This window comes from Passer montanus, unplaced genomic scaffold, assembly GCF_014805655.1.
Source record: "Passer montanus isolate IOZ18808 unplaced genomic scaffold, ASM1480565v1 scaffold48, whole genome shotgun sequence".
Taxonomy (NCBI): Eukaryota; Metazoa; Chordata; class Aves; order Passeriformes; family Passeridae; genus Passer; species Passer montanus.
In genome coordinates this window covers 5955785-6027873 of record NW_024369707.1, presented here as the reverse complement: position 1 = coordinate 6027873, position 72089 = coordinate 5955785, and the positions used below count along the sequence as shown (strand labels likewise).

Genomic DNA, 72089 nt, shown 5'->3' with positions numbered 1-72089 from the left:
CTTACTCTCTCCCCTGCATTAGACATTAACAGATTGTGCCCACTCCTCACCTTGTACCACAGACAAATACCAACCACTGAACCACCAAAAGAGTGAACAGAGGAGTAAAGTTAAACCAGAGCAAGCTCAAGGCTCCTCTGTGCCCTGCACTGAGATTTGTCACAGCAAGCAGGTGCTAGGTACAAAGACAGGTGTTGCAGCATGGGCAGAGCATGTTTGAAACACAGAGGAACAGAATAAAGGTCAGGCAGAATTAAGTGGACAAAAGAGGCACAAAGAGACAAGTGGACAGCTATTTCTGTCACCAAAAAGGGCTAGAAGGGATCAGTTCTAGGAGCTACAGTTACACCATTACAGTTGTTTTTTCCATTTGAATTCAGCTGAAGTGGTTTTCCAGAGCCAGCCCAGTACGTTGCACAAGGTGAGCACTGCAATTCCAGGACACGGAGGGCAGGGGCTGATCCAGTTTGTGCAAGTTCTCTTTAGACACAGGGACTCATTGCCCAACAGGACCAACCAGACACACAGGAAGCAGGTTGTAGGTGCTACACACACCATCATCACCTCTTGCAGAGGCATTTGCTATCTCTGAATAACACAGTTCATGTGCAACTACTGGGCCATGTCACCTCCTGTGCCCCTCCTGCCACACTAGTGAGAAGGTCACCTAACAACAAGCAGGACTTGGAGCAGGAAATCTGAAAGCTTCATAAAAATGATTGTCCTGTGAGCTGAGTTCCTCATGCCTCAGTGTGTCACAAGGGCACAGGAAGAGCCTGGAACGACTCCTGTGCATTTCTTCTGAATCCTCATCACATCAATGGCTTTATTACACACCAGGATGAGCCACCTCCGAGACTGCCTCTCTGTTTGTGGCTGTGATTTGTCACTGCTTTCATTCTTAATAACAGGTTCACAGATTCAATCAGGGAATACAGAAAAATATCTCACACCATCTGTTTAGAAGGTATATTTCACACCCTAGGGCTGATTCAAGAGCTAGTAAAGAGGTGACAGCTTTAGTCTAGCTCTTAAGATCTTCCTGTATGGCTTTAATAGTAACTAAAAGCAGCCTTTAGCTCCAAAATTTTACCACAGTCTGAAATGCAGAGGTGATAATCACATATTAGGTCTCAAATTCTTCCCCACCAATCACACAAGATATCAGTTCATTCCTTACATAGCCTGTTATTTAAAGGAGATTCCTTATCAGCTGGTGCATTGTCATGGGGAGGATGGGAATCCTACACACTCTAAATCAGATCCATTTGTACGTACTGAAAAGGAAATGCATCTGACAACATTACTAATTATTATTATTATCATAATCATCACTATCGCCCTGCTTGCTGAGAAACATAAAATAACATATCCCATTACTTAGAAATACCAAACCATTAAACCCAAAGAAATAAGTAAGAACAAGGTACTCATTAAAAAAAAAAAAAAAACCACACAACAAAATCCAACCAACCAAAAAAAATAACTTCTGTAAGATAATTGATCATTAACATCACTATTTTCTGTCTGGAAAAATTGCTTTTCCTCTCTAAGAATTGATTAACATTTTGCAAATTTTGTATAGAGCTGTATTTGGTCTCTGGACACATTTCCATGACCCGAAAGTGTGTTTTCACATAATGAACTGTGGTTATTTTCATGAACAGTCTGCTAAACTGGGAGCACTTGCCAGAATAACAAGAAAATATTTGATTTAGGACAGTGATTGTTCACCTTGGAAACAGAGTTGTATGCTAAAGACATCCAGTCATGGCAAAGTCATCTGTCCCAACGAGACAGCTTGCTTTGCATATTGCTCCTACTCCAAATGTGCCAAAGGCACTTCTGAACAAACCAACCAGAGTCCAAGAAACTCTGTTCTACTGAGAGCCATGGCAGTGCTCAGCTTCAAATGAGGGCAGATTTGATTTATTGATGCTCTCTCTGCCAGACAGGAGCTGTACAAGAGATAACCAACATGCAAAGCTTTGTAAAATGTTCTTCTTAAAAGCAGGCTTCCAGGAGGGAGTAAACAATTTTTTTAAAACCCTATAATGATTGTTGTTCAATTAAAAATTCATCCAGGTAACACCTTGCAATCTACTGAACAGCTATTCCACAGTGACTCAAAAAACTGCCATTGCAATTTGCCCACTCCTAAAAACCCTCTTCTACACTGGCAAACTGAAGGGAAAGTGCAATTGCTTCAGAGTACGTTCTAGTTTGGTTTGGAATTTGACAATTAAACATCATCACAGCAAACCCGTTGAACAGAGTGCTGCTCTCATTGCCTCCTCTTTTCCTGAAACCCGAACCAGGACAACCCAAAATAAAGCAGCACCGATTTGACCGCAGCAGTATCGCCCTGCTGTTCGTTTACACAACTTTGCATGGGCTTGCTTGGAAGGCTGTGTTCGTATATCAAGCCTGGAGACTTGGCTTAAGAAGACACATAAATAAATGGCATGTGGCCCCCCAACTTTTGGCTGCAGGGAAACCATCAAGTGCTTTGAAGTTTCTTTTAAAATGTAGAAAGCGGTACCTGATTCAAAGTGCAAATATGCAGATTAGAATTCCTCAGGTATTAAGCTCTTCTGGCTCACAAATTGTTTGTGTTTGAATGCAGTCTAAAGGAAAGGAAAATAAAAAGAGCTGTACCATAACACATTTTATGACACAATTTTGGAAACCATTCAAAATTCCTGGGTTTTTCACCTCACAAGGAGTTCTTTTAGCATATGTTGGAAGCTGTTGTTTGATATCAGTAGATTTTATGCTAATTTTCTGCAAAGAACAAGCCATGTAGCCATAATTTTTACAAGAATTTTAATTACCTGTCAAATTATTTTGTGTTTCACCTAGGGCAGGTGTGAGGGTATTTTTTACCTTGCTTTTAGTGCTGTTCTCAAATTTTGGTTGCCACCATTTAAGAAATGTTAATGATGCTACTGAACACTCAGACACCAAGCTTGTGTAAATTATTATAGCTCAGCTGATTTCTGCACTTCTACTGATTTACAGTTCCTGAGGACCTTAAGATCCTGGCATTGCAATTTATTAATCATACATTCAGCTATTTAGAAATACTTGCAGGGTCAAGTGAAAATGCAGGTTGATGCAGTGAATGTCAGTCAATATGAAAAAAAACTTCTCACATTCATTTCCACTTGCATTCATGGCTACATAATTTTGACCACAGTTTTTTGGAGGGCTTTGGAGTTATTTTCTATTTTTAATATGAACACACAAAAAGGTAAACCTCAGTTTGAACCCTTCAAGTCTGCAACCAAAGAATGAACAGGGCTTCAGCTGCAAGCTCCAAAGTCACTGGTTTTGACTTGCACACTTGGAGTGTCAGACCAATCTGTAATTTTAGTATAAAATCATCATACAACAAGCTCACAACTGGGGCAATATATTAAAAAATAGAGTAGATAAACTCTTTGGAGGAATGCAAATGCCATTACATTTCAACAAAAGTCCCAAACATTCAATTTAATCCTCATTCCTAGTTTCATCCCCATTCCTAGTTTCATCCTGGTTCCTGGTTTCATCCTGTGTGACTCATCCAGAGGTGTGGGGTTACCCTCATGCAGGACATCTGAGTGTGTGCCTCATGTGTTGGGTCATGATTCCAGTCCCCAGGTCAAAGCCCACTGCACTGACCAGAGTGAGCACAGCCTCTGTTCCCTGTGTCTGCTGAGGTCACATGAAATGAGAGCTCTCCAGGGCAGGGCCACCAAGCCCTTCCAAATGAGTCTGAGTTTTAATGGCAGGTCTGGGCCACCTCTATGACACAATTACCTATGAGAAAATTCCTCTTTATTTGCTCTTCAGCAGGAAGTAGAAGAGCAACACAGAGCTCTGCTAAGCAAAACAGTGAGTCATCTGAAATAACACATAGACACATAGAGACTGTTGGGTAATAATTCTGCATGAGACCCAGACTTTCTTGAAATGGTCATCTAAAAAGATCATAAGATAAATCAGTATAGCCTAAAGAATATTAGCTCTCTGGGATTAAAAACAAATCAGATATTTTACCATCAGGGTAAAACAATTCCTCTGAAATATTCATGAGAATGGGACAAAATATAAAATGGCAATGATGACTTTCCTTTTACACCAGGATAGACTCAGAATGATTGCAAATTTTCTCTCTTGCTCTCATCAAATAATGAAAGAGTTCAACCAGAAAAGAAAATAATCTATTGAATGTGAGGCGCTGTAAAGACACTGATTTGAGTCTGGCAGAAGAAGGTTTTGAACATAGGAACCTGACAAGTAAGGCAAATATTTTACTTGAGAGGTTAAGGAGGAATAGTATATGAGCATGCTCACAAATTTATTTCTGGAGAAAAGAAAGCAGAGTTTTGATGAAAATATTTGAACAAAAGTTCTGGTCAAGAAATAAACATTTTCTAATCAAAAGAGACACCCATCCAACCCTTAAGCCCCACAAACTTCTGCTGTTTTCATTATTTTTGAGAAATGTCCAAGTGACCCTAGTTGTGAAACACCAGAGCACACAAGTGCACCTCCACAGCCCTTTCCAGTGAATTACTTTCTGCCAACCTCAAGGTCAGGTATCCATGCTCCTGAGTGAAAACACCTATTGCTGAAGGGCTAAGACTAGGCAAAGAAATTGGGTCTTTGAGTCTTTTATTTTGAAACCTTTTACTTGTGTGTCTGCCACAAGATCTTTCCTACCCTATAAACGTGGAGAAAATCATCAAAGACTGTAGGATGCTTCAGGTAGGGAGGAACCAGTCACTGCTGCACTAGATATGGACAATGAGTCTGTAAGACTTCTGCCTCCCTTACTGCCTTAGCAGAATGCCATTGCATTATTGGCTTGTGTCAGAAAAGGCAGTTAAGGTAGAATTCACTTTTATCACAATTAGCTTTTCTAAAGCATATTCAAAGTTATATTTAATGTTTTAAGTCCCCAGATGAAAGCTGGATGAATCAATTATTTGTCTTGCCCTTTTTGTTGATTTCAATTTCTTTATGCCCAGCTTAGGAATAATAGCCTGCAGCAGGCTGTGGTAATATAAAATGTATTGGTTCCCCCAGTGCAAGGATATTTTTTTAAAAAGAGCAAAACACCAAGCAGAATGTGCTCAGCAAAGAAACAATGGCTCTGGGTGAATGTGTTGGTGTTTTTAAGCAGGGCCTGACAACCTGGTGCTGAAGATACACACAGTATGTGGTGAGTGGGATTTCATAACACAACTTCAAGATCAATGAAGGCAATTACCCCTTTTTCTGAAGGCAACAAAAATCCTGGAGAAGAAAATATTTTCAATGTAACCAAACGGGTTATGGAAAGGGTAGGACAAAGATCAGATGAATTCCTAAAATACTTTTTTCAAGAGAATTATCAGTATTAGTTCAGAATTATACTAAAACAGGCTTAAAAGCTGAAGCGTAATAAACTTCACTTTTTAGAATTAGATAATTTCAAGGGGACCCTGGTTAGAGAAGTGTAAAGGGCTTGAAAAACTTCTTTCACAACTTCTAGAATCTGGGAACTTTTGTGAGGGATGCCCCGTATCTCCCTCTGTGACAAGCCCTGCTGGCTGTGTATTCTGGCACCAACTCTGCATTTTGTAAAAAAAACGATTGTACCTAACAGATATTTGGACATTTTTTGTTATCCCTAATCAGGATACATATGAATTTAGAACATGCATTTTAAACCAGCTTCTTTCTCCCCTCCTCCAGGGAAGGCACAAAGCTGCATTTTGCACTCTCTGCCCTGGGAAGCTGCAGGAATCCTTGAGATGTGGACAATCTGTGAATTCTTCTATTACTGTTGTCAGAACCATGAACAGTTTTTGACTCTTCAGTTTTCTCACCCTACAGGTGAGATAAAAGGCAGGCCTTTTCCCTGTCTCTCCCAAAGCCATGCAACACAAGAGCTGTGATGGCAGTTTATTTTACCTTTAGTCCTTAATCTGCATAAATGCGACCAAACAGTGGAAATGCACATTGTCCTCTGGAACTCATGGCAATCTGCTCTTCTTTTATTTCTATCAGTTTTAGATGAATAACACATTAGTCAGACTCCCATGCCTCCCACTGTCATTCACACCTTGCCCCTCCAGAGCTCCTGCTGTGAGGCAGCATGGCACAAGGAAATTTACGTATACTCACATATCATGTCATCACAGTACAATAGTACAAAATTAAAGCAAAAAAATTGTCATTTCAAACTAAACTAATTTAGACAAAAATAGCTGGCAGCATGATGTAAAGGTAAAAACAGACTAGAGCATAAGACAGTTTGAGCTGTATGTGACTGTGGATGCTCAGTGAAAGGTAGCAAGGAGAGAGCAGACACCAATTAATCCTTCCCCAATACACCTCTAACCTACTGCAGTTGTTGGGCATATTCTACCAGTAATAGTCTCTTTAAATGAAATGCTGTTCTACACTTAGAGACCAGAAAAATATAGCAATAGTAGTTTGACCCTAATTATTCCAAGGAAGCCCTAAGAGTAGACCTCTGCCATGTGACACAATGTCAAACATGCACAGGATGAATCCAGGGAAGGAAGATAGAGGTTAACTCATTTGGGCATAGCTGACTCAACTGGCTAACTTTTGGACCAAGGCCATCAGTCAACTCTGAACAAGGGCACACTGAAGTTATGTGTGTCTATCCCCAGCATTGTATATCTGTCTGAAAAATTTCACTCAATCCTTCTATTTCCTTTGGAAACCACTCCATTCTCTCACACTAAGGAAGAAACACCTGCTGTGCAGCCTCTCCCTGTCTCCCTTCCCATCCATCCTCAGAGCCAGGAGGAGTCTCAGCTAACCCTACAACATGGTCATGCATGAAGCAACCTCTAGTCAAAGGTGGAATTCTATGCTGGCAATAGCAGGATGTTTTACTCTTCCTTCTAGTCAGGACATTGTACCATAATTATTATACATTACCTTTCCAATACAAATCACTACTTACCCATGCTGCCCAGGGGAAAATCTTGGATAGAGAATCTCCAATATATCTGCCTGTACTTATTGCCATTACAAAGTTCACAGTGAGAGGAGGAGGCCAGAGCACCTCTGAGGGTTCTCAGGGCTGGTTGCACAAACGCTAATGAAATCCCATTAATCACAGCCCCAGCAATCGCAGACTTGTCAGCACAGGAGGTTGCAGACTACCCACAGCAGGTAGAGAGGTTAGGAAAACATGTCACAAGAAGGTACATGTATGACCTTTCCTGAGTCTGCAGCGTTGGTCAAAATATTTTTGTGCTGTGGCTGAACCGGAGATGGGAGGAAAACGCCACGGGGAGAACATCTGCAAAACTTAAAATGACACAGTCCAGGGAATTTCTATGGTTCCACTCTCCACCTTCCTATGACTTGAATGGGAAGTATTCATCCATCCACTTTGCCAGGCAGGTAATTATTTGTACTCCTCAGTACCCATATTAACTGCACCTGCAAAGGAATGTTGTTTTTTTAGTATTTTGCATGCAAAGCATGGCAGAGACAGAACAACTTCTCACCACCAGCATTAAAGCCCAGGTAAAAGTCTTATAACCAGGAACTACAATACCATGATGAGCAATAGCTTTACTTATTTGCCATGGTCTTCTCTGCAGTGCCTGCCACAGCTGTGGCAGACACTCAGCAATCCTGCCCAGGAGATCTGGCAGCTGATAAGGTTTCACTGCTCACTCTGGGCTCAGGTTCACTCAGGTACACTGCTGTGTATCTGCCCGCAGTCAGCAGATACTCCAGCACAGTCTAAACCAAAGCACACTCCTGGCCTCTTGTTACTATTCTGGACACCTCATTATCATGGAGGAATTCAGTATCTCTGGAGCAGATCTGGTAAAGAAGGGAAGCTTTTACTGTTCTCCTGTGCCAGATAAAGTGTCCTGGAACCTGCTCACAGATGCAGACTCCATCAGATAGAAGCTGCACCCCGTCCCAGGTTTTCCCTAACAAACACAAACAGATGTAGGTGACTGTTTGAAAGTGTAATTTAATATGAGGTCTTTTTCCTAATGTTCCCATAACAATATCTGAGGGCCAGTTTAGAAGTCATGGAGCATACAGTTGTGAAGTCACACAAAGGTTATTTTGTGAGCCTGAAAGAGGCTTGATTTGTCTGTATAACAAGTCAAAAGCAGCCATTTTATAGCAAATATTAATTTCTGGGTTTGTATCTCAATATATGACAAAGTTGGCTTCTTTTCTTTTTCTATCAGAATGGCCTGTGGTTTTTTTCTGTCCCCAGGCAGCCATATTCTGAAAACCTATAGAAAGAGTTATGCACATTTCCTCCTATGTATATTTACAGTGGGAAAAGAGTATAGTGAGTGAAATCTAAGATCATGAGGAAAATATATGTTTCTGTAAACCATGTTTCTAAGTTGTTTGGGGGATTTTGCTAACTAGAGAAAGTGCTCGGTAATGTCTTTTATTTGTTTAAATTTATTGCAATACAACTTCTTTTGGTTAAAAAGGCCAAATACACAGATTTTTTTTTTGTACAAACTTTCAAGTGATCCTTCAATAACATTTTGGAAAAGAAAAAGAAAGGCTGCATTCAAAGAACATACACAAGTGAATTCAGTTTTTCATATGGGATGCAAAGAGAAAGAGTAATTTGTAAACTGTGAGATAAAAAAAGATATCAAAGGAAGAGGGATTGCCTTATATAACAGGCTTTGATTGTAAATAAAATGTCTGGGCAGGATGTTTAACTGTAATAAATTGGCTGTTTGGGTCTTTGCTGACATATCTTTTTAGCTTTATTGACATTAGCTATTTTTGTAGGGAACTTTATTGTATGGGAAAGAGCTTCTCGTTTGGAATTTGAAAAACTAAGAATACAGCATCTTGAAAGCACAGAAGATACTGTTGAAGAGAGACTGAGAAGGCAAGAAGACAAGAGCTGAATCTCTTGTGTGAAAGAAAATCACAAAGAAGACAGGCGATGGAATGTGGATATATTTAATTGCATTTTGAGCAGGATCAGCATTTTGTTAGATTTCTTTTACTGGCCATTTGTAACACAGTAAGAAAAGGGAGGAGGGAGAATGAACCCTCTCCGTATTGAGTTATTGTAATCTGAGTCACCAGTGAAACCAAAGGATTAGGCTTTGACTTTAGCTAGGAATGACATTCCTTCCATCCAGCCCCAGCTCTTACCGCTAAATGAACAACAGCTCTGCCCTCAGATTCCAGGAGTATGGAAGCAGTTCATCAACCAGGCTCTGGAACAAGCCTCAATTATAAATTACACATAAAAGACTCAAATAACTTTCCAGTTTCTTCCATTTAGCTTTTCAAACAAATTTAGTATTTTCATATTCTTTTCCTTCTTGGCTATTCCTAATTGAAATTAGGAAACCTCCTCAGGTTGAATTCTCCTATTTTCACCTAACAAGGTTCAAGAACCTACCCAATGCTCAGACTTTCAGGAGATATGGCCCTTCCAGAGAACCTCCCAAGCCCTGGGGAAGTGTGTGTGCCCAGAGGGGAGGGCAGGACAGGGAGGCTGCACAGTGTTGTCCTCTCCTCCCCAGTTCAGCAGACAGAGCTCACTACACTGGCCAAGGCACTTCTCCCATCCCATCCTACTCTCCTCTGCTTGAGGAGCTTTCCCACAGCAAGGGTGAGGGAAGAACCAGTCCTTTTCACTCTGAATTTCACACCACAGGGTTTTTACTTGAAAATCTGCCATTGGAGAATGGAAAGATCTGCCATTTTAGGGAAGAGGTTTATGTTTGGCATATGGCCGGTGACACCTTTCTCCAACCAGGCTGACACAATGTAATCATATATCCCCACCCTCCAAGAGGTGTGGTCTCACTGGGACCATGGCAGAGTTCCTCCCTGTCTAGAATTTTAGGTATCATCTCAATTTAGAGATGACAACTCTCATGGCAAGGTGAAAGAAACAATGGGAAAATCTCAACACTCCAAAGCACAAAAGAGACTACACATCAAACACATCTGGACAGAGACCAGTACTACTTCAGTGCATCCTGTGTCACAGTAGTTTCAGTTTCTAAAATGAAACATTAGGGGCCTGAACAGATTAGAAAGACTTATAGGGGGAAAAGGATTAAATTACTAGAATTTCTACCTTTTTTTCTTTCAAAACCCACTTTTTCCTTGCAAACAGGATGGCTAGAAATTTATCCCCAAATGTAGTAAGCACATGAAGTGCACAGCCTTTAATGTGCAAATTCTATACTGCACAAGGGAATAACTAATGAGCCACTATTTTAATGAATCAAGTTAAAATGGCAAGGTGACATATCTCATTTAGGGGAATGAATTCTTAATGTCACTGTAAGATGAGCCCCTCCTTCCCCTCTGAAGGGAAGACAGTATCAGTTTGGGTTAAAGTCCTGCCTTTTTTGTGTTTGCTGCAGATTTTCCACAGTTCTTGGGAGCTCTCCATGGATCATACACTTCTGAAAAGCAATGTCAGCTTTTGATCAGGGAAGCTACTGAACTTTAGGCACACCCAAGAACTACACAGCAAACAAAGATGAGCAGAACAAGCCCCACCAGGAGTGCCCAATGCCCTGAGGGATCGGGGTGGGCACAGGCAGCTGCTTGGCACAGCGTGGGGACAGCAACCAGCAAAGCAGCATCAGGCTGCTGCCCTCCAGAGAACAAACCTCCTTCCTGATCTCTCTGCACCTCCCCTTTCTGCTACCAAACATTTCCTACTACCAAACACCTTCACATGTCCCCCTGCTCCTCCAGGCTGCTCCTAACACACAGGTATTCCCAGAAGTAGGTCTCCACTCCCCAGAACGGTGCTCTGTGCCTGATTTTAGCAGTTCAAAGAAAATCTTTAAATCCATGGTAAAAGGAAATCATCACCCTAATCCTTACCATCTCTTTCCACATTTTTAAGTCGCATTGGGAGTGGGTGGTGGGGAGCTGGCAGCAGGGCTGTGGGACTGCCTGGCCCTCAGGGAATTTGGTGCTGCCCATGAGAAAAGGCAATGAGGACAGGGTGGAACTCTGCCTGGCAGCCAAGGAAAACGTGGGAGAAATTTACTTCTATCTGACCCTGAGTATTACTCAAGACAATGATCTGCCCAGTTAATTAACCCAGAAATCTGAAAGGATCTGCACTAAATTCCTGCACACTGCTGCTCAGGCTCCCGTAAATTCTTGATTCACATTGGCAGCTCTGATCCAAATCCCAGTAAAGTCAATATGAATCCTTCAATCAACTTCCCTGCATTTTCTGAGTCATTTCAAAGCTCCACTGACCACACAACTTTTCTCAAAGCAGTATTTAAAGAAAAAGTGTATTTGTACCATTATGCTTTCAGTCTCCCACTCCCAGTAACTACATAAGATTATCACAAAGACCTATATCATGCAGTTTACTAGCTGCTATCACACAATCATTTGCTTGCACACAATATTGCAAGAAACAAGAACTGATACAGTAAATTTTAATATTTCTCTTTTAGTCCTGGCTCGTTAGCACAACTCTGAGCAGCCAGTAATGAACAGGATTTCCAGTGCCCAGCAGGCACATGTGACTGTCACTGTCTGAAGGAAAACAATCCCTCAGGACTGGGTAAACAGTGCTCAAACATGGCAAGGTGCTATGGACAAGTATTTAAGTAATCTCTTCAGCTGGGAAGTGAAAGAGGCTGGAATCATCTGTCTGTGAAAAGGGAGCAGGGAAGAGCAAGGCTGTGATTTACTGAGTGGGATGGACTCTGAAGCAGATAGCAGATAACCTCTTTATGCAAAGCTCACAAGCTACAAAGATTGAAGAAGGGATGAAGGGCTGTCCTGGAAATAGGAAAATAATTTATTCATAACCAATTGTCCATTACTGTTCACAAAGAAATTGTCAGAGTCCTAGAGTCCTAAATGTATTCATTATTTCAAATTGTTCCATTTATTTCTTCAGCAAATAAGCTATGTATTCTGAAGGTTCCAAAGTTGTGAAATGCACAATTGACTATTCCATTCACAATCTGCATTGTCTTGGATAGCTGAATTATTTGCATAGTTTAATTACATAACACAGGGCATGAAAATTGAGCCTTTAATCACCATGAGTAATGCTTACTCAAGGAAGAAGTCCTATTGAAGTCCAAAGACTAAAGACTTTTCAACATCAGAAAATGAGTCAGAATCTGGCCCTATTCATAGTTTACTCCTTGCTTTTCAAATATGTACCTACCATACACGGTATTTCCAGGGAGCAGTAACAGATACCTTTTGACTTGCTTAGTCAGCCAGCATAGGACCAACCAATCTAAAACTGAAATGCTGAGAAGAAGGATATGAAGTTCAACAAATCAGGTTGAGGAAAGAAATACCTGTTTCTCCAGAGCCTCTATGGTCATGAAATACAAACACTGTTTAAAAAAAAGAAAAATAAATAAAACACAAGAAACCGCAAAACCAACAATATTCAAGCCTGTTTTGAAATTTAGATAAATATTTGGTAGTTTAAGATAAAGCCTAAAATATCATACAGCAAATGAAAAATAAGAGAACTGCACATGATTAGCTTTTAGAACCACGAAAAAAAATTATGAGCTGTTCTGTCATCATTTTTGGAGGTCTTTAGGAGGGATCCAAATTGCTATTGTGGGAAAAGCAATAATAGAAAAAACTACAAACATATGCTAACTTGCAGTGGTTTGTTTGCCAATTAACAACACACCAACGCTCCCCAACAAATTAGACAAAGTCAACAAGCAATATTCTTTATTGAGACAAGTGCTGTAAAAGAGACAGCAGCACAAAGAGCTGAAAAAACCCCTCTGTACCTACCCTAACAGCAGTGACAGCACAGATCTGAAGCCATGGTGTAAGTGCTGATCAGCAGAGACGGCACAAAGGGCACTGCTCAGGTCCAGGGCAGCTGGTGTCAGTGGGCACCTGAACCTACAGGGCACCTGTAAAGGACAGGGTTATGGGAGGGCTAAAAGAGAGGAATCTCCAAAATATTGATGGATTTAATGGAGGATGTTATGCAATAGGAGAGAATAGACAAAAACGTTGTCAACTGTTCAGATGCAGACACCACTCACTCCAAAGCATTGAGGGAATGTGGCTTTCTGGTGGCAGCAACGATTTGGGTTTTGTTTTTGTTTTAACATATTCCATCTCTTAGATTAAACATTCAGACTGCAGGTCTCTGAATCCTTCAGTTAGGCTTGTGCAAACATACCCAGACCTTTTATGCTCTTCCCCTTCCCTCCTTCTCTTTCATTTTCTCTTCCTGCTTCCCCATCCTCGCAGTGAAGCCTCTCAGACTTGGCAGGAGCTACTGGGCTCCAGCCAGCTGCTACTTCAGACTCAGGTCATGCTTTCAAGGCACAGTCCTGCAGCAGGGTGGGGTTGGATTGCAGGCTGCAAACCAAAGCCAAACCGAGCAATGCCCCAGAGAGCATAACACACAGGTGCTGCTGCAGGAGGAGCCTCTCCACAGCCACCACCCACACAGGTGAGTGAGGACACCAAGCCAGGTCAGACACCTGCATGGCAGTGTTAACACCACCCTGTGCCAAAGGGAACACATCCCATTTGTCTCAAACACACTGGACCAATGCCTTTTTCACCAAAATCGAGCTAGGCCTCCTTTTGTTTCATTTACAGGTCTCAGACAATGGTTGTATAGCTCAGTTCCTCAGTACTCTACCCCATTTAGCTTGTTAACTTTTCATCAAGGTCTAAAACAATAAACCAAGCTACAACCAACAGAAGAAGCCATTCCCTTTCCCTAGGTCTTCATCTGGCAGTGTTAAACCTAAAGGCTCCAGAGTCACAAGTCCTCTGCTCTCAGGGGCTTATATTGCTTATATGAAAAAGGAATGATCAGATTTGATGGGGACAAATAGCAGGTCTGCAATAAGTTCAGTCAAGCAAATCAAACCTATTTCCTAGCAACTCAATTACATTATATCAGCTACCCTCTTCTTTAAAACAACCAGAATTAGCAGAAAACCTGGTGGACTGAGGTGTCCCCACAGAAATGGTAACACCCAAGCCTGATGGAAATCTTCCACAGCAACTGGTTTCTGCCATGCCTCCTGCCAGCTGGCATGCTAAAGAAACAGCCATGTTGCTAAGATTTCAGTAAAGGAAATAAAGCACCTGCTCTACAAGGGGATACATAAGATCAACTTTACCCTTTCAATGGTGCAGAATGAAAGAGTTAAAAGAAGCTCCTGCACATATTCTACACAAACTTATATGCCCAAAGGCACTGCATTTGGCTTCCTGTAACTTATGTTTTCCCTTTTACTTATCCCTAGTGGTTCATTATTGCAGGCCTTTTGACTTGTGAGAACAAGACTCATGATTCCCTCTGGGAGTTTTGCCGCTGCCCTCTTGCTCCCCATTCCTCCCTTTTTTGTTTATCATCTTCCAACTACCTCTCCCATTCAGGTTGGGAAAGGAGGCAAAGGGCAAAATTTATATAATGATTTCTCCCTCCTCCACAGTCTCATTTCAAAATAATTTTGCACTTAACAAGAGAAACACCACCATAACTTGAAGACACTGGTGTCTCAAGCCAGACAGGTTTATTCAGAAAGTAGAGAGAAAGAAACCACAGCCCAAGTTAGCAACAGAGATCCAGAGCACCCTCTAAACGTTGGCTGTAACCCGCCTGAATCTCCCCCTCCTTGTGAATAAGTCTGTAATTTAAGCAAATCAGGCCTCAAATACTTCTTCTTTCAAGTCTCCTACACTTGCTTGGAAGATTCAAATCCTTAAAAGAGGCAGAGGCTGCTTTTGCAGTGTTTGTAGGTGTTGGCAAAAGTGTTGTTGCACCAAAAAGAAACCCTCTTTTCTACTACTAACAAAGACTACTGTGAGTATGTCTATGTGCTGATTTAGTTGTTTAGCACAGTTTTTCACCCTGCCAGTCTTTCTGCCTGTCTTCCTGGTTGAAGAACCAATTTGTGGATATAGCAACTACCTCTGTGATAGCTGAAAAATATTTTAACATTTCAGACCTTATTTTTTCCTCTGTAGGGTAACGGGAGCATCTTCCAGTTTAAACAGGAAACTGTAACACAAGGTGGATGTGTATCCTTCTCTCTTTTGTCCAACCACCTTTAACTTCCACTTGGGACAGAACATCTGAAAGAGCACGGGAAGCTGAGCTCAGGAAAGATGGAAGTGGTTGAAGCAAAAAGGTAAAAAATATAACTATAATTTACTGCAGGATTTTTCTAAATATATCCATTTTTCTTGTGCATGCAATAGTGTGTGCTGCACATGTTTTCTTTTCTTTTTTAAGAATAAATAATTTGCAGGTGCGTGGAGCTCTGCTGCAACAAATATTTCAAACTGAAACTACGTTTTCTTCATATGATTAATATGTTACATTACAGCTTGCTTATAAATTAAAGGAGCAGAAGATGATGTACTGCAAAGGAGTTGTATATTTCCCCTGCTAAGCTACAGTGACTGTAAATCATTTTCATCACAGTTCATTTTTAATTTAAATTCATAAAAGGTTGTACATTTATTTGTGGTTTTAAATAAAAAAAAGATTAAAGGCTGTAAACTTAAGTGTTTATTAAAGGAAAAAATATGCTGATCTGAAGCTTCAGGAATTAAAATACATGTAAAATATAAGAAAGGAGAACAAGTTAGATTTCTAGTTAAGCTCTGGGAATTCAATGTGAAATTTAAGGTCTTTCACTAAAAATGCATCTGTATTTGGTCAAGTGAGGGTGGTAGGGGAAGGCAAGGATGAGAAAATGGAAGGACAGGAATGTCCCCAGCTCTACCCAGATCAGGGATTTGTGAAGTCAGTTCCCATGGTAGCTAATCATTGGAGTCCACAGAAACAAAAAAAAAGGTAAAAGTAAAAACCACTTCCCACAAGATGTCAAACCTCATTCCTGCCCTTCTGTGAGCAAAGGCCACCAGATGAGCTGGCCAAGTTGGACTTTGAGATGATACCATAACCTCATGAGGGCAGATCCCAAGTGAACCTTCAGATCTCATTTTTGCCACAAGGTTATGGCTACAGAGTTATGGCTGCTCTGAGGCAGCCTCAGTGATGATCTCTGGTGAAGCACCAGGGTTACTGTACTGATCATGCTTCTCTTGAGTGGGGGCTCTCCATTGGCATTCTGCTTATTGCTCCTCTCATCCAGTTGAAAGAGAGAGCACCATAATTAATGCGATGGCCAGCAGGGGAAAGTCATTTTAGTCACATTAGCAGCAAAGAAATCAACATGACATCAGAGTAAAATTTTTCAAGTACAGTAAACTAGATTACAACTGTTTTTAATGCCTCTTTCAAGAAAGTGTTTTGCCTATCAGTAGCAATCTCACAGGTCTATTATTAATGGAAACAATAGCCCTGATTCTACACATACAAATTCATAATTCCACAAAAATTATCAGCCTTCCTGCCTTACCTCTCCATTGATTGAGTTCAGTGGGAACATGTGTTCAAAAGAAATCATATAATATTTTTTATTGTGTAAGAATGCAGGTAAATATTTCAAGATCCTTTCTGTATCCCACATGGATATCCCTATGGAGACTGGTAAAACAAACTTTTCAGAACAAACTGGAAGGCCACATTTGAAATGGCACACTACATATTTCAAATGGAAACACTCCCATTTCACACAGTAGCTGCTGGCAGTTCTCACAGAGTCCAAGAGCAGTGGACAAGCCTCAGGACTGCCTTGCCTTTCAGTGCAAGCTAAGAGTAACACCCATGTAAAATAAACATAAAGTCTGAGATTTGTGCTCTGTATGAGATGAGAATCACCTCAGCCAGGATCACTAGCCCTGCACTTGGTGTCTGGAGCAAGTGTAGGAAAACCCCAGCCAGCAGGACCCAACAGGCTGCTTGGAGAATCATATTTCTATCAGGTGCCTGAAGAATGTTGTTTTGCTTGGCATTTCCTGCTTGACTGGTTCTCTTCCTAACAACCAAACTTTTTTTGTCTTAATTTAAGATGTTTACTCTTGGTGTGATTACTGTAAAAGCCCATGCTCTCATAAGCCACAATTTACAGAAAACAATGCAGGGCAGGAAGTCAACTCCTAGCGGTGTCCAACAAACTAAGCCTGTAACATTTCTGCTAGGGACAGTGGCAAACTAATGAGCAATCTCCTAATTAATCAGAAGCTATTTAAGTTAGCACATTACCCCAGATGATGCTAAATTGATGCCTCTTGCAGGCAAACTGCTTAGTCACAATTAACCCAAGCAGGAGCTGCAAATATGCAGAGACTGTTCAGTCAATAAGCCTTTGTCAGTGATGAAAAAAAAGTTTATTCTTTTCATAGATGAGGTTTGTTTTGTCTTATTTAGAGCTCAATCCTGCTGTAAATTCTTTTAGCGTCTGCCTTGCTAGCCAGTTAAAGTTTTCCCTTGAAATCAGTGGGTTCTGCAAAACAAAATGAGCTCCTAAACTGAGGTCCAGACCCAATGATGAAGTTTCACAGTAGTCCTCATTTGCTGCAGTTTTTATGCATTTATTTCTGAAGATCACCTCTTCTGTGTTGCAACACCCTGCCACAGCTCAGATCTCATCATCAAAGAATGTTACTTTTCTGCACAGTTTCCAGAGAATATAGGATTTCTTTCCCTCTCTTCTTTCCTAAACTCAATGTAAAAAAAGCTTTTGCTGTCCACCATTAAAAAAAATGTATTTAAAGGGAGCTTGAATTATTTAAGATGCATTACGGAGTATGTGCATTTTTAATACCAACTACAAAATCAAATAATACAGATTATATAATACCAGTTCTAATTTGGATGTTAAATTGAAAATCAGGTATGAAATTAATATACTGACAGACCTTCTCTATGTTCTACACATAATATCTGCTGAAACATCCAGTGCAGAATGTTTTCTTATTAATTGCTATGAGCTCAGGACCAAGTCCCCAGCTTTCACTATCAAGCAGCAATCAGAAAACACCAAGTTCTTTACACACCAGCTGCTAATAAAAATGGGAGACACTCTAGACAGGAAACCCAGCCAGCACTCTAGAAATGGAAAGGAGATCTGAAAGTGATGACTGTTCTCCACAGAAACTGTGAAGTTACAGCTGCATTATGTTTAGCTACACCCTGCTTGACAGGGCTGGAGTACCTAAGGAACAAGACAGGATATTGACAGGGATGAAAATAATTTTGGAGATTATCCAACATACTCCATAACCCAAAGTCATCTCTTCCTTTTTTAAAGTCCAGCCAGAGTGGAACATAAGACTGAATAAATCTGCTCACATAGACAAGACCATAATAATGAAAAATGATAGGTCCACTCTTCATTTCATATTTGCTTCCCTTGTGTTGCAATTAGACATTATTTACTCATAATTCTATACCATAAACTCTAGCCCCTAAATGCAAATTAAAGTACCTTTAATTGCACACTGTCCTTGGTAGTACTTTTTACTGCTCTCCTAAAAGCCAATGTTCAAAGAAATTGTCTCCCTGAGACAGAGTGATTCACAGTATGACTCAATGTTTTCTTTCACAAAAGGACTGCATTCCACTTGTTCCCTGTTTTAAGTTTTGTAGGAGACTGTGGTGGAGCTAAGATATGCACATTGTATAGTACCACTTTGCAAGCTGATTTACTACCACACAAACCATTTAGAGTTCTCCAAAGAAGCTTTGAAGGCTTTAATATCAAAATCTTTCTCCAAGGCCTGCTTTGGTACCAATACTTGATTAAATTAAAAGCTAATTATAGTCTAAAATGAATGATGTGCATTTTCTCTCCATTAGACAGACCTATTTGCATTCCATGAAAGACCATTGGCATGGCAGCGTGCCATTTGATTCTGTTTAAATCAAAGATGTCCCAATGGAATTTCGTTTTTCCCTACCAGCTATATTTGTCTTTTCTAACGGGTGCCCAGGGCCTGAAGGTTTAGCCAGACCTCATTACCTGAGGTAGACAGTGCATGAAACCATTTAATTGGCAGTAGCCAGTCCACTGAGCCAGGCCTTTGCTTTGCTTCATGCCAACCTCCACTGATGCTGTTTACCAGACATTTTGCTTGGGTTTTCTTTCCAAGTGAGAGACTCATTTTTCAGTACCTGAAACCCACCATTAACTATCTTCCCCTTCAGGTGTTCCCTTACTTATTCCCAGGTATTTTGTTGAGCAGAAACTCACTAAAGCATAACAGTGTTCATAACAATTAGAGACATGTAATTATCTTCAACTAAGGAAAGCTGTTCTTAAGTTGCAACCAGAACAATTGTGGTGTTTTAGCTGAAAACAACAGAATGGTATTTTGCTATTTATTGCAGGTAAGGTACATTTTTAAGGGGCTTCTTGTTTTAAAGCATGAATCCCTAATGAGTTGGTATTGATACAGGAAATTTCATCTGTGGCATAAAAAGCAGCACTGTTGTCTGCTTTGACAAAAATAATTTTAATTTCAAAGAGAATGGAAATGGCTTGGTCATTTATAATCACGAGAAAGCAAAGACAGAAAAGCACAGCCCTGATCCCTCTATGAGCCTTCCACACTCAATCTTTGAATTTCTGAAAACAATATGAATGCACTGAACATAAATGAATACGAGATTTAAGAGTCTACAAAAATTGACATTTGTCATCAGGCATTTCCTGCTTCCTTCCTTGCTTCTGGTCCAGAAAAGTTCTGTCTCTTCTGTGCCTTGGATTTCTGCTTACCACTGCAGAAGAGACAGCACAGCGTAGCCCTTCTCCAGCCTTGGACCCAAACCCCTGAACCCAGAGACAGTTCTTGACATGTTCCCAGCACAGTTTCCTTTAGGCTAGCCAAGATCCTTCTGTGTTCCTGCACATTTTTTACCATTTCTTAGAAGCCACACAGTGTTTATCAAACCACTTTGTCCTTTTTTTCCCCTGTGTATCCTCACAAAGTGCAAACAGGATTCTCTTCCCACTCTCAGTGTAAGGAGCCATGTCAGTTGTAAATGTGGATCGAGCCCAATGCCTTCCCCATAAGCAACAAACTGAACATCTAGGAACACTTTTCCTATTTTCCCTCTGGATTACATCTGCTGCAGAGCTTGCTCAAAGAGGCCATTTCAAAGTCTACTGACCCACCTACTGCATCACATTTAAGACAGTGATTTTCTGATGAATTTTGGTAATAAGTATTTAGATAGTAATATTCCTCATCACCTCTCTCAATTAAGGTTAGAAACAAACTTTACACTAAGTTATATATTTCAAAATTAATAAAATACGAAACTATTTGTCTCATTTCTTTCATGTAGGCCATAAAACTCATATAAAATCTATACTGAAAGACCAATCAGATTCTCAGCTAATGGCTTTTTTTCTTTATACAAGTTCTGGAATTTTTCTAAATTGTACCTGCTTAGCCTGTAATGGAAAACAGTCAACTGAGAGAATGAAATATTCTTCTGTTAAACCATATCTGTTAAATCTGTTTGTTCTGCTGCTTTTCTGAAAGGAAATCTGTTGTTAAGTCTTCTATGATTACCTCTTAGAATACAATGTAAATCTGCTTACTACTCTAGTTGTTGTGAATCCAAAGTGCCACACGCTGTTTTCTTTCAGCAATTCTCTGATGCAGGAAAGGCTTACTGTCCCCATTTTAGGTGTGGAAAACCAAGGCCCAGAAAGGGCAGGTTAGATATCAGGTAGATACCAGCTGAAGCTCATGTTGTCAGGAACCAACAGAGGAGGAATTCCCTTAAAGCACTGCCTGCCATGGAACAGCTGATTTCCATTAACAGCTTTGTGCCAATCATCTAATCAGCTGCCACCTCGCCTTTGCTGTGTGATGGGTTTCTCAAATCAAGGAACAAGATTATTTGCAGGTTTACAAGTTCATTTTGCTTTTTCTATAAATCTAAACTATGACTAAATTATCACAGGTCTTAGCTGGGATTGGGTGTGGAGCAGGGCTAAGCACTTTGAGGTGTCACAAAGATACAGAAACCGAGTGAGAAACCAGACCTAGATGACTACTGACGGAAGAAAACCACAAGGAGTGCTTCTATTTGTGGAGGGGTAAAGTTCACTTGGCAGGAGTGGAAGTTTACAGTGTTCTGAGGGCTGAGCTGCTGATTAGAATGGGGAGAAGGGCAGACGTGAGGCCCTCACCTTGCTCTGCCACTTTGACTGCCACTGACACAGCTGACGTGATATGGCGAGACGTGAGGCCCTCACCTTGCTCTGCCACTTTGCCACTGAGACAGCTGACGTGATGTGGCCTTGATCCATCAGAGGACAGTGTGGGAATGTGTTTCCTGGGCACTGCTGAGACATCTACTGATGTCTGTAGCATATCCAGAGCTCAGCTGAATACGTGACACCTCAGCAGAGAGGCAGGGATGCGTGACTGCTGTGTGAGATACGTGCCATGCCCTCCACAGCATCCCCTGCTTTCATTTCCGCAGTAATGGCTGACCCTTTGGGGGTTAAAGAGCCCTATTTTCTCTACTCATCTCTCCTCCTGTCCTTTTTCCAAGGTTATCTGTGGAAATGATTCTGCCTTCTTGCTTACACAACTTTTGCTGTAGTGTCCAGTCTTTCCTGAGCATTGCCATGGCCAGCCCCAGCTTACATGGGTGAGCAGTCCTAACACACAAAGGACACTTTGAGCCTGCTTTGTCACTCAGGCTTTTTGCCTGGCTGCTGTTAGGATTAATATAAATATGCCCTTGAGAAGCTAGAAAATAGCTGTGCCTGGTATGATTCAAAGAATACATAATTTTCCCTTATTCACTGGCCAGGGTTATGAACAAATGGCTGTATGTAGAGAAGGAATTATATTAAGCTCATTAAAAATAATTTCACAGGAAAGAGAGAATCCACTTCCACCAAACTGGGCTATGAGTGAAATAATAAAACATACAGCCTATTCTTTATCCATTCAGTGTAATTTCTGTTATATTGCTGGAACATTTTTGATATAGCACATGTATCTTGACAAAAACCTCTATCTTAAAAGCCTGCTCAGCATTTACTCATAACAAAAGAAGTAAAGGCAGCATTTTCCTCCTGGGTCTACACCTGGGCGTGTTCCCCACAGGATCACCCAATATGCTTCTTTCACTATTTTAGACTACAACTGATATAAAAAACCCTGGACTACTAATTCTGAAGGTAGTGTTTATTTAAACATCAACTGCCCAGGATGACTAGTTAGTCTTGACTTTTAAACTCCCATATTAAGGTTAAAGTACTGTATATTTAGTTATTTATCTGACTCATTAATATCTTTTCCAGTTTGATAGCTGATTTGATATTCAGTGTATCAGAGATAACTGTCTTGTTATAGCTAAATTAAATATGCATTTGGGAAAGTTCATTAATAACATTATCATTAATTGGTTCTTACCTGAATCTCAGTGCTGCAGGGACTCTTCAAATTAAATGACAGATTGCAGCTAGATTTTTAAAAGTAGAATTTTCACATCCTCCCCACATTGCAAATGAAGTCTAATGGGCCAAATGCTGTGCTCCTACTTATCCTAGAAAAAAAGAAAACAAAAGTTATATTGCTTAGTCTAAACTTACTTTACACCAAGATGTCAAGGCTCAGAATTGATGTCAGCTTGCTTTTCAGTGTTTAGTGCAAAATCATGTCTTAATCTTTGGAGGGAAGAACATACACAGAGATTTATTTAATATACACAGAGATTGATTTCACTTTGCCTTTCACCAAGCACAGCTGCCAAGGTGTACACTGAAACACGGAGGAGAACCTAAGATAGATCAGCAGCACCTCCCACACCTGGAGTCCTCTCTCCCTCTGGAAGTCACATCTTCCCCCCGCTGGCTCCTCTGGGTGCAGCTGGCATCTGCCAGGGCACTCCTGGCCCTACCTGGCAGCTGAGCTCCGGCTGAGTGCAGCACAGGAGGAGGATTTGGGAATGCACAGGTGTGTCTGGGATGGCCCTGCACACCCAAAGCTGCAGCTGCAGGGCTGCAGAGCTGCCAGCCTGCAACAGGAACAGCAGCTGCCTTGGGACCCAGAAATGCTCCCTCTTACACTGCTCACCCTGCTCAGATTGTTTCTGAGCATCTAAGGGAAACACTTTCTAAAAGGACAGGCAAAGGAAACCGCAGGAGTCACGCTAAGTCCCTGGAATAAGGAATTTATTCACTTCTACCAGCACTGAATGAGTCCTCAAATCACAATGGCTTTTGGACTCCCAGCCTCCCCACCAGAATGCAAAAGATTAAGCAGTACTTCCTCATACACAAAGCTATATCCCATCTGACCATCTGATTAAAAGCAAATTAGATTCTTGATCCAACTTGTAGGATTAAGTATCTCCTAGAGAGATGACATGAGGCCTACAAAATACTCATTATTAATAATTTTCTCATAAGAGAGTCCACACTGGGATTGACTATAGGTGCAAAGAACTATTTTGTCTTGGTCAGCATATTAATTGACTTTTTGACTTCTCTCATGTAATGTAAAACAGCTTGCAGGCTGCAGCAAAGGCAGGGCATTTAACCACCCATCTGGTGAAGTCCTGCATGGCAGACACCTGCATTTGGAGCAGCCATTTCAAAGAGTGCAGCAGTCATTTCCAAAATTTCAGCAAAGGAGATTTGTTCAAAAACTGATCAGTGCTGGTAGAGAGAAATGTGTGTTTGTGAGGCCAAATGCATGGATGTAAGAGGAGGGAGGAGATTCTTATAACTGTTTTAATCCTGCAGGAATTCTCTACAGGACTTCCGCACAAATTTTTTTTTCCTTTACTTGGCAGCTTTTATTCTGCCAAAATGGCACCTGAAACAGCATTTGAACAAAACAAAACAAAGAAATACAACAAAACCAAACAAACCCACCAATCCAAAACAACAAAAATCAAACCCTCAGAACTAACCAGCAAACAAACAAAATAAAAGGACACACAACACTTCTTTCCCTTCTAAAACCCAGTCCTAGATCTAGAAAAGTCAAATCACCTACTATGTAGGTAAACTACAAAGATTAGTCAGCTTTTCCAAATAAGAAACACTTCACTGAGATGGAAACAAATATAATTAAAAGCTCCAAACATATAAGGTACTGCACAATATGCTCTTTTAGACTCTGTGAGCAAATCTAGTCCTGGGGTACAATATATAAAAATGCCTCACACACAAGCACTATTATTTCTAATGAAAAAACAATAATAATAAAAAACCTTTCCTCTAATAAAATTACCAGTAAAAAATATCATTAATGGCAGGCTTTCTACCAAATTCTGTTACCCTCCTGCTGTCTTCTGCACCTGCTTAGTGTCTGGAGTAGCCTGCCTCCTGCCTTGTCCAGCTGTTTTAAACGATCCTTCATTCAACAATGCTTTCTAATGACAGCAGTTCTGGGAGGCTGATTCTCCACCATGGATGTTCAGTGTGAAACTGCCCCTCTTTGTCCTTATGGCACATAAAGGAAGCCTGACTCACCTGTTTGCTCCAACTCCTCATTTATTTGCAGCTCTTTGCAGCCCCACATCAGCAGTAAACACAGTGCAGTTCATCACAGAAGCATTCTGCCAAAACAACTTTGGATCAAATTATTTTAGTCATTCCTACCTTGTCCTTGCTACCACAATGAATGTAATTGAAGAAAGAAAAACATGGTTTCTCAGGCTTTGTTGCTCCCTGGGTACCACAAAAAATTAATTGGCCAGGCAGTGCTCACAGCCCAGGTTTTACCAAGTGAACAGGAAACCTGCTCACAGTGGGTTTAACACAGAGCACGTACAAACCAGGAGGGTGAGGGGAATAGTGAGATTCACCTTGGTGAGCACAGCCAGTCTCTTTAAAAGGAGCATAAGGGCAGGCTCAGAACCTGGCAGCTGGGTCTGAAAAAGGGGTTTGGTGAATGTTGCAGATACCCTTGAGTGTGGTCCCTGGGGTTTGTGCCATTTGCATGCTGGCTGTAGGCAGCAGATAGCCCTGCCCTCAGTGCAACAGGGAGCCCATCCACCTTCTGTGCAGCGCTGCTTTGATTGGGGCCACAGCCAGCCAGGCACTGGGCTCCCTGCCACCTGACAATGGAAACACAGAGTGCACCAGCAAACGGCCTTTTTAGCATAAACAATGCTCCCAGCCTTCTCTGGCTCTGCTCTGCCCTAATCCACATTTACTGGTTCGAGGGACTAATTCCTCTCATTTTCCTGCTACTCTTTGCACAACTGCAGCTGCCTTTAGTGATATGCAATGAATTGCGTGAAAATAAAGAATGAGTGTGGAAAAGGATATGAAAACTATGACAGAACAGGACCCACTTTACAGGTGTCTCTTCCTCATTCCTGAGTACCAGACACCGGTTTGTTTCCCACACCTTGCTGATATGGCACAATCCCAAACTCATTTGAAGTGACAGGAATCCTTCAGTAGACTTCTGCACATTTCAGAGCACAGGCAAGGCAGGAGAAATCATCAGTTACAAAACAACATTTCCACTATTTAACAAGGAACCCTTCAAATCCTGCTTTTAGCCAGTTTTTAGCAGAACTCAAGGACAAGCAAGCTGTGCTGTACAGCCCTTTCCTCCTGAGACCAATACTAAAGTTTCTAAAGCCCTAAGCTTCATTATATTTGTTGCAGACCACTCAAGATTTGATCTTAGCTGTAGTTTAGGCTAAGAAGAGCCAGGAAATATATCAACAGCATACTCCTGTACTAAAAGGTGAATTTGGCCTCCTTGCTCCACTAAGTTTAAAAGCTTTCTTGCCAAATTTTCTATTAAATTTCCCTCTTTAAAAGACTGCTGCTGACACTCAAGGAAAACAAGCAATTATACACTCTTATAATACTTGAAAGATGTAAAGCTAATCAAACATTATCATAGTATTTTCATGAAAGATCAGCTGACTTTTTGCATGTGCAATTTGAGTGCTCTAGAAAGTCTTCAGGAAAGATTCAGCTGCAAACCTGCATAAATTACTCTGTATTCCAACAGACTTATCAGGTATTGCTTTGGGAGTTAAAAAGCAAAAACCCTGGTGCATTTTTTGATAAAATGTTATCCAATTTTATGGTGATGGTCAGCTAAAAGCACAGATAACCTGTGGACCAGAACTCACCTGGAAGTCCATTTTCAAAGGCATCCTTAGGACATCATTTTCCTAGGTCACCATACCCACATTCCAATGACAAATTTTCACACCTCAGTGACCAAAGTCTCTTCCTTTTTACCTTCTTTACCAACAAAACAAACACCTTTCTTCATCACCCCGCAAAGTCTGAATGTACAGGTGTGTAAGACAAAGATAAGAGCCCAGCTAGGGGACATCAGTGCATCCACCTTGTCAGAGGTGTCAGATACACACCTGTGCACATGAGGGGGACATCAGGTCCTCAGGTAGGCACATGACATACAAATGTCCTTGTGGTGGAGTGGTGGAGGATGCTCACACTTGAACAGCTCTTGATAGCCTCTAGTTTTTGGTTTTTTTTCTTTTCTGTAACATCTACTTTTCTTTTTTTTCTCTGAGGAAAGGAGTTTCTCCTCTCTTTGAAGCACAGAACCAAGCCACAGAACTGTAGCCAGATTCCTATTTTATATGTTCCAGTGCTCAGGATTTGAAGCTTTGGTTTCACTCATCACAAAGTCATACTTACTTGACCATGGCTTATAGAAGCTTATGGGTTTTTACAGTCCCCCAGTTTTCAGAACTGGTTCATAGTTAAAATAATGTGGGCTTACTAATTTATTTAAATTAAATATTACTTTATTTACTAGTTTAGTTTATTACTTTATTTAAATTAAATAATACTATTCAGATTGACAAATAGTCAATTTAAATATGGGTTTCATTTGTCTCTGATTTTGAAGAAGTGTTACCAACATGACAGGATATAATCCTGTTCTGTGTTGTTTCTTTTAAAAGCTGGGAACTTCTTTTATCACAAATAATCATCAACAAAAAAACCTCACCATTACAAATCATACACTGATGATATTGAATTCCCCAGCTCTATTTCAGTTCTTGCCTGTTATAGTATTTTTTTTCTGTAATACTAATGTGCATCTCTTACTTTTAGCATTTAATAGGTGTAATTTCAATATCATTTAAATGTGCATATCAAAATATTACTGGTGGGAAGAATAGGATTTTTACCTCCCAGAAATGTGACTATAAAAAATAACATTGTCTTGATTGTATCCCTTTTATAAACACAGCAGGATTGGGAAAGCATTCCAGGATATATATCTGTCACTGTGGCTGGTATCACCCTATAACTGTGCTAGTTAAAATCACTCTCTAATCAGAAAGGGTGATGGATTTCTTCTGCTGGCACTGGAAGGTGATTGTGCAAGTGACAGATGTCAAAAACATCATTCTTTCTGAACCCTCTCTTCACAGCTGAGATTAACTAGAAGAGCTTAATTGCACCTCAGACTCATTTAGAATCCTGGGAAGCAGGTAGGATTTTAAGACTACAAGAATGTGGAATAGATGTTAAGTTTAAACTTTGGTAGCTAGAGAGAGACAAAATGCAGCTTCCTTTTCTACCTTCTAGGGAGATTTCAAAAGCCCAGTAATTAAACCAGGATAATCTACACATGGGGCTAAAAATATGGCTTGAATAAAGGTCAGGCAGGCACATAAGCTAATGTTAAGGTCCCCCACGCTTTGATACTGCCCAAAACCTCTAAGCAGTGTGCAAGGGTACAAGCAGGGCACAAGCAGGTGCAATTCTTACCCTGAATGGGGGCAAGGGCAACAGTCTGGCTCTGCCCATCCCCTGCATCATGGACAGCAGCCCAGGTGCTGCCTTTCTCCTGCTTGTGCACAGCCAGCTAAGAGATCTGAAAATAAAGGTCTATAAAGTTACCTCCAAAGCAGTCAGAGCAGACAAAGGAGCAGTTTAGTGCCTTTTTTTCTCAGCTGCAGTCCTGAGTGGTGTCTGGGAAATTCCTATTGGCATCCCAGTCACACAGAAAGACACTTCAGGTACATATAGCACAAGTTCAGTGTTCCTTTTTTACAGGTAACATTTACCTGCAGGGTTTGGCTATTCTACAAAATAGCATTTAAGAATATCCTCAAGAGCTCTCTCATCAGCAAAGGGGAAAAAAACCCCATGAACTTGTAGCTTGCTTGCTTTCTACATTCCCTATCAGAGAAAACAAGCTGCTGCAGTCACACAAAAAGTAAATAGGTATTTCACCATCATGTCACCGTTAGCTAACACTGAGTTTTAAAATTTAACAACATGATCATCCCAAAAGGAAAAAAAGAGGAAAGACAAGAAGAACTCACATTCTCTGAATCAGTAAGTCTTGAATTTCTACAGAAGAATGGAAGAAAAGGATTTGAATTAAGTCTTTCACCCAGAATCTACAACATTCAGGCTTTGAGGTAACAAGAAAAGAAAACATTTCTGCAGATGGATTGGAGTTCGGGGAGGAGAAAATATGAGAAGTCAGCACAAGAAAACAAATACCTTGCACTCAGCCATCAAGCTTATATCCGGTTTGCAGCCAAATAACTTTATTTTATTTTTCAATTACAGGATAAGCTCATTTATGAATGGCATGAGCCTTGCTTTCCACAGTTTTTCGCATAATAGAAAACTAACTAGAGAAAAGTGGCAGATGCAGTTTTTATCAATAAAGCTCTGCTTAGAGGAGTTGAAAATCTTTTCCTTTCATGCTTTCAAGTTCTTATTGTATACAATTGTTTTCCTCAGGGGATTATACCTGATCCCATGAAGCTTTCCCTGCCAAGACAGTCCAGCCTCTTTGTGGAATAAGAGCAGACATTGATTGGCAGGGACCACAAGGGAGGCTGCAGCAGCTCTGGGCCCCTCTCTCCCAGCAGGGTTTTGCTGCTCAGCCTGTAAGGGTCACCTGAGCATGGCTTAAAGGATCTGGAAAGAGGAGGATATCTGAAGGCCAAATATTTTAAAAATGCAAGCCCTTTGCCATTTCTTTATGAACCTCTCCCATCAAATAAAGTAGATTCAACATGGTTTGTTTCTAAATGTGCTGGAAATGAAAATAACTGCAGTTATTGAAGCTGTGGGAGGTACAATGGATATTTCAGCTGTAACGGGATGAGAATGCCCATTCAAAAGTTCCCTTCAAGGTCTTTATAGCAGACAAATCCTCAAAAGAAAACATACTTTGTTAACTTTCATTTGAATACATCCTGCTCCAGCCAGACAGCCCACTTAAAATGACACAGAGGTAGTAAATTGTTCTCCTGATTGGTTAGCTGGAGTTTAACAGCTTGAGCTTATCAGGAAAGTGATAGGAACAAAGTGTCGGGCACACCATCGTTCAGGCAATACCTCCTTCCACTCTTCGTGAACCTCTGAGGTGAAACCTTTAATTATTCCTTGCAGTAAAAGATGTGTGATGAAAACACTGGGAGTTGGACAAAGGCCACCCAGAAGGGATCTTGCTCAACGGGCCTTGCATACTGTATCCCGCAAGAAACCCTCTTACACATGAATTATTTCGATAGCTGAGGTGGTGCATGGGTCCGTGTTTTTCCAAGATAGTGTTTCCTTCAGAAAGTCCCTTATGAGGAAGAAACAACAGGAGATCTTGTCCTCAAGATACTTCCAATATCTAGCAAATGAAAGATGATGAGAAGCACAGATTTCCTGTTCTTTTCTTCTGAGAAATGGTACCCCAAGGCATTAAAGTGCCCATGGAAATATGGAGGGCCAGCTTTTCGCAGGCGCTCACAACACACAGTGCTGAATGGAGAAAGGCTCAGTTCCTGTTTTCCATTTAGGCTGCTGACTTTTGGCTCCGAATCCCCTCCAGAGCTCAATGGCTTGTTCCCAATAACATGCACATGCCACTAAGCCCAGCATTGTCAGACAGCTAAAAGCTGATCAGCAGCATTTGTAGGTTTGGATATTTGTTTGATGCTACAGTCAACCTTAGAATAATTGCCTCTGAAGAAATAGGAGTAAATAACACACATCCAGTCTGGCCAAAAGCATATTATCAGTGCCAAAAATCTCCACAAAGTACAAGACTGTAAAACAGGCAAGGACAATCCCTCAAAGGCAGCTGTGATTGTTGCATGAAAGAGTAACAAAGCTCAATTAACCAATTAAATTGTCTGCCAAGAGACTAAGGAATTCACTGTACAAACATATACAAAACTAGGCTAAATGAAAAGTGAAGAGGTCTGGTGAGATAAGGTGGCCTCACAAGAAAGCAAATAATACAGGTATTCCTTGGTAGGGCAGCCCCTGCACTGAAGGGTTAAGGGAGACCATAGGTCATGAAAGGGCTGGAGAGAGAAACATTTAGGGCATCTCAGTGATGGTGTTCATTTAACACTCTGAAATACAGCACAATATAGAAATCCTCCAGGCAGCTATGAGCTCTCAGTTGTGTTGGGTATGAAATCAGAGATGACACATAACTTAGACCTTCATAGGGGAGGATGCTATCATAGGAGATTCTATGTATGACACTGCAGCTTTGAGCTGAGGGTAGAGAATCCAACAAGACAAAGTTTACCATTACATGTAAAGATTCCTGATTTAATCTCACCTCTGTTGTTTCCCTTTGCTTTCCAAAGTGCTGCTATAGCCCCTAATGAAACCAGATGGATTTATGAAAGGGCAATCATTCCTGAGCACCCTGACAGCATTCTATTGTCACTTGGCTAGAACAGAGAAGAAAGGGAAAACTTTGGGTATTGCTTACCTTGACTATGCAAACCTTTTGACACAGACTCCCATACTATCTACACAGACAACACATGAAATATGGACTAGAGAAAGTTACAGAGAGATGGGCTGGAAATGAGCTGCTCTGCCTGGCTCAGAGCTGTGACCAGTGACACAAAGTCCATCTGGGGGACACTCACTGGTGGTGTTTGCAGGGCTGAGGGCAGAGCTGGGCCCACACTGTTTTAAATCTCCATCAATGACCTGTGTGGTGGGACACAGGGCACCTTCTCCCTGTGCACATGTTGTGTGAACACCAGATCTGCTGCCACAAAGAAGCATGAGGACAAGCTGGAGAGAGAAATGGGCCAGCAGGAGTGGAGAGTGAAAAGTCCTACCCCTGGGGAGCAATGATCTCCTTCAGAATAATCTGGGGATCTGCTGCCTGAAAAGCAAGTTTTCCAAAAAGCCCTGGGGCTCCCACTGGACACCAAGGTGACCACAAGTCAGCAGTGCACATCCACAGCAGAGCAGGCAGCAGCCTCCTTGGCTGGAGTAGCAGTGCCAGCACACATCTGGGGCTCTGTGCTCAGTGCTGAGCTCCCCAGGAGAGGAGCCAGGGAGACACAGGAGCAGATCCACCAAAAGGCCACAAAGATAAGGTCTTGCAGCATCTGATTGATAAGGAGAGCCTGAGAAGATTGTGGTAGTTCAGTCTGAAGAGGACAAAGGTTGGGGGAAATGCAGTGGGCAGGGGGTGGGGAGGGTTGGGGCAGGGAGGGCAAATGAAAATACATACCTCATGGGAAGGATTAAGAAGACAGAGCCAAGTTCTTCTTAGTAATATCCAGTAACAGGTGGCAGGACAGAAGGCAGTGGGCCCAAATTCAACAGAAGAAAACTCCATTCAAACATAAAAAATCCTGATCACATAAGGGCAAGCTGCTGCAGCTGATCCTGCTTTGAGCAGAGGAGTTGAACATCTCTGGCCATCTCTTCCAACCTCAACTGTTCAGTGAAAACATGCCAGTCACCATCAGAATCTATCAAAAATAGCGTTATCCCTAAAGAGTCAAGTTTCTGTGTACATTTACCAAGAATGTATTTAGTGCAGGTTTCACCTTTACCTTGAGGCACTCTGCAACTTTTCATCAAAGCAAACGTAACTCAGATACATGTACCAAAAGAGAAGCAAATCTGACAAGTGTAACATTAAACTAACATTAATGTCCATGATGCAGGAGGTGGTGGTGTTTAGCACAAAAATTTTCAATACAGCTTTTCACTCCAGTGCACTTGCACTGCCTTGAGCCTCACCACATGTGTGTAATGGATGTTTGTGTACATTCACATGCAGATCTCTGTGTACTTTAAAGAGACTGTTCTCCTCTGTGGTTTACATAATTTGCTTGCTATTTTTGGCAAAATCTAAGAGGTATTTGATACTTCACTTCTACCCTTATTCTCCCAGCTCACCCCTCCTTCTATAATATCTCTTCTTTGTTTCTGATTTTTCTCTTTCACCTTTTACTCTTCCCAGCATGTGATTCCCAGTCAGTTGACATCTCATGATAGCCATAACACATTTGAAAACAATCCAATGGTCCCAGTCCTGTCAGTTCAGTGCCAAAGACAGCCACTCTGTGTACAATTTGGCAGAGGCTAATCTAGCTCTTCCCATTTGTTTTCTTTTGTTTTCCTTCTGCTTTTTTTGGGTGGGGAGACACAGGGCATGCAAAATAGGTGACTCTGAATCAAAATTTCAGAAAAAGGAAGCCAGAACCTCTTAAACCAAGTTGCTGAGTTTCAGAAATGCATAATTGCCTGTTGCTGCTGCTCTAATTCCAGACTTAGTCAGCAGTGCAGCAAATCAAACCATGGGAGCTCAAACGTACAAAGAGATACAGAGAGACTCCAAGGTGTCATTAAACCACCCCAAACAGTAGATCTGTAGGTCTGGCTGGCTGTAGGTCTGCAAACACTGCCTCTCTTAGAGAGAGGCTCATCCCTAAACTCCAAACTAATCCTCAGAAAGAAATTGACAGGAAGAATATGAGGCTAAAGGAAAAATCTACAGGAGTCTGACCATTGTAGTACATGCAATGTTTGTAATAAATCCTCCAGTAGTTTGTACTCTTCATTGCAGATGTCCATAAGCTACTATTTGCTTGTTTTCCCAAGGTATTCAAGATATCCAAACATCTTCTGGTTTTTTTCCGTAAACGCTGATATGAATCGTATGGATAAAGTAAACAGAGTACTCTGCTAGTTTCCCTTTTCACAAATGAGCCATAAAATTGTCCATTAATCAGTTTTGTTTCCCCAGGGGTTAGGCTGCATTGTTGAGGTTTCCTTTTCCATTTCTGACCCATGTTTAGTTGAGGAGATTACAAAAGGAAAAAACAAATAGGCATTTAAAAACTGCCTTGCTCTCCACAGCCCTTGGGCAGTGCTGTTCAGTGGTGGAGAGTTCTAAATTTAAACACTCCCTATTTTTCAACCTCCACCTTTGAGTAAAATAATAGCTCTATCATGGTTCCTTCACCTCCCATCCAGAGAACACAGTGTTCCTATCTATTTAAATTACTCCAACAAGTTCCTTAGAACAATAAAAAGGCCCTTAAAGGTCTCCTGGGGTAAATATCTACAACCAGAGAGCTAATGAAAAGCTGAGAGAATTTACTGGGAATCTGGCATTTCAGAGCTTTGCCTCCTGTTAATTCTGGAGAAAGGTGTCAGCTCTGCCAGGGCCTGAATTTATCTGGAGGGCATGTCCTTTTCAAACAGGGCAGGGATGATGCACATCTCTTGGACCTGTCACTGCTCCTCGTGTGCCAGCTGCAGGCACAGGGGCAGCAGCAGCTCCCCTGCACGAGGACCTGTGAAAATCCAGCCCACAGCAGCCAGGTCTGCACCTGGTTTTGAAGGTGCTCAGTGGGAATGGGGTGAAGGAGTCAATCTCAGGTTTTATACCTGACTGTGCTGTGGTTTTTAAAATTAACAGAAAAGTCGTGAGGTTTACACATGAGCACTGGAAGTGGTTTGAAACAGCACAGAATGAACAAAGTTCCCCAGATGCACATGATCATGTTACCTGTACATCTGGCCTCTAGCTGTCATAGATTTGTCATCTAAAAGATAAAATCTTTGTTATCTAGACATTAGATAATTTAATACAAATTTACCAATTTATTCTGACAAAAATTAAAACTTGGGTTCTTATATTGCCTCTTCTGCCTTGCCTGTCTTTCACTCTCTGTCACACATTTGGGGGGAGATGACATAAGCTCCTTGCAGGGGTATATTTTTAGCTGAGCAGCTTACTTAGCATGCAAACCAAATACATAATCAAAGTGGTTTGGGTTTTTTTTAAAGGGAAAGTCATCTCAAGGTTGACTTAAAAGCCAAACAGCTTTATCTCACCAAAGTCTCAGTTAAGTGCTGCAGTGTGCAGCCCGATGTGTAAGATGAGTGCTTTTTCCAGTGAGGCTGTGTTGATCTATGATCTAATCTGGGCTCTTTAAATAAGCTTTTAAGTATGTAACTAAGAACTCCTTTATCTGTTATTAATATCTCGTTCTGTTATCACTGCAAGCAATTTAAATACACTGGTCATATCTGATGAATTCCTCTACATATTTCCTTTCCTCTCAAAAACATACACGACTTGGTAAGGAATTTTTTTCCCCTCTACATTCCTTATGAGCTCAGTAGCACTCTGACAACATTAGCCTCATACACATAAACCCCTGAAATGTCTGGACATGCATGCAATGTGACTCACTCACACCTAGAGAACAAATTCTCTCATTCAAAGGCTACAGAAGTGTGAGTTTCTTGAATCACTGCTTTTATTAGTACAAACATGTTGAACTTTACTAACATACCTTTTGACTTTATTGGCGTACCTTATTTTATACATCTTAAGAGACCTTGGCAGGTTTTCCCCAGTTAATTTAATCAAGATAGCATTCAGGGAAAAAATAAAATACCACACTAAATCATAAAGGGAATTTCTCCTAATCTCTCTCATTTTAGTGGTGGCTGACCCAAGAATTTACCTGCCACATAACCTGGCTTTCTCTCATGAAGGTTTATTTATTCCTGTCTAAAGCCAGCTCTTACTCCAGTTCAGCCTGAGCTGTGGGAAATGTCTGGAGTTTTCACATACTGTTAGGGAAGCCCTGTGTTCTGAATGAAACTTAAAGCAGTACTCATTATGGATATTTGCATTGGCTTCTCTGTCACCCAGGAAAACTGTTCTTAGAAAAGAGCAAAGAAAAGAAAAGCTGCTGGAAACAATTAGCTGCCTTGGGAACAGTACCTGCCAAGTCGACTCTTAACTTGTGCATCCAGTTGCCACAGAATTTGATCAGCTCTGCAGCACATTGCATTTCACTTACGCTGTTGCATCCCAGAACTGCTGAGCCTTTTGCTGTGGACAAAAGAAAAAGGATATCTCAAAGGTCACATCTTCCTTTTAAAAATCTTCCAGCCCAAGGAAAGGTGTTTCTTTTCTTAAACTCACAGTCTGCTGCAATGACAGATATTTAGACTTGTGGTGAGATAAATGAATATGCAAAAGTTAAAATCAGGATAACAGTTCTGTTCTTGCTTAAATAAAATTACCTGATTAAGTATTTTGTTCTGACCTTCAGCTGTCTTACCCACAATTGACTTAGACTTACACTCCTTCAGCAGGTATCGAGTGGCTGTGAATTTTCTGTGCCAGCTAGGAAGGATTAAGCAAGTTTTGACTTCTTTAACAAGGAAGTGCCTTTAGACAATTTCATTCACAGCCCCCATTCCTCCCTCCAGCACACTATTGCAAAACAGGCTGACTAATGTGATCCTGATGCCTTATTTATGCCAAGTCAGTGACCAAAGGCAGTTAAACTAAACAAGCAGGTGTAGAGCATGCACAATGAACCCAAGAATCTCATCCTACCATGTTTTTATATGGAGATATAAATCCAGTAAGGAATTGTCTCAAGGCTGTAATTCAGCAATATCTGGTTTTCCATTGTTTAGAGATTCAAGAAGAGTAATTTCACGTTGTTCACAGTGACATACTTATGCATGCACACATCCTTATACGTGCATGCACACACAGAGAACAGAAAACAAGAAAACATGGTTTCAAAAAAGCCCAAGTATGACATCAATAAAGCAGAAGGTGCAGACCTTGGAAATTCTAAACCCCTTTGTGAAAACAGGCCTGTGAACAGTGTATCACATTTTTAAGGCACATTTTTTTCTCTTATTTTATAACCCGGAGTCAAAATTGTATCATAAATGTTCCTATCACAATTTCATGTACCTCCAAATTGTGATATGTCAAACTCCAGACAAGAAAGAATTGAAACCATAAATTCCTTCAATACTAAGTCTGATTTTCAGAGAGATATTTCAGCTAATTCCATCCTAATACATAAACTCTAACCGGTAGAAAATATAGAGTACATTACAGCATGGGCTTCTGAAGCAAGCCTTAGCAAAAGACCCAAGGATATACTTAATTCTTCCTGATAGTCACCAGAAACGAGCGAATTCTACACCAAAATGTCTTGCCTCCTCTTTCTAAACCCATTTTATAATTGCAAAAGGTCTCCTTCATTGCCCTCTTGCTTCAGTAGTGACTTAATTTTTTCTCTCTATTTTTTTTTAATTTCCTTACTTTGTTAACAACCTTTACAACGCAGAGGGTCTTGCTGGAAAAAATATGCCTGGAGCCTCCATATCATTTGCATGCCATTTTAAATACATTTACATTGCATTTTAATCAAGGAAAATGCAAACACATGGTTATAACTTTTTATTTATAGAGTTCTTATAAGGCACTCAGCAAAACATACAGACAAAATATGACCTCAGGGCTGAAAAGGAAAAAGTATCAGTGAGAAGACTGTCAGCATGTCTTGAAAATCCATCTGATAATTGTCCTACTTTACATACAGCTCTTATTGTTAGAGGCTATTTAGAAATTTGTAATGTTTTGATTGAACCAGCTTTATGATAGGAAAAATCTGTCTACAAGTACCCACAAAGAATCTCAGGCACAGGGCAGACATGACTCTCAGCTCTGGATGTCACGTGGCAGATATCTGCTGGGACAGAGATGCTCTGAGGCACAGGCAGATTCTCCACAGATCTCATATGATCCTCACCCCCAGATTTCAAAGTTCTGCTGAAAATAACACCCAAGATACCCTGACATCTACTGCATCTCCTGAAATTGCTGTGATAGAGTTCAGCCAGCTACATTTCACATTTCCTGGAAATAAGCTGCTGGGGAGGGAGCAGGGTCACAGCAATGAAGTTGGCCAGGAAGAAAATGTTCTGCTCTGCCTCACTCCAGTGAGCTGCTCACCCACAGCTCTGCCCAGGCAGCTCCTCCTGCAGCAGCACCAGGAGCTCCTCTCTTCCCCTCCCCATCTCCCACCCTGAAATACAATTATTCCAATGGCTGACTCTCCCTTGCCTTCCAGGTTAAGGGTTGCTGTGATCTGCTGAGAGGGAAGTTTATGGGAGCTCTGCTGGGAACAGAAAGCTCTGGAGAGGTAGGAATGGAGTACAAATTCCAGAAACCAAGGAGTTCATAGAATATAATCTCTATAGTTAAAGGTACAGCAATAATAGTGGAGAAATTTCCTAAGGTCATGCTTAAAAAAAAATAATTCAAACAATGCCAGAATTACGGCTATCAAAAGAATCTTAACCCCTTTAACCATGTACATCCTGATGACTCAGCACTGTACTGAAAGCCTCCATGAAAACCTGTGACAGAAATTAGACCTGATTGGGCACCAGATTTTAACTACACCAAAAGTGTTTGTATGACTCACCCAAAAATTCAAAGCTGGAAATTTCTGCAGAATTGCAGTCTTGAAACAACTTTCTCCAAGATATTTTCCAAAATGTGACATTCCCCAAATGGAATACCTTGATCTGATTTTCTCCTGGGCCTGTGGAAGAAAGAAGAGCAGACTGAAACTGAGGAGATTCTTCTCAGCTTATAAGGTACTCATGAATAAAGCTGAAGAATAGGTTTCATGCTCAATAGGTTTGTCCATCTTGAACAATGAATGGTCTCCTCTGCTCAGAAGGACTGAAGCAGGTACAAAATAGCATAATTGTTACTGTTATGTTAGGTACAAAGGAGGTACTTTTAATATACAAGCTCCACAAATATCTGCCTCAATTTGGCAAGCAATGCTGAGATTTAGCAGATATTTGTAAAATGTTTAGCCATTCCTATTTGAAAAGTCATCTTGAAGTGTTATTGTTGTAGAAAATAAGAAAGGCCACAGTCTTACTAAAGCCATAAAAACTATGGGAAATATGTAAAATTAAAAAAAAAAAGTGAAAACCACTGCAATACTTCAAAAAGCACTGTTTCTAAGGCCATCACTTACTGCTCCATGTTTGATCTACCTGCTTGATTTTCCAGTCTTGAAAAAGCATCAGTGTTTCAGACATATCTTTTTCACCTGGCAGAAATGCAGAATCTAGTTCTCTTTCAGGGCAACCAAGTAAATGAAACTGCTACTGCACTTCATAAAGTTTGTTTTAAGGACAGCAACAGCAAAAAAATATCTTCAAGCCTACACTGATCTTCCAAGAAGGAAATTAAGACCCTTTTTTCTGTTTTTCCCTCTGGAAAATATAGGACTTCTCAGGTGAACTAAAGCAGCCCTCGTGTGGCTGAGCCAAATGATATCCTCCAAGGGTCTCTGTGGACTGCTTTTTGTGTCTGCTCATCCCTCAGAGCCCATTTGCATGGGGGGACAGAGAACTTGGTGGGGAGGGAGATGCAAGTTAGAGCCAGAGCAGAGATTTTAGAGAAAATAATGACTTAAAACTGGTTCTTCTGTGTGTTTCAGGCCTGGACTTTTTTTTTTTTGTTTTTTTGTTTGGGGTTTTGTTTTTTTTTTGTTTTGCTATTGTTGCTGTTTTGGTTTCTGGTTAGGGATTTCGAGCTGTGGAGGTCTTTGAAAGGATAAAGAGAAAAACCAAAACAAAAAACAACTGATTGCCACAAATGGAAAAGGAGAGCTCTTAGAAATAAAATGTCATGAAGGATAGCTCATAACTCATCTCCTGTGTCAGTGCCACATTATCCACCTTTTCTGACATATTTTCCCCCCTCAAGGACCAATCCAGCAATAAATATGTGTTCAGAGGTCAGCTGTACTTGATGATCACTGGAATGTCAATCTCCTCAAACACCTTATTTGCAGCTCTTAGGTTGTTGTTCTTTCCCAGCTGCATTATTTATTTCCAGGTAAGCTATGTGAGTGACCTCCACACAGAGGAGAGCTTCTTGGAGTGCTGAGGGGAAGCCTTCATCCAGGTATCATGGTAGTGAGGTTGAAAAGACCACTGAAAAAGAAAATACATCAATATAGGCTTGAATTACCCCCTATGTTCTACAAGTTACAAACCACTTTTAGGTTATAAAAACTTATAAGATACCCAGTCATTCACATTTTTAAAAATCATGTTGTTATCTGGGAATTTTTGCAGAAAATTTTACCTCTGACTCAGTGAAAAGGTTTGGAAAAAAGGACATATATGGAATTCCATGTTTTCTGAGCGGAATAAAAACTCATAAGAGGTGCGACACAGTTCACCTACAAGTCAGTATTTCAAAGCCAGCTGCAGCGGATAATTATGACTGAGCTTTGAAAACTCACATGAAATAACCAGAGAGGCTCCATCCTGTTCAAAGGGGACAGTCATATCAAACATCTAAACACCACTGCTGCATAATGCTTCCATATTATTAACTGTTAAAAAATGCATGGGCTGAGCAGACAGTTTAACATAGTCAGCACAACATTTTATCAAAATTTTCACTGTTTTAGGTGTTTTTCTTTAAAATCCCAGTTATGACTGTATTTGAAGGTCAGATTTCAAAACAATTATTTACCTCTCCTTTTAAGTGAAACTTGATAGCTGAACCCTATAGAAAAAAAAATCAAACCACCAAATGAGATGCTATAAAAACATATGGTTTTAAAACCTCTCTTGAAGGCAAAGACAATCTCATGATTATTATTAATAACACTACATCAGTGTGTAGATCAAAGTTAAGGACAAAACTGCATTTTAAGTTGTGAAAGGTCACACTAATCTTGGTACCTGTACTTGCCAGGTTTATTTATATTTAATGCCACCCTGACTGCAATTTATAAAGGGCATCTATCTTTTTCTCATATAAAAATATGAATGCACTTTTAAGATTTATATAGAAGAGAAAGAAAATAGAAACTTGCAAAAATTTATGATTGATAAGAATAGGTTTATACTTAAAAACTAATTCTACAAGTTGTAGTAAAAAATATGTTTCATTTTAACCTTCATTTTTCTACAATTTTTTTCTATGGTTAGTCCAAATCTGAGAAATAAAAGAACATGCTATATTATCCCTGTTCAATAAACTATGTGTGGTCTGGGTTTTTGAGCAAAAAAGTTAGCTTAAGGCTTATAATAAAAATGTGGAATGTCATGAACTGGTCATGGGAAAGATTTGCAACACCAACAGATTATTCAGTAATGGTAGAGGCAAGCAAATAAAAGAAACATGTCTGTCATCAGTAATAATGTGATGACACAGGGAAGGTCACTTTTGCCAGAATATTCCTTCCTTCCTCCTGGGAACATGAAGTACCTAAGTACATGATCATGTGCCTGGAGGAGCAGCAATAGTGCCTGGGATCAATCATCCTGTCTCTTGAGTGGAAAAAGAAATTCTCCAGAGTCCACAAAATCAAAATGAAATTAATTCACGTACAGGTCAAGAATTGCAACCACTGGGTCCGTGAGTGAAGTGTGAGGGACAGTTGAAGAGTCATTGAACAATTGTGCCAAAATATGGAGAATTATTCTGAATGTCTCATCAAGCAAAATTTTTGATAACAACCCCTTAAAAGACAAACACTGGATCTTTTTCTTGTCTTTTATAGGTTCTGTTGTGAGCTGGCTTTCTGTATTTCTGAAATTAGCCATTCAGTGATTTTCCCTGAAATTTTCTTGCTCCAAGTGTTGGGTTTTTTTACAAGTATTCTGTTACAAGTGTATACTCCTCATCTTTTAAACTGGCTCTGAAGTAAGAATTACCCAGAGAAATGTTACCAAATTTATTTTCATTTCTTTCTGTAATGTGGCCCAGTTCTTTTCAAGCTCTCCAAACCTCAATGATGGGCTTTGTCACAATTTAGAATACAGCTCAAGTCAAGCATTGTGAAGTAGGAAGAACAGGAAGTTAAATATGTCAAGGAAAAAGGCTAAAATGTTTTTATATGTCTTGCTATCTATATTTGGTTGAAATATGCCATTTTGTTTAATATTTCAGGATGATAGTATTGGCATGTTTTCCGTCACTTGATTGAAGAATTTGAAACTACAGGCAATACAGAATGTTAAATATAAGAAATTTACATTGCCAAACACCATGAAAAATATATATACATGCACACATATAAAACTTCTATTTCAATTCTACTTTAAGAAAAAGCCAAGCACATTTAAAGCCTGTTTCAATTATTTCACCTTTTTGTTTTGTTCCTGAGTTATGCTGACAAAGAGAAAATGCATCCCAAATAATATTTTAAAGCCATCAGTTAATGTTCTATCATACATCACCACATATTTCAGTTCCCAGGCGTTTCAGCAGTTATACAGCTGTTATTTATGGCACTTGCTACTGCTTTATACATTGATTATCAGAAAGGGAATAGGAGTTGGGCTTTTTTCCTCTGAATTCTCTTCAAGAATGAAAGCAGGAAAAAACCCAAATGTAAACAAATAGTGATAGTGTTGCCCTGCTTTTGTGTAGCTGAAGTTGTTTTCCTTTCAGCTTCTCTCCTACAGACTCCTACTCTAAACACACCTCTAAGGAATATTTCTTAAGGTTAAACTGGCAAGTGGCCTTGGTCTTCCTGTTTTTAACTATTCTAATTCTTCCATTGTATCTACTACCAAAATATTCTTTCTGTATTTATATAGTAGGGTCTTATACAGCTACACAAAACTGAAGCAGTATTCAATTATCTCTTTCTTAACAGCTTTCCACTATCAAGAACCTAAGATAATACAGCTCCAAAGACAACACAGTACAATGTTAAGTGAACTTTAATAGTAAACAAAAGATGGCAAGTGTTCTCTCTCCCCACCTGTCAAAGCAAAATAAACACTAAACGAAAAGTACAATCATTTCAGTTTAACAAAACATGAACAGTGACACTACGTTTCAACATCAGCAGGCAATCATTAGCACATAGGCCAAGTTATCACAGGAGAAAGGAAAACAGATGAATCATTTAAAAGAAATGGCCTGTTACTAGAAACACTAACTCATATTTGACAACAAATGGCATCACAAGAAAGATCAAATTGCCATTCCCACAAGCATAGGTTATAGAAGCAAAATGGAAGAGATGCTCCTCGTGATAATTAAGAACTGAAACAATCATATTTTAAATATTCATTATAGAAAGACAGCTTCACTCCTTAGAAAACATTTCCAGGTTGCAAATGTGTAATTTACTTTTTTTTTCCTTCCTTGTTATGAAGGATGAAAGACCCCAGCATCTGCTGCTCTACACAATCAGTCTGCTCACAACACTGCAAAGTTGGGCACTTAAAGGTGAAAATATGCAAGAGGCTCTTTGCTCATTACTCATTTCTGCAGGTCTGTGAAACTCAAAGGATTAAAACTTCACATCCATTGATTACAAGCCTAGGGAAAGGACTGGATTGGTGCAGCTAATACCCAGCTTCTTTTTAAATAGAAAGCCACAATGACTTACTCTGCCTGCAGAAATAAGAGAATCTGGCTGGAAGAAGATCTCCAAAATGTGAAGGGCAAATCTTAACACAATGAACTTTTGGGGGGATTTCTATTCCCATGGTGAGAAAACAGCAGAGGTGTTAATTGTGAACTACAGTTCAATATAAAGGCCCCACAGAGTACTTTGTACTCAGTTTTGTTTCTTATGAAAGGCCCATTTTTTTCACCTAAAAATTCAATCTCCAGCCCCTCTGTTCCACTCAGAATTCATAGTTATGCCTAATCTGCTGCTTTTCTGGCTCACTTACAGGCCCTGTTGGCAGGTAGTGAATGCAAAATAATTTTAATGGTGGAACCCCTGGGAACGGGAGCAAAAGTTTTAAGCATTTACAATTTTACAATGACGTACAGCCAGCTGTTAGATAAAAAAGGCCTCCAGCAGTGGAGCCCACTGGAATGGGAACTTTGGCGTGGATGTGTTCAACTCAGCAGTCTGCTAAAGAAGGAAACTAGATCAACCAAACAACAAAGGATTGGTCTGGATGGGAAACGTCCCGAGGACATATGGTACTTGTTAAAGCCATTGCACAAGGAGAGCTCCATCCCCAGTTTGAGGGCCACAAACAAAGTGAGGGCCCACAGAGCTTGAGGGAAGACAAAGTACATAAAATGGTTCAGAATGGCAGCAAGCAAGGGAAAGAAATAAGTGGACAAGGACAACTCCATATGTTGGACTGTTTGCACAAATACGAAATTAATTTGGATCGGGTCCAGAGCATATTTAGGGCAACACAATCAGACACTAATTCCCATCTTTTCTACTACTTACCTTCCTCTGAATAGCTCTAAGTGATGACAACTGGTGCCAAGTTTAAAGAAAATGGACTTAATTCATTTCCCTCTGAAATCAATAGAAATGTCTCTTTGTCTTCGGGGGAAGGCAGTTTAATCCATTTATGAGCAGGAGTACCTGCTCATAGCAATCCTATTATGGAACAATTAAAAAAATTATAACAAAGAGAAGAATAAACACTGTGGGTAAGAAATAATAAAACCCCCTGTTTTTAAATATGCAACATTTTCCCTTTGATACAAAAATAGCTATGATGCCCTATTTTACATTCATTTTGTCCAACTCATTCAGCTGATCAGTGGTTCACAGGGTACCTCTTTACCTTGTGTTCCTCTCTTTTGGTTTTCTCCACAGAATTGTTCCTTTAATTTTTCAAGTAACACAAACATTATTTTCATTCCAGTTCCCCCCAACACGTCCACAGGAATATTAAAATCAAAAACTATGTCTGAAAATCTGGTATTCATTGGTGTGTATAATTTTGTAAAGGAAGGAAATGCCCTTTAGAGCTGAACTCTCCTGAACTCCTTTATAGGGGGCTCAATCACACTTAGAGGAGGAAGAGGATGAACATTTTTCAGGTGGGAATCACCTGTGAGGGGAGGCACCTGCAGCTGCTTGTGTGTCTTCATCCTTGGAAGTTTTCAAGACTCACGTGGTTGAATTCCTGGGTAATTATGTCTGATTTCACAGCTGACCCTGCTTGAAACTCGTTGGCCAACACACCCCCATGAGGTTCCTTGATTTACAAACCTTGCGATTTTCCTAACCCCACCTTCTTAATCTCAATCTCCCAGCTGAGAGGGGGGGGAAAAAAAAAAGTCAGCTAAACAGAGTTACTTCAGTTAAAAATAAAATTTGAAATCTGTCTCTAGTGGACATGAGAAATCCTGTACTCCACATCTCCTCCCCAACGAAGAACCATGATATCTGTAGCATTCCTGACAGACCTATAGTTTTTGCTTTCCTCAAGATTTCCTCTGCAGAGTTATGAAGTCTTGACAACTCCTGCCAGTAATCCATTCTGATATGCACTATCCTCCTCAGGAAGGTTTATCTCAACTCTGTGCCTAAATACATTTTGCTACAGTAAAACTCCATAATTTCTTGCCCCAGCTGCCAGACATAGACAGAAGATTATTCCTTCCCTCTTTGCAGCATCTTGTTCTGCATTTTTCAATGAATCTCAATCTTTTTTTCAGTCTGAACAAGCCCTTGTCTTAACCCAACTCAGTTATAAATCTAGGCTAGGTGGTTTCCTTCAGAACTGGTACTGTCCCAGATCCCTACACCAAATGCAGCTGATTAATCTGCCTAAATGTTGGACTTCCACTCCTCCTTTCTGGACAATATCCAGAATTTTCCAAGTCACATCTTCAGCTTTCTAAATAATTATAATTTCTAATTTAAATCTAAAAGAAGTTCAAGTCCTTCATAAGTCTATCAGTCTCTCTATTGCAGCACCTGAGTCTTTTTTGAAAATATTAACCAGAATGTCAGAGTTATGTAACTAGGAGGAAGCTGTTATTTCCTGAACTTCTCTCCTAACTTCCTTCCTTTCTTCATTTCAAGTTAATTTCCTTCATCCCTCCCTAGGGCATTTACAGAGAACAGGCAACCTACTAGAGGAGAAGAATTCTGCCAGTTCAGCAGACAGATACATAATTTCATAGCAATAAAAGCCAAAATTCTGCCTTATTCTGAATGGAGGCAGAAACTTTGATGACATTCAGTTGTGTTTGAGTACCTTCAATATTTTTCTGGCTCTGTCAAAAAGACATAAAAATCACAGAGTGCTCCTCCAATATTCCAGTGTTAGGTTAGGTTTAATATTAGTAGGTTTAGTGCAGTTTAATAGGGTTTTATCAATGAGCAATTGAACTCCCTTTGCCTGACACTGGAGAAAAAGAGGATCACACAGGTGGAGACCTCTAGAAACCTTTATGTAAGGACTTAATTACATTAGCTGTAAATATCTATCAAGGACAGCAAAACATCTTTGCTACTTTCCATCCTATTTAGCACTAAGAAGGACACAGTATTCTTCCTTCCCTTCATCAGAAACTGAGTTTGTTCTCTGCACCCAGTCAGGATTGGCTTTGCCAGAGAGCCCATAATATATGTAATATCTCTGCCAGGTACATTGTTTTTCTCTGCAACAAAGAGGCTCCTCATGTTCCCCGAGTGTATCATGTGCTAAAAGGCATTTTCAAAATCTCAGTGGAGGAGAAAACAGTTTCCAAGATAAAATACTCTCGAGACAATTATAAAAGTGGTCAACACTAGACAAATAATCTTTTTAAAATAATTTTAAAAACAAAGGAGGAAGGAAGATTTCTGAGGCTCTCAGACCAGGGAAGCATTTCCCACTTAGTTTAAAGAAGAATCACAAGCTTGTCCTGGCACCTAGTAGTAGCAATACAGGCAAAATATCTCAAGGTATCTCCTCCCTTTTCCCAAAGTTTTCACAGCAGGTCTGGGGTGCAATAATGACAATCTCACTTCCCTGTTGCCAGTCCTTACCCTTCGTTTCAGAGCATTATAATGACATAGCAGCAATCCATCAAGCCAAAACTAAAAATTATTTAGCTGAAAAACAAAGTAGGGATGTTTGCCAGATTCTTTGAAGTCAGGTTCATCACTGAACCAATTCTTCAGTCAGGTTTATCACTTTTTCATGCAAGAGCTCGTGCTAGAATAGCAGGCACGGACACAAGGGTTAAGAGTGCATGGGTTGTATTATTAGCCAAACTCTAAGTGCAGTGTCAGAATCCCAGAAGACACATTAGCATGTTTGGAACAGTAGGTTGGTGGGAGGCAGGAATCTGTCACTGCATTTAAACCTGGTCTCACTCACACTAGCTGCACACCAACATGCTGCTCTCAGTTTTCATCCCAGTAAGAGGAAAAAAATCAAGACCAATGAGTTAATGAAATGTCGGGTGAAGAATCAGCTAAACATGTCAAAATGTCACAAAAAATATTGCTCCCAGAAGAGAAAGAATCAAAAGTTCACCAGAAATGGCATATGGCTGGCAATCATTATTAATAATCAAAGAAAGGGGAAAAAAAATCTTCTCCCACCCCACAATTCAGTCAGATGCCTCCCTGGCTACCACTCTAAAATGATAAATTACATATACTACAAAAGATTCCAAAATACACATGTCAGTCCCTCTACTTCAGGTTTTTTTACAGTCTTCTCAAAGATGCAGACAATGGAGGAACATCCCATACAGCTGAACCTCAATATTATTGAATCATTAAAAATAACAGCAACTGACTCTTAACCATAAAGATCAAATCCAAATCTCACCTCTTCTTAAATGTCATCCTGCTATCATCCCTCTCTTCTTTATTTTCTTTCTCCACATCATGTTTTTCATTATCAATTCTCTTCTGTGAGCATAGCTCTGAAATGAATTTTAGGGTGTTTTAGTTAATTTTCTTTGCCCAACCCAGAATCACATACAGGGTGTCTTTCTGTAAGAAACCAACTTAACAGGGTCAACAGATCCTAGTATGACACACGTGTGGAAAAAATACCTAAGAGGCTGTTGTATGACTAGAAAAATATATAACCTTCTCTCTGTATAACCTTATTATGAGATAGAACTGATATAGAATAAAACAAGATGTATTTTAATATGCAAAAGACATTTTCTCTGCTGGATTACAGTCCTTGTATTTAGAAATCAAAATAGATTTCAAGTGGATAATGAAACTCTGAAGTTTTAGCTTTTTATAAAAGGTCAGCTCACTATTGATGTAAATCAGCTGAATTGTATTTCACACCATAACATTTATCTGCATCAGTGGAGGATCTGTAAACACAGGGAGAATAGTCTTTAGTCTAGGAATGAGAAGCTCAAAGTTTAGTTCCTAGCTGTGCCAACACTTTTCTATAAGAACTTCAAATGCAAATCCCCAGATATTTATTTTTGTTCCGTAAAAATGGAAACAAAACTTTTCTGGATAGTGTATTTAGATTGTAAGCCACATGAGGCAAGACAAACACTGTTGTTATCAAAATGATAGAAACACAGTACTCATCCCTTTTTGTCTCCAGCTACTAATCTGGTCTCTGTGGGCTAGTCAAATAAACTCTGTGATTCACCCTGAGATTCTGCCTGCACAAAAAGAGATTCCAAGTATAACTCTTGAAAAAACTTTCTCTAAATTATTTCCAAATCTGTGAACCTCTGCCCCCCAAACTTCAGAACCGGCATGGAAAAGGTGACTTTTGTATTTTCCCCAGGGCTTAATTGGCATGTGGAACCTCAACCAGATTCTAACACAACTGATACACACCTCTGCAACTGCTGTTCAGCAAATGCAGCACCTTCCTTTTGATGCCTGCCAAATCTGCTTCTTTATTGTCCAAAGCCATTTCACCCAACATCTAAGCTCCTTCTGAGATCCTTCACAACTTTCATGTTTCCTCTTCAGTTACTTTTCTGACTACCTCTTTCCTTCACCTCTCCAAGATTTTGGCTGACGTAAGAAACAGCCCTCAGGCACAATTTACAGCTTAAATTCTCTCCAAATTCCTTAGCCAAAATAATACTGCTACTCTGAACCTTGTGATTTTATTGCTGCTCTCTCCCTTGTGTGCTAGTCATTTTTAACTTCTGTTCAATGCTGTCTCCACAAAAACAAAAGTGCAAATACTCCTTTAAGCATTGAAGAGGGAACTGCTATGACAAATGCAAACACAACAACACAGCCTACAAAAAGAGGGCACTGAATTCATTTCAGGTTGCTGATAGGCCCAAGAAAGCTGTTTTATTCAGTCTGAGATTAAAAAGACACTTAAAAATATAGTTTTCTGCAAAAAAAGAGCAGCATTTAAAAGGCACTTATACGTAAGATCTTATGATCTGGGGCTACAGAGATTAAGAAAATTACACCCACCTTCAGAGCTCAGGCACCCAGGAGAACTCAATAACCCAGTGAAAGATCTGGCAGATCTTTCAGACAGGGTCATGTGAATGAATGCACTTGCAATCAGATGGCACAACTGTGATAGCAGAGAAAGGAATCTCAAGTTTCCTCAAAGCTACTAAGCTTAAATCATATCTTCCTCCAGATAAAGATCCAGGAAAATTTCAACACCAGGTCCATATGTCCTGTTTTTTCTTAGGATCGGACTAGGAAGAAATACTAACATCAAACTTCCAAGATTAACTCATCTTCTACTTTTTCTTTCTCCCTTAGCCTGAGAGAACAAAGGCCCTGTACTGAACCATTTGCAACACTGAATTAGAATTAGAAAAGAGCAGATTGCCAGACAGTCTTGGTAAAAAAACCAATGTGAATGTCATCTACATGGAGCAGATTGTTAAAAATCAATCGGCCTGAACTTGTTCACACAGAAAAAAACTACATAACAAGAAAAACTAGGCAAGTAAATTGCAGCAAAAGATGCTTAAAATATTTGCACAGAAAAGGGGGTAAAAATCTCTTAAATTATCTGCTGTGAATTGCTTTGCCCCCAGGTTTCAGCACTGCAGTATGTTCTACCATTTAAGCAGGAAAAATAATTAGATTTCCAAACTAATTCTTACACACCTCAGTAACTTTGTACTAATATGCAAGGTCTGCAGCTCAAGCTGAGATCTCATGACAGGACTGGTATAAATAGAGGAAATATTTCATTACTATAATGATTGGTTATACTGTTAGGGATAAATCAACAGTGAAACTTCATGAGTTTTCTTCCAGTTGTGCAACAACTTGGATAATGCATCACATACCTGTAGCATGATAGGACAAACCTGCCCTACTCTCGTTCCTTTCAAACTCAAATTGATTTCCCAAATGTCTTGGCTTTTGTTATCCACAAGGCATTATCCTTAACTCTGTTTTTGAGAAATTGCTCAAGATTCCAAGGAGGTGAAGAAGTATCAGTCCAGCTGCAGGTGAGGTGTAACACCTGGCTCATCCTTACAGATGTACTCACAAACAGCAGTGACTTACACATTTGCAGAACAATCTGGCCCAATCAGGTGACATAAATCAAAAATGTTATTGCTGTTTTCTTTCAGCAATAGTAACCAAACCAGCTCACTGCACCCAGCATTTGCTCCTAGGGACAAGGCACCAGGGGAAGCTGGAAAGGAAAGTACATAAGAGTGAAGTTTAGGAACAAAACAAACTTTCTTTAACAAACTAAGAATAAAATTAATAATAAAATAAGTATTATTAAATAAAATTCAGTTAATAAAAGTAATGTCATTTTTTGGTCAGGAACCCTCTTGCAGCCCAGCAGGCAGAGCCCCTCTCCCTGCCCTCCCGCAGCATGGGGCACACTGGGTTCCACTGCCCTCCTTCCCTCTTGTTTATGACAGCTGCAGGGAGACACCTCGCCTTCTACAGGGTGAAAATTTTTCATTTCAGCTCTTAAGAATCAAAACCATCTTTTTTTCAACTTTTAGATAAAACTGCTTCAAAAATCCTAGTCAAACTCAGAAATCATTTCAGAATGATTGAAATTGCATTGCTTGGGGAGTTATTTTCTGGGAAGAAATGAAATTAAAAATTAACAGTTCTCCTCTAAATAAAACGGCCCTGTATTCTCTTTCTGGCTATGCCACAAGCTTTTTTGTCTGCTAAGTTATTCAAATTCTCTTTGCCTGACTTGTCTTATTGTTCACACACTGATCATGATGCTGCTGGTCTCCAAGGGTGCTACAAAGCTGCATCACTAATACCAGCAGTCTTTGAGACTTCTGTATGGAAGATAGCATGGAAATGAAAAAATTAGGATTTTGCACTGAGCAGCAATAATGTCTCTTACTCATTTGACAATGAGAAGCAATAATATCTTTTACTCCTTTGAAAATGAGACAGAGAGAAGAGTCAAGTATACAGTGCCACATTTAATTCCACAAACTGAAAGAAAACAACTGCTTTAAAGAGTGTAACACTATAAGAAGTATTGCTGGATTTCATAAACATTCAAATTTTCCTGCTGTCCAAAACTATCATTCCATCAAGCTTTTAACCTTTGCTGTAGAATTTCAAATATTTATTTTACGATAACTTAACATTTGGTGACAACAAGCTACAATCTCATTTTAAATTGTTTAAAATGAGAATTTAACTTGGATTTAACCAGAAATATACATGAGAAGTGATTGCTCTGTTTGTTGACAGAGGCCCCACCTAGCAGCTCTACCATCCTAGCATGCAAAAATCTGCAGCAGAGGAACCATGATGCTGTGCAGAGCTCTCTGAACTGCCTCTAAGAAGTCATTCAGACTATGAACATTTATGTTGGTTTTTTTTCAGGTTAATCACCAACAGATCACATTTTTTCCCCAGAAGGTGACCCACCCCTTCTGCTGGGGTGGATGCTGCCCTCGACTGCCCACATTTCTCAGGGGAGGCCCTGGACAAGAGCCTGACGTCAATGTCCAGAGGCACTGGGCTGCCTCCATAAATGTCAGCCTGGGGAGGCAGCAGGATGGAGCAGGGCCTGCACACACTGCATGCTTGAGCTGATGCAGGTGCTCATAACTTATTGCAGATGGAGATATAAATTGCTGACATCTCTCCCAGGACCACAGCATTAAGTATGCGTGCACAATTCCATATGTAAGAGTTTGAAGCCACAACGACTTCCTCAGGAGAAGCATCCTTTAGGGAGCAGAGTGGTGGAATTTTTCCTTTCATCTGGAGGGAAAGGGCCCAAAGGAAAAGAGTGATGAGATGTTTGTTTATAATTTTAAAATGAGCTTCTAGAAAAAGAACGTTGAAACATTTTTGTCCTGAAAGGAGAGACATTGTGGTCTTTATTTTTATCACTTAGAAAGCCAATGGCAAGAATACAGAATACCATGAACCAAGAAAATATAGGTGTTGCAAGAGAAAGAAATGTGTCTTTTGCCCCTAGTTTAAATGAGGGAGAAATTTGGTGGGTTCTACAAGGACCTAAGTTAAAACGTCATCTATTTCAATTGCAGCTGTGCCCTTCCATTTTGAAATGTAGCAGACTTCATAAACTTCATACATTAAACTCAGGAAGCTAAACCACCCACAGCTTCAACCTGTGATTTCAGGGAAGAAATTACAGGAGATTTTGAGCATGAGAACACCTTTGTGTGACTGTGGGGATCTCTACAGACCCCCTTAACCCTCCAAATGCTAAATAGTGAAGAAAGCATTCAGCTAAGATGGAAACAGAGATTTTGTGATTTAAGAATGTAGCCATCCTACCAGAAATGTTACCAAATTGTCCTTTCAGCTTCCCCCATACCCTCTCACTGTATCCTGCCTCCCAAACCATGCTGAGTTCTCCAGACACCATCCCACATGCACGAAGACTGAAAATCTGCTTTTCTAGGCTAGGGAGCCTCTGCAGCATCACAGGAGTAATACTTGGATTTCATGCAAGAGTGATGCAAGAGCAGTGGAAGTTGTTCTACAGTTAACAAATATATTGGTATTTAATCCAGCAAACATCGTAAACACAAGTGCAAATATTTTAATAAGCTACTGTGTAGTCATTAAATATTGAAATCTGTTCTTAATTAAGTGCTTCGTTTGACATAATAATCCTCATTCTCAATGCAAGATTTAGCCTCGTTCCAACACAAGGGCAGCAGCATGACATGATGTGTTGGACCATCTGTGTTTACAATCACTGACTTTTCTAATGTATATATGAAAATGAGGTCAAGCCTGGAACAGGTTGCTTTATTTAGTTGGAAGATAGCTCAGGCTGTTACTAGACACCAAATCCATGACTTTTCAGAAGTCTGACCAATTACAGAAATGAACTGTTCTGTTGAAATAACACTTCTGAAAGTTTTTCACATTTCTTGGAAAATGATGCAGTGCTGCAGAAGTACTTAAATTCATCCAATTTTTTTGCTGCTACAAGTACCTGTGGCAATGTGTATGCTGAAAATTAGAGGAAAATACAACAACCATGGTTTTCAGGATTTTATAAATTCTAAACCACGTCCCTCATGGACTTTTTCCCTGCTTTGTTCAATAGAGCTATAGCTTCAAGAAGAATTTAGACAATATACATTATCACTTTTAAATTACATTTCCAGGCCCATTCCAATTTTCAATATCCTTACTCTTACTATTTTTAAACACAAGAATAATTACTGAAAGATTAGTGGAATATCATATTCAGCTATGCAACTCATTACCAAAAAAAAGAATTATACCATCCCAAGTTTTACTAACTTTGCATTAGTAAGGATATCATTACTGAAAGAGGCCAAACCTGTGAGCAGGGGAGAGGTTTGGCATGGGAAGAGAAGGGACAAAGACATCAGAGCACTGTGGAGAAGTGTTCATGCCAGTACCTACAACAAAACAGAGCCACTCCTTGTGAGAACTGCAGCCACAACCACCAGCAGGCTGTGGGAATCCATATGGAAGGCAGGAGCTTGCTCAGTTTCCCTCAAATTACACTGGAAAAATGTTACAGTGTGAGGGATGATTCCTGCAAACATGCACACATTACCTACCCTTACAGCTCTTCAGCCAAGGGCAATAAACTTCTCACAAGAAGAGCAATGAAATTGGGAGAGCAGTTTTCAGTGCTTACAAGACACATCCCCACCCTGCCCAGGAGCTGCAGGTCAGGCTGGGCTAACAGGCACCAAGCACTAAAGGGCTTCTAAAACCCAGTGTGTGAAATACAGAGGTGGGTTACTATTCACTCACTGTGTTTGGTGGTTTTTTCCTAAAATCATCAGTGCCTGTAGCCATGTGATAATTTAGCATTCTTTTAGAGAAACAGTCATGCCTCTAGCTTTCAAAGTTACAAAAAAAAAAAAAACCAGCAAATTGTACTAGCTTGTATATAGCCAGATGGCAAATAAAATTTAAAGGAAGCAACTAAAATGCATTTAGATTCTCTAAATATATTTGGCTTCAATTTTTATCATGTGGTTTGCAAAGCACTAATTTCTATAAATGTATAGAAGGTTGGGATATCCAGGAGGGTGAAGAATTATCTACAGTGACTCCTAAAATTATAACTGGCAAAAGCTGCATTAAATCAAGGTAAGAATACTTAGAAAAATAATGCCAAAATGTGAAAGATTGCAGACATCAGTCTTAGTCACCATTTTTCTTTTCTTCCTATGCCTTTGATCTGGAGAGAGGCAATAAAAGTAATATGAGCTATGAAAGGAAAATCATATAAAAGGGAGGCATCAGAGGCCCATTAAACAAAATCAGTTACAGGGAATGAAGGACAATACATGAGCAAAGAAAAAATTTTCCATTTTAAATTTTTAATCATGACTTTAAAAAATAATTTTAGGCTAGTTTCTTCAGAAAAACAGTGGCTTCTTAGAATATTTTTGCCAGTTATAGACCTTGTTATACATTCTATCTCAATATGCTTTAATACTGCACAAAGACTTTCTCCAAGAAATTTCTAGCCCATGCAACTACTTGTTCCAAACCAGTAACTATAAGAAAATCATTTTGCATTTCTTTGCATTGAGCTTCTGACAGTGGAAGATAAAGAAGGAAGTACTTCACAATAGATCCTCAAACTATTGTTTTAGAGTGACCAGGCAGGGACGAATTTGCCTAACTGACAGCACAAGTAATCAAAGTAATGATTTATAGGAAGGATGGTGTACAGATGGCAACCAACTTTCCCACTGGAGGATGGCAAACATTTTCTGGGAAAAAAAGCAGGAGAAAATATTTTGTACAAAAACCTCAGTATGGTCACTAATAAGACACCTTACAATATTTAGAACAATCAAAGCACTCATTTCTATGTAATATTCCTACCTCTAAGTCATATAATCTGCAAGTGTAAAGACAGATCTTCTAGGACCAATATGTGTTCAAGAGACTGACACATTGGTCTGAAAAATATGGTTTGATACCACAACCATTTCCTTCCTATAAAGGCTCAGAAATATCACTTCCATTGCTGAATGGTTTCTGAAATTCCAGTACCTCTCTTGTAATTAGCACTCTGAAACAGGAACCTTTGTCCACATCCATAAGAACTACATGGTAACGTGAGAAATTGTGCTTGGTTACAAGAGAATTTTAAAACTTACCCAAGAGGAATTAATGGAGGACAAAACCAGGTATGGAGATTCGGATCTCATTTATATATGATCACCCCGAAGATCATAAATAAGTAAATTTTTTTAAAAGGGAAAAAAACCCCAAGCAAATAAAAAAGACTTTCTGAGAGTCCCCTTTCTCATCTACAAATGTTTTATCCATTTAAAAATAAATACAGGTATGTGCATTGGTAATATACTGATCACCATAAACAATCTAGAGAACAGAACGTATACATGCCTCCTGTTGAATTGCAGAGCTTCTCCTCCTTAAAGAAAAAAATATGACACACAGAATCACCATGAAAATATTAATTTTCTTCAACAGTAAAAGCACTAAGTTTTTACTCTTTCATTTGCTCATTTTCATATGCTACATTTAATTACAATGGAACTTGAACTACTTATTAGTTTCTGTTGGATATGACCAGTCTGGGAATTCCCAAGAACTGCCTGAATAAAAAGATTCAGTTCAATATCCACGTTCAGCGGAGTGCAAAGCTCATCCACAAGTGGCTTCTCTTGCTTTGTGAACTGCCACAACCAGTGCAGCAGGATCAGGGGGAGCACGTCACCCATACATTAGCAAATAGAAACTGAAGTGCCAACTGCTGAACACAAATCAGGAGCTAAAAGCCACTTGTTGTTATTCCCTGCACTCTACAGCACAACACAATTATATCATAGGCACAGTTAATTTCAGGCAGCCCAGGTACGGGCTGGCCATCAAATCCCATTCACTCCAAGCACTAAATTATACCAGGAGACGCCTCAGCACTTTCAATGGCATCATTAGTTGGATAAATGCTGCATAATACATGCATTACTATTCAAATTTCCCTATAATTTCTAAAATGAAAAGTGATCACTTCACGTACTTACTTGAAGCAAAAGTTGTTATGGTTGGCTGTTAGTATTACTAGCACCATCACTGAATATATACATATCACTTAATTTTAAAAAATGCATATGTACAGCACAAGCCTGTTATTTGCTTTTTCTAAATGGTCTTTAAATTTCTCATTCAAAAGACAGTTTCCAAACACTCGGCTCTTCCTTTGTGATAAATATTTTCAAAAGTGGAGCTCCACATCTAGAGTCTAAACTTTTACTTAGTGAACCTAATGAGACTGTTGTCAAAAATGTTAATGGCAGAAGAATTTGCTTTTTATAATGTATTGTCACACAAGCATTCTCAAGGAACATTTATGTTCCTAGGGACTGAAACTTCAGCTGCAGCAGCGTGCTGCTCATGTCTGAGCCCTGAGATTGCTTTCCTATTCCTCCCCTGAGAGTCCCATGGATTTGGTTCAAGCACCATTGAATGTGATGCTGTATTAATTGCCCTGGAGGGTAGCAAGGCCTTTGAACTGTGGCTGTGAGTGATATTTTGCTATAAGACATGTGTCAGCACTTGCCTGGTTAACTCTAGGGCTGGGTTGTACAGCATGCTGGGACCAAGTATCTGGAAAACTACTTTGCATCCTAATCTTACATCTGTTTTCTATCATGCTGTGAGATTGACTGGCCATTCTATCAGAGAAGCATCATTCTGGAATAGACAGTCTAAGTAAAAATATTGCACTGTCAAAGAATATTAAGGATACACCATCATCTCTTGTAGTTCATAAAACCAGCTGGCAGAAGGAGACTAAATTAATATAGGGGTTGATGTGCTGTCCTTTCCCCTTTGAGAATAACAGTCTGGGCCCAGCTTGGTTCAGGAGAAACTAAAGTTCAAACAGTTCCACAGTCCCACTTGTGTCTGTTTGTGGGTATAAATTTCCTGTCACACATGTCCTGATCACACAATCACCCATCACATAATCCATCACCATCAGTATGAGAACATCACCAAGAGGTCACAGCAGAGCTAAAGCAAGGCAGCCATGGACATGCATGAAAGCAGGAATTGTAGAATATGAGGAATTTTCAGCAAAGCAGAACAATTTTCATGGCTAGAGGCATGTGTAGAGGATAGATAGACTTAAACTAACTTGTAGATTTAGTCAGGATAAAGATGTCAATTTTGACTTTCAGTGCCTAAGTCATTTTTCCTATTTTTCTCTACCTTTTCCTTTCCTTTTTTCCTGCTTTTCCTTCCTTCTCTCTCTCTGCTCTTCCTTATTTCTATGCCCCCCCCCACCCCCATTTCCCTTCACTTCCTTTCTGGTTCAGTCTGTTAGGAATTCTCTGACAAACAAGGGATATAAACTTACCCTTGTTATCAAGCAAAACCTCTCTCTCTTTCCACAAAACAACATGACCTACATTTTATTCCAGTAATAATCTCTGCTAAAAATAATGTTCAGTAATAATAATTAAACTCTTTATTCTAGAGAGCCTACCTGGCATTCCAGTCAAAAGTAACCATAAATTCACAAAATGTGATAAAATTGGTGTCATGTTCAAATCTACATATTGACTTGCAAACCAGAAATGTATTACATAGTTTCTTACATAAAATAATAAACATTCCCTAGTAATTTATTTGACATTCTAAAATATCAATCAAAAGAAAATACATAGTACTTATACTAAATATTAAAATATATGCCCTTTTCGGGTTTTTTTTGTTTGTTACCTCTTTAATCCATCACAGTAGAATATTTAGGTGAAAGAATGTTGCTATCTGAAGATGAATGTTTAACAAGGATGTCAACTCTAAAATTAAAAAGAGAATTTTTTTTTTAAATGCAAGGTGAAGTATTTCAGATTTCACAGTCTGACAGAGTGACATAAAAAAGTACAAAGTATAGCCTTAATCTTTTGATCTGGGACAAAGAGCTGTCCTTCATGTTGCTGGTAATATGACCTAATGATAGGATAATTTTGCTCCAGCACCTGCAGCTTCAGCCGGTGGAGAGGTGTGTAACTTCTCAGGGTTTTATTCACTATGAGGACATAATTGTGCCTTCATAAAAAAGTACAAGATTTGGGTAGAATCTTTAGTGAGAGGAGAAAATACCCCAGACACACTTATATTTGATGATTAAAAAGGTAAATAATAATCCTTTCCTAAGTAAAATGTCTTAAAGCATACCTAAAACTCACCTCTCTTGTTAGGGCCCAGTAAAATCAGTGCAGCTGATGGAGAAAACTTCCATAAAAGCCAATGTTGCAGCAAAAGTGATAATAATTCCCTTAAGAGGGGCAAGGGGTTCCTAACACAGGACACAGTGCCATTGTGTGTTTTCCCTTAGCCCAGACCCCTGGCTGGTGAGGTATTACCACACATCACCACTCACCTGTTAACTCCCAGAGTCTGTCTGTGTGTGTAAGGATATTTTCTGTGTCCGAGGATGTTACCTGGTGTCACAGCTGAGACAGCCACAACACACAGAACACCACCACACAAAATCAGAAGGCTGCAAGCATCTGCCCTTCCTGTTCTTTGTCCCAGCCTTTTATCCCCTCATGCTGATGCCCTGCCCCTGTGTGCCCTCTGCTCCCTTTGGTGGTTGGTCAGTGCCCCTGGGCACTCCATGGCTCATTGCTGTCAGTGCTGCTCACCTGCTGCTCACAGCTGTGCCCACTGGGGATGAGGCTCAGCCCCACCCCAATCACCACAAACTGTGTGACTACAACCTTGTGTTTAATTTGAAAGGAAAAAGAGCCTTGCTAGAAGACTCTAAATGTGAACTGTCAAACAAGAAAGTTTCTGCACTAAGCAGGAGTATAGTTTGTAGGGATTTATCAAGATAGCCCATCAGATAGACACTTGACATGTAAATTGAATAGCAAATCTGACAGTTCAAATATTAATGCATCCACCTAGGTCTGTCTCACACAGTTACTCCTGCAGTAGGGTTTTTGAAAGCACCCTTGATATCCATTTCAAATCTGGCTGATTTTTAAAGCTGACATTGTATCAACCCAGTTTATTTAGAACTAGCTGTTTAAAGACAGCTCAGTCTGTGATTATTAATTACTGATTCAAGTGACAAGTCATATTTGGTATTCATATTCCTCATTAGCTTTTAACCAGATGAAAAAAAAATCCTCAACACATAGAATATATTTGATAATTTCAACTGAAAGAATTACCACGCTTGCAGGCCAAAGGATTACACTGAAGTGTCCCTCTCTTGGGTTTGCTTGCTCTGCAGGACATGTTTTCTCCCATAATAACCAAATAGCCAAAGGAGCCATGAGTTAAGACTTCCAAGTCAAATACTTGCATCCATCCAAAAGAAACAGTTCTGCTGTACTGCAAACAATAGAATAGGTCCTTGCAAAGCACATTTACACCTTGATGTCTGCAAGCTGGGGACTGCAAAATCAGAGATCCTGGCATCCTCCTGGGTGCTGAGAAGTTTCATTTGCTGCTGGGATCTGCAGGACCTCTTTGCAGAACCAGCTCTGCATTTTGGAACACAGGGCTGCAGAATAGATAGGAGCTCTCTGGCAGGGTGAGATTTCTGGGCTGCACGTGGTCTGGATGCCTCTGAGTTCTGTTGTTACTATCCTTTAAAACATGCTAAATGTTCTCTGGGAAGAATGGAAACACCATTACTCTTAAAAATGCCTTGTAAATAGCAAATAGTAGGCTGAAGGAAGATACAAAATGGAGTACATAGCTATTCTGCTGAATAGGAATTAATCTGGCCTTCTTTAAGAATAGTATTTGCATTTATCATCTGGCTGGACAAAAAAAAATGTAACCATCACCTTCTTTTCCCAGAACAGGTCTTGAGTTCTGTCTTTAAAAAAAATTTGACACCTATCTCAGACTCACTCTTCCATTTTAAAAATACAGTTTCACAGAATCATTATCCAGTAGTCATTAGAGAGATGTAATGATAAATAAAAATAGCTCCCACTAATCTTACTAATAACTCTAAAGTCTCTTCCAACTCAAGTCATTCCTTTGATTCTATGATGCTAATTGTATGAGACCTTTATTTTCAAGTTTCCTGTTAATATATTTCAATTCTCTGATTCATTTCATATCCAGGCCAGACATTATCATAAAAAAATATTGCTTTTGATTTTAGAAATAATCTCTTTTCCCAGTCCTCCATGTTATTTACCAAATTATTCCATCTGTTCCTTAAGAGATCTTCCTATCCAAACCAAAGAAATGTAGATAGAAAAGAGAAAAATAATTTCTTGCCAATTCCATTTTAGTTTACCTTAAAATGGCTGGAAGATACATAAAGAGACAATGTACATGTAGAGAATTATATTTTAGGGGGTCACTACATCTTTCAGACATAATCTAATACCAGGACACAGGAAAACAGTGTGCTACATCATACCAGGCTGTCCAACAAGGCGCAGGGAAACATTTTAGGCCTCCTGTAAAACTCTATCTGAGAGAAAAATAAAAACTTGAATTTCAGGGTTTACTCTATTTTGTGTGTACTTCCATCTTATTAAGAAGTAGCACCAGATTCTGGGCCAAAGGTTCCCAACAACCTTCAGAAAGTGTTCTAATGAAAATATTCAAAGCCTGTCCTACCCTAAACCTTGCCATCACTGAATGTCACAGAAAGTTAATCCCATACTGATTTATCTGCATTTTGAATGTAAACAGTTGGGACAATTGGGACCCTGACAAATATAACTGATAAGACATTTCTCATGCTTTATCCTGATTTTGTGATGCCTGTGACTTGTAAGTACCAAACTCTTTTTCCATCCAATCAAGCACCATATGTCTTCCTGCTTGAGGTGGTACATGGGAGTTTTTAGGAACATTTCACCGGCCCCTTCTAGTGTTTTCATCTCAACTATTATGTCTCCTGGTAGAAAGGCCAGTTCTTTTCACCATAATTTCTACTTTGTAACAGTCCATTTAAAACAAGCTACTTAGGGATCTTGGGAAGAACCTGCAACTGTCTGCTCATCCTAATCCAGCTCAGCAAAATGCTCAGGCATGGAGCCATGCACAGGAGGCAATCCTGGGGGTGCTGAGCTTCCTTTGGCTTCCAAGGCACAGCAGAAAGCAGGGATGGATCTCCTCTGGCCCTGGGGCAATGGCCTGACCAGTCCTGAGAAATGCCCAAAGGAAACACCAACCCACTATGCAAATGGCAGAGCTCTTAAAGATGCACACCAGCTGTAAGGGCCTTTGAAATTCACAGTGGGGGTTGGTAACTGCAGAAACACAAGAATTTACAAAGTCCACCTCATTTGTCACTTGTTATTATTCTCATTTTCAAAGGTTCAGTATTGCAATGCGTTCAGCTCAATACAGCACACCTGAAAAACAAGCACAATAAAATGAACAATACCCTTTTAAAGTTGAAAAGTGTATGACTTTATCCTTCTGTTCATTTTGCTTTCAGCCTGAAGCAAGTACAAGAAAAAGATAATTTTCCCCAGTAGTAGCAGAAACTTCAGAGGCAACTTGATTTCACAGAGCTTTTGGACTGTATCTGACTGCCATTCTAAACCTCAAGATTTATGTGTATAAACTGTTTTAAAAGCTGATCCAGTCACTGTCATTGAAGCAAGAATGCTAGCTAATAGATTGGTCTGAGCTGGAGATACCTGTACATTTAATTTATAATTTGTAAAATCCTGTACTTTTTCTTTGTATCCAAGATAAATTGCTAAGTGAGCCCACTACAAATGCTCATTAATGCACCATACACAAACTGCCTCTTGTTAAAGGGCAAGGCTTCACACTGCCTGACACATTACTACTTTACAGTAGAAATCTTAATGAAGCGAGAATTTATACTGAATTTACCTGCAGTGCTCAATGAAACAAGAATTTATACTGAATTTACCTACAGTGATGCAAGTTAAAGTATATGTACAATGTAACTGTGGGCAAATGCAAGCTTTGCCTCACCTATGGTGCAAGGCAAAAGCCATAAATTAACCACTGATTAGATAGAATTAATAGAGCCTGACTGCTTTGTCTAATATATTAACTTATGTCTGAGCTATTCCACAACACAGGTGCTTGGTCTGAAGCTGAGATAAGCAGGGCATAGGACATAGGCAGGGACAGATATATAACACCCTTCAAGGGCAGCTGCCTAGCAAAATGCAGAATGTACCAGCATAGGAAACTTGATTCTAGTGCAAGAAAACAATGGTGAAATTAATATCTGGGAGGAGGCTCTCTCATTTATCAATCACCATGTATTGATATCAGACATGAAAGCTTAACCAACGATGACGAGACTAAATGACAAGTGTTTCTTAAAAATAATTAAATCACAGATCATTAAAATAATGAATTAGGAAAAGTTTTGCAGTCAACTCAACAGCTTAGATACAAAATTCTTTACAGCAATGTTTTGGGAAAAATCTTCAAACTTCTCTTGTGCCATGTACTTCACAGCTAACAGAGTCAAATGTCTGGATCCAGGAAAGAGATTGAAGAAAATACAGAATTCATTTTGTGAGGATCTAAGAGTAGAATGGGTACTTGAAATTGAAAGAGAAAATGTTTTTAAAATACCCTCTTTCTGAGTTTGGAACACTGCCTATGAAAGTTGTGATGTCCTTCACTTTGACTTTGTTTCTTACCAAAAGTACATTACTTATGATCAAATGTCAGATTGACATAACCAACTTGTGCTGATCTGCCAATATTTCCAGCTTTTCTGATCTGATAAGATGCTCATTTCAAAAATACTTTACTTTTATCAAAGAAAGATGAAGGTCTCCATGTCCTTTCACCATGCTATTTAACATTGAGCATACCCATGAATTCTTCAATATTGTTTCACACTAAAGGCTGCTTTACTCTCAAGATGTACAGATACCACATTTTTAAAATAGAGATGTTACTTATTTGGTGATTTTTATTTTTATTAATTTCAACATGGTTTTAAAATAACAATAAAAATACACAGCTAACAGTACTTCACTTTGTTATTCCTTAAAACATTTTCACATCATTAGGTGGCTTACAAATATATATGATAACATTGATGAAAGGGCTTGACATTTTAAATTATCAATCTACTAGCTAATAGACGAGAATGAAATTTTGACTAGGTTCAACTCACCACTAAAAGGGTCACTCTGCTTCCTTAGTCAAGAGGAGAATGTGACCTCACTCATCTCTCCATCCAGTTCAAGCCTACAGAAGAACATACTCTTCCCCCAGGAAAATGTGATAAAGCAGCTCATCATGGAGAAGAGAGCCCAGAAGATTTATTTTTAAAAAAGGAAGAAAAGGAAGAGAAAAAAAAAGGCATATCCTTGAAAAATGTGAAATAGAAAAACATGAAATACAACCTCTGGGAAATCTATGTGCCCACAGAGTGTGTGGTTCTGTTGCTCATAACTCAGAAGTAAAAGCCAGAGACAACAGGAAGAGGCGTAATTTTAATAAAGACAGCTTTAGAAAGCTCCCATTTGCTCAGCCTTGTTTGCAGCTGGTGCCCATGAGCAGAGCTGAAGGCAATGAGTGTGTCAGCACTAAAGCCAGTGGAGATGAGCTACAGGCAGGATGAACTGAAGATGTGTGACATGGTGCTGAGCTTGCTTTTAGTGGCCCCACCTGTCCTTCCTACCAGCTCTGTGCTCACCAAAACCTTTCAATAAACTACATCTCTACCCAAAGAACTACACCAGATTTGATGAAAAGCAAGCAGAAACTCTGGAGTTATTGCAGGCTCTTGTTTACCTGCCCCTGCTCCAGGCAGGCTGCGAGCAGCACTGCCCAGCCCTGCTGGAGAATGCAAACCCTGAGCTGCTCCCTGAGTGCAGGCTGGGACTGACCACAGCCTGCTTGGGTCCCTCTGCATCCCAAATGCAGCGTGGAGTGTCTGACAGGCACACACAGAGCACAGACAAGCTGTAAATGAACTGCTCTCTGCCAGCCATTTCCACATCTCCAAGGTACGAGCAGCTCCTCTCTGAGCAGGGAGTCATCAACAGCCAGAGAGAACAGCCATGAAGCATTTTAATCAATGGCATCAGGGCTCATAATTACTGTGACTGCTTGCTTTAGGCTTCTAAGGACAGGTGATACAATTTTCTGGAAAAGGCTGAGTCTGCAGGTGTTCAGAAAATATGGATACAGTTTTAAGATGCATTCAAATATTTATAAAATTTAAATATGCAAGTGCAGTCCAACAATATGGCACTTCCAGGACATAAAGTGTCTAATAAAATATGAAAAATACTTAAAATGAAAACTCCTCCAATTAAAATACCAATTTTTTTATCAGTTTCTCTATTTTTTGTAAGATCATACTGATTCTAAATTAATTTTATTTCAATCATACCAAGTAATTACAGCTTCCCTTTCAAAATTACTTTCCCATGACTATTTGAGTTTTTGATTCAAGAAAAAATTTACGTGTGTACTTTGGGAAAATATTTTTGTGCTTCTGATTATTCATAACAATGAAAACAAATTCCCACATATCAGAATTTTTAAAAATTACACAAATTACTTGTTTTGTTAGCTCTAATACTCAGAATCATTTATTATTGCAAAATATACAACAGCAGCTTAAAAAATTAATTTTTTTTAATACTAGAGGCAAAGGCATATTATTCCTCACTGTGGAATTGCCAGTAATATTTTTTTTTTTAAATTTCAGTGTTGCATTGAAAGCACTGCACTAAAGTGCTAAGGCTCTGCTGGCGGAAATCTTGTTATATTCCTTTCATATGTAAGGACTCATAACCAAAAGAGTGCTGCTTCACATAAGGCAATAAAATTTCAAGGACTTCACTCTAACATTAATTTGCCATTGTATCAGAAATTAATTACTATGTAATTAGAATGACACAAAATGCAAATGGGATTTCTTAACACTATCAACAGCTGTTTGAAATGACATTTATTTGAAAATGCTGGAAAAACAGAAATGCTGCTTCACAAACTGTGTGGCGCTGAATTTGTCAGCTCTCTATCAAAGCCTAAGTGAAGCTTCTGCTCCTTACACAAGATGCCCTGTAAAACAGATCAAATTCTGAATTTGCAGCCTGACTAACACAGCTTTTTCCCCCAACTCCTGCTAAGTAAGCAAGGACATGCAAGAGAAGCACGTCTGAAAAAATGCCAGCACTCATGACCCCCTCCGTGCTTGGAAATTATCAGAACTATCTGCCACAGGGAGGCACAGAGCTAATGAAAACAAAAATGAATTGAACCTCAAGGATAATGATAGCTCAATGTCTAATTATCAGAGATGAATTTTTGATGACACCTCCTCCGGCCAATTAGTTTGCCAGTCACCAAATAGTGCTCTTGGCAAGGAGGGTTAAACAGAAGGCTGGAAAAATAACAAGAGAAAATAGGGTTGAAAATGCCCAGTTCTTTAGCCACTTCTCTCTGTGGCAGAGGCAGGCTCTGTGGGTGCCAAGGGAGTTAAGACAGGTTTAAACCAAGGTGAGAGAGAAGAGGATCCCCAGACTGGGAAACCTCCCATGGCATTCAGGGCAAAATCTGCTCTAAGGGGAGAGCTGCAGCCTCTGCCTGTGCCCCACAGCATCAGTGCCACACTGCTGCTCCTCCTGCTGTGCCCAGGCTGGGGACAATGCCCTGAGAGCACACTGCTCCTGGGTAGCAGTGCCCAGCCCCCAGCACAGACTCTGCCCATGTGGGATGGGCATGTCCCTGTCACACCACCCTGACACTGGTCTCAGACTTAAAGATGAAAGGAAATCACTTTGGCTGCTGGTCAGCAATAAAATAAAAAGTAACTATAAAACAGTGGAAACTAGACATATGAAAGACCTTATACTTCACATATATAAATCAGCATAGCTCCATTAAATTCCTCCTTAACAATCCCAAATGCCAGCACGAACATCAGTCAGAATCTAACTTGCACAGCCCTCCCAGGCATTCAGGAAACCATGTGGCAACAGCATTAGTTCACTCTTAGAAACCTTCATCTTGTGCTGGAGAAATAGCTGGGAAAAAGTGAAAAGGCAACTGCTGGAAAGGACTGATAGAACTTTCACTTACTCGGATTTAGAAACTTGATTGGGGTAGAACAGTTCTTGTGCATTGAAGAGCCATTATGCTTGGGAAGCTGGAAGGGGGAAAGACCGGCAAACAAAAAAAATAGAGACATTTTTTCTTGATTTTTCTTTGTCTTTTTTGAATTTTACAAGCTTGCAAAAGCAAAGGCCAGGTTTTTGATGTAGAGCCAGATAGACAATCTTTTTAACCAGAGCCAGCATCCACCATAATGAAAAAATATCCAGCAGAACCTTGTATCTTGTCATTTTCAATAATCCTACTACATCCTACCAGGATTATTTTTTCCTAGGCCATAAATTTGTTCTCACCCAGTAACCCACCACCTGCTGATCCCCACTTTTTCTGAAGCCTGTCACAGACAGATTAAGTTACAATTTCTTTTCCCTATTCCATGAAACAGAAGTACTATTTCCCACCTGCACAATGCATTTCTCATTCACTCTGAGAAGCTACTGACACAGCTGGTACCTCACTGAGATGTTTATTTTAGACTTTTATTCAGCAGATAAGAGCAGTGCTGCAAAGGAGATGAATATAGGAGATAAAGCTGAGAACACACTAAAACAAGCCAACAGAGCATCTGAGTATAACCTGCTCCTCTGTGCTAGAAAACACAGATCAGCTGTGTCAGATTTAGACTTGCTTGACTTCTAATGAATTCCTGCAATAACATCAGGTACTTATATTGACATTTCCTAGTGTTTGAGATGCTATTCACACTCTGTGCATTAGGAATAGCCAGAGCTCACCATGGAGCTGGTTACTCTTGGGAAGCCTAGGTGAGTGTAGCCAGAGTCACCTTAAGACACTTAAAAGTTACTGCACAAGGACTGCAACACCAAAATAGCTCCAGAGACTGCTTATTCTATTTGAAACTGATTGAACTGACTGCAGCCATCACCTTTGTTCCAAGAAATCAGAGCTGCTCTATACTGTGTCTTTTTATCAGCCACCCTATGCTTCATAGGCTGGCTGTGTAGGTTGACCCTATTATATAAAATAATACAACAGTTTAGGTTGGAAGAGGCCCTGAAGACAAACGTCTTCCTCAAAGCAGAATTAACTTCAGTGCTAAACTGGAGCTATATCTTTTACAGGGCTTAGTGCAGGTGGGTTAAGAGCAGCTTCAAGGATGGTGGTTGAACAGCCTGTCGAGGCTCTGCCCCAGTGTTTGACCACTCCCATGGTAAAAAACAAACATTTCTTATGGTCATCCTTAAGAAATACCCTAGCAACCTCAAGATCTAGAGAACAGCAACAAACTGTGTCAAACGTTTTGAATAATTTAATGATATATTGTAAAGACTGCTTGTAAGTGGTGGCAGTAGAATGACTTCAGGGTTAGTTTGTGCTTGCCCTGCTGCCGCTGAGCACAAACACAAGAATTGTGGCAAATTCATGCTCAAGTGTTCACTGAACAGCACTAATGTGGGGTCACCATTCTCCCATTCTCAGCTGGGCCATCCCCCAACTTCTCTTCAATGCAGTTACGACTCCAAATATTCTTGTTATAGTTTCACCATTAAGATTCTACAGTTTTCCACATTTTGGAAATTGTTTTCCCTCTTCCGGACATGGGCATACATTAACTTTCCTCAGGCAGCAGGCAAAAACTGGATACCATTGATATGTTTATAATCTAACCTTACACCAACAAGAAAAAGTAAATTAACTATTTGAAAGAGGAGTTATTTGATACAACCTGATTTGGTTGTGTTTATTTCCAAAGAATGCCTTGAGTAGGGTTGATCCAAACCAGTGACAAGCACTGCTTTCTGCTGTATACCCAAACTAAGGCTAAATTAACAAACTCTTTCAGTTTGTAATCAGGTTATAAAAATAAAGTGCCTCAAACAGAAACCAACCTGTTTGTTTTGTAGAGTAATACATATGCTCTATCCAGACCTTAATTAGACCACATAGTAAGAGACTTTTATAGATGGATTTTTATAGACACTTTTCCAGACATGCTGTGCTCTTGATATTCCTCCCCCAAGCCCCAATCCACACCTTGCTAAATAACTTTTATAGGTCTAATTAAACAGGCTGGTGATTCAGTAGTACTCCTATTAAAACCACAGTACCTGGGCACTGGCATTCCTACTACAGCATCCTCCTTTCTTTCAAGTAGGATTCCATAAAAAGAGCTGCTGGTAAGATCTCAGAGCATTTCTATCTTGCATAATCTGCTGACGTCTTAAACCACCACACCTAGTTCTGTGTGAGCTGGATTATCAGCACAGCACCAAAGAGCACCACTAACTCTCCTGCCAGGAGCACTGTGGCAGCAGCAGCAGCATGGCTCTGCACCAAGGTAATTATGTGCCTTTCTGCTACACTCCTCCTCCTTCTGGAACTAGGAGAGAGCCAGCATTATTCATCAGAGACACCCCCTGAGATCTTTTATGTCTAATATCATTGAAAGACAAGATAAACCTCCATCATTGAGATGTTGCCTAGAATTTAATAGGCATCTATAAAAATTACCCTCCAAAATAGAAGAATTCAATTGAGAATGTTTTATTTCATTTTATTCTAGTATTATTAAATTTAAGGAACTATTCCATAGAAGGCATGCAGGCCCATAAAAGTTGATAACAGAGCTCCTGTTATTGGAATTGAGGTCACAATTCCCTAAAATGACTCAGAAATCTCAGAGACTAGTTATGATACTCTATTTAGCTCCGCAGGCATTTTCTGTGAAGAATGAAATGTTGGAAAGCCCTCAGAAATTTTTACAGAAAGCTGTTCATGCTCCAGGATTACCACTTTTCTAGGAACTCCCTTCAGTTTGAGAGGCAAATATGCCTCTCACATGAGAGTGTATGTCTGCTAAGCACTGCACGGGCACTGTCCAGGTCACACTGGGGCTCCTGGAAGAGGAGAGGTGGCTGCTGTCACTTAGTGCTGGTCAGGCCTTCCATCAACAGGGAACCTTGGGAATGCACGTGGTTGTCACATTCATGTTTTCTGAAAAATCCCTTCTCCCAGGATTTTTCTCCTGAGAAGCTGAGACGCCTCAGAGAAAAAGGAAAACAATATTATCTCATTGCTTCTCCTGAGTTTTGCTGCTTTGGAATGTGGTTGGAGATTGTTTATCAACAGGGGATTGTTTGACTGGTTTCTGCTGTGAGCTGTTTTGACTCAATGGCCAATTTGGGTCAAGCTGTGTTGGACTCTGGAGAGAGAATCAGGAGTTCAATTATTATCTTTTTAGCCTTCTGTAAGTATCCTTTCTGTATTCTTTAGTATAGTTTAGTATTCTTTAATGTAATATAGTACCATAAAATAATAAATTAGCCTTCTGAGAACATGGAGTCAGATTCATCATTCCTTCCTTCATCAGGGCATGCCGCAAATACAATGAATCAGGAGTTCAATTATTATCTTTTTAGCCTTCTGTAAGTATCCTTTCTGTATTCTTTAGTATAGTTTAGTATTCTTTAATATAATATAGTAATAAAATAATAAATTAGCCTTCTGAGAACATGGAGTCAGATTCATCATTCCTTCCTTCATTGGGGAACGCCGCAAATACAACACATGGTAAATCTGATCCTATTCCCAAGCTGTTAGTGCACTTCCCACAAGGGATTTCTCTGAGCTCTGTAAAAATTACAAAGTTAAATGCCAGATTTTATTCTCTGTTATATATAGTCATTTTAATGTTTATATGTGTCATTTTCTTACTACTTTAATGGAATAATTTCAATGCAATGAGAGACTGAAGAAGGCTTCCTTTCATACTGTCAGAAACATCTTTAAATACATTGCTCATCACCATCATGCTTATCTCTGTAATAAGTTTTTTCCTGCATCAATTTCATCAGTATTTTTTATACCAGAAGTTGAAACCGTTTTAATAAAATAAAATATTCTCACCCAAAGCTACTTCTATATTTAAAAAGGAAATCTTGCAATTCTAATTTTAATTTAAAAATATTTGCTTTACAGTGGGTGAAAGAGCAGTGTATTTCTTCACTACCTTTCTGGATATAGCTGATAGATGTTGCAGTTTAGAAATTATATGGCACTGAAAAAAAAAAGTTGAAGATGATGTTTGGCATTAGTTACCCTGTAATGCCCTATTCCCTAATATTGATCCAAGAAATAAATATGTTTAGAAATAAACAAATTGCCTCCAAAATCCAATGTTAATCCAAGTTAGCAGCTAATGTTAGAGAGTGGTCTGCAACAACCCCAAGGTCATGAAACAACCTCTCTGTTACAGTTCAGTGAGACAGCTCCAGCCAAGACAGGGTTAAGCACTGTGGCAGCAAAACACTTCCTACCTGGGCAATCATGCCACTAAAATAACAATTCCTCTTGTTTCCACCCTGCTTATAGGGAACCAGCAGGCCTTTTGCACCCGATTATTTACTTCTTTGATCTTCCTCCCCTTGAACCTCCCTGCACTTCCTTTTACAAGCTCTCCAGCTCTCTGGCCAAGGTGTGCCTATCAACACCATCTGCCTGCAGGCAAGGAAACACTGCTCCAGCTCCCCTGAACACAAGCCTGCTGTGCCAGCCATGAGCCACTGACATGGTCTGCAGCTCTGCACTTCACAAGAGTTCTGCACCAACACCATCACTTACATTTCCTCAAAGAAGTGGAGAAGGAAAAAGCCTAAGCCCTCCATGGGATCTCTCATGGCAGGGAATTGCGTCCCACGTTTTACGAACAGCGAATTCCAGGCTCAGTTATGTGTTGCTACCACGAGCTCTGCCTGCCAAGCCAAGCTCTGTTTCTGATAAGCAGGCAGCAATACAATGCAAGGACAAGCTACAGATCATCTGAGCCGCTTTTTCAGCCCTGCTCTTTGCACAGCACACCCATCATGGGAAAGTCTGCGCATCTCAGGAAGGTTGTTGGCAGACCTTGTCTGCTGTTACTATGTTCTACCAAAATATTTAGCCAACTGAGCAATAATAACCTCTATTTATCATCTCCACAACTGGTGAGCAATTCCTGCTTTACAGCTGTAGATTTATGACAGAGTAACACTGGAAGCAGCATTCTTAAGCCAGAGCCTGTGCTTTGTTAGTTGACTTCCACAGGCACATATTTGTGTGTCTAAAATTTGTAGGCAGGACTGCCCTGACAAATTAAAGTTAAGGAAATTGTCTGTATGTATCTCCTTGGAATTGAAATCATATTAGCATTAGCACTGCATGCAATGCTAAATGTAAACTCACTGTGAACCTTTTGAGTGTAGCTCTTTCTTCAGCTGGCTGCCTTTGGCTGTGCAGCTCCAGCTTATGTTCCTAAACTACCCTTCATTAAGCTGCTTTCACTAATTAACCAATTATAACGTTGGTTGATATGTCATATCTGTTCAAGTTAAGCTCATCTCCATCCAGGGATGCTCTCATCAAACCCACACACACAGGGGCCGAGTCACAGGGACTTGTCTGGTCTCAGGAGCCCAAAGGGTCCAAGGCTGAAGCCTGGAGAACACATTGTGCCCAAGCCAGGTGAGTTTCCCCCCAGAAACTGCACAGGGGTTGTGTCAGCACCCAGCCCTCAGCCTGAGACTGCTGGGTGAATGCTCTGCATGAAATACATTTCCACCAGAAGAAGAGATTTGTTAAGAAAACAAACAAACTAAATATTACAGAGACAACTTGCAATATGCTGGCAGGATGTGCATCTTGAGGACTGTGTTTTTTAAAGAAAAACAATAAATTCAGGGTTTTGCTTCTCTATGCCAAGTTGTCCATGACACAGGAGCATGCTGCACTGGGGCACTAGCTTGGTGTGATTCCAGTCAATAAATTTTGCAGAGCAAAGGTCAGCACAGGACTCAAAATTAATCTCCTGCTCAAACATACCCATAAAGGTTCCTCTCCCTGTACATATGTAAGAGTAAGCAAAACAGGACAGAAAATTCCAGACCAGTATAGAACATAACTACACAAGCTGAGTTCCTGAAATATGATAACCACTAGAAATGCAAATAAACTTCCTCAACCTTAGAATTTTCAAATAAATTGTGTTTAAATTTGCCATTTGTATTCTTACAAAGCTGGAAAGCTGATACTATATGTGCTTTACAATCATCCTGAAAAATATAAACCTGTGCTTAAGATGTGTGAGCCAATGTACCCTAAATTTAAAAAAACAGAAAGACTTAAAAAGGCTCCACATTAATAATCCTGAAGACAGATATTACCTTATTACAGTGGACAGAATCAAGCACAACAGACTCCTATAAAAATGCTATAAAAACATACTTTTTATTGCAAGCCTAGTCATTGACAGTGATTTTGAATGCTAGCTATGCATAGGTCATATCAATACATTTTAATGTCTTGTTTTACACTAGATTTCTGTGGTGTTTCAAGGTTCTTGCTAATACTTTAAGCATAAAAACACCAGCAGGTGCCAAATTAAATTATCAGGCAACAGGTTTAAAACAAACAAAAGGAAGTACTTTTTCACACAATGCGTAATTTAATTGTTGAATTCCTTGCCACAGGATGTTGTGTGTGCCAAAGTCATAGGCCAGTTAAAAAAAATAAAAATTAAAAAAAAAGCTATGGAACAAAAATTTTAAAAAGTCCACATAATTTAGACAACAGATTTGCACCAAGGCCTATTATATAAATAAAGCAAATATTATCTGCAGCTCTGGAATTGCCAAAACCACAGGATACAGGAATATGGAAGAATAATTAGGGAGGAGTGTCATTCCTCTCCTTATTTAGCTTGCTCCCCAACTCCTGCCAAAAGAAACCCCAAAACTTCTCTTAGAGGGTACCACTGGAGGAAGAGTTTATTGGCCCAGCTGGATTTTGGCTAACCTCATATGGCAAGGATCTTTTTCCTACTCATTAGATCTAGTGAGAA

The 72089-nt window shown here is 39.8% G+C and overlaps 2 long non-coding RNA genes across 2 annotated transcripts; both read right to left on the bottom strand.

The window, feature by feature from the left end:
* Positions 1-43237: 43237 nt before the first annotated feature.
* LOC120508598 lies at positions 43238-49363 on the bottom strand. Its single transcript, XR_005629024.1, has 3 exons — positions 49012-49363; positions 46572-46668; positions 43238-43387 (listed from the first exon to the last, which is right to left on the bottom strand). It is a non-coding gene; the product is annotated as an uncharacterized LOC120508598 (long non-coding RNA).
* A 907-nt stretch (positions 49364-50270) lies between these two features.
* Positions 50271-57692, bottom strand: LOC120508597. The gene is made up of 3 exons (XR_005629023.1): positions 57570-57692; positions 56906-56985; positions 50271-50932 (listed from the first exon to the last, which is right to left on the bottom strand). It is a non-coding gene; the product is annotated as an uncharacterized LOC120508597 (long non-coding RNA).
* Positions 57693-72089: the final 14397 nt, after the last annotated feature.